The 68678-nt window shown below is 60.1% G+C and overlaps 1 protein-coding gene and 1 pseudogene across 6 annotated transcripts; one reads left to right on the top strand and one right to left on the bottom strand.

Moving 5' to 3' along the window:
* The first annotated feature begins 262 nt into the window (after window positions 1-262).
* On the top strand, window positions 263-39100 carry KCNJ12 (potassium inwardly rectifying channel subfamily J member 12). Of its 6 annotated transcripts, none has more exons than XM_047758236.1 (3): window positions 263-383; window positions 25853-25974; window positions 34215-39100. In XM_047758236.1, exon 3 carries the CDS (start codon window positions 34271-34273, stop codon window positions 35558-35560), a length of 1290 nt encoding a protein of 429 aa, XP_047614192.1. In that variant the 5' UTR covers window positions 263-383; window positions 25853-25974; window positions 34215-34270; the 3' UTR covers window positions 35561-39100. The 6 variants fall into 6 exon arrangements, 5 of the variants coding, with proteins under 5 accessions (XP_047614192.1, XP_047614190.1, XP_047614191.1 ...); XR_007131900.1 differs by lacking the exons at window positions 263-383; window positions 25853-25974; window positions 34215-39100 and adding exons at window positions 29955-30987; window positions 31818-31951; window positions 32071-32136; XM_047758235.1 differs by lacking the exons at window positions 263-383; window positions 25853-25974 and adding exons at window positions 30558-30987; window positions 31818-31951.
* Window positions 28802-29214, bottom strand: LOC125113915 (cAMP-regulated phosphoprotein 19-like; annotated as a pseudogene).
* Window positions 39101-68678: the final 29578 nt, after the last annotated feature.

The following is a 68678-nucleotide window of genomic DNA, read 5'->3' on the forward strand; positions in this document are numbered from 1 at the left end:
GAGCGGCCGGAGCGGGCGTGGAGGAGCCGGGCGCCTGGGCGTAGGGGAGCGCGCCCGGCCCAGCCCGGGATCGGGTATCAGCGGGCGGGGGAGGGGGGCGCCGACCGCACTCCCAGCCGGACGGAGGGACGGACACCCGCCGCGCCGAGCAGCGCGTGCGCCCCGCGCCCGGGGACGCCGTCCAGGCGCGCGCCCCCGGCCCGCGGCTGGACCCGGGCGATCGGTGCCCCGGCCCGACGCGCCCCTCCGTGTGATGGAGCGCCCCCGGGGGCTGCCCTGAGGCGGCGGCGGCGATGCAGCCAGCGCGGCCGCTGCCGGGGCCAGAAACGGCCGCCCGGAGCTCGGAGGACGCGGAGCGCGCCGCGCCCGGGGCACTGACCGAGGTAAGTGCGAGGGGCCCGGCTCCAGCTCCGGGCAGGCCCCCTCCCCGGCCGAGCGAGCACGAGGAGGTGCTGCCGCGGGGAAGGTGGGGCGGCAGGGTTTGGTCGCCCTCCGGTTTTCTGGGTTTTTTTTTTTTCCTCCCTTGGTGAGCTCCCGGAGGAAATGCTGACTGCGAGCTTTTCTCCCTGCCGTGTCTCCAGCGACCGCCACCAGGGAACTTTGCTCCTTGCTAACCTTCGTCCTGGGGGCGCTCCGGGAAACTTTGAGGCGCCCTCGGTCCCCCTCCGGACGACTTGCACGAGGGGGCTCGGGAGGGAGCCTGGCGAGGCACTTTCGCAAGCGGCATCAGTCCTACGCGTGACCTTCCTCTGAGACCCCCGACCGGGTGGGGGTGCGGAGGGGGGCGCAGACCCGGAGCGGTCTGGAAAATGCCCCGAGGCCCCAGCTGTGGCTCCCTGGAGTCGTCTCTCTTCCCACCTCCTGTGCTCTGATGGAGAAAAAAATATTCTGGAAATGGTGTTCTCCGCTGGCGAGTGAGCCAGCCGCACCTTTTTTTTTTTTTTTTTTGGCTTTTAGAAGTCGGCCTTGATCACGGAGTGGGTGGTCCCTCGGCTGAGTGAGAAGCCCGGCGGCGTTCGGGCCAGGGTCCCCTCTCCTGCTGTCTCTCTGGATGTCCTGGGGCTCGTTGGCAGCGGCTGCTGGGTGGGGAGCTCCTGCGGGGCTTCAGATGGGAGTAGAGGCCCGATCGGGCGTCAGCGCTGCCGGCTCTGATGGAGTGTGCACATGTCATGTGAATGTTTTTAAACCTATGTTTGGAACCGGAGGTCACCGGAAAGTGTTTCTGTGGAGACGGTCTTTGGTTCTGGGAGGTTCTCCTGCCTCCCCACAGCCTGGGTGTGCTGGGTCCGGGGACCCCAGCTCCCCGTTTCCCAGGCGGCTCTTCGTCTGGGAGCCTTGCGCAGCCTGTGACGGCTGCTACTTTCTTCTTGGCTCCCTGTGCCCCGGAGGGAGCCCGGGAATGAAGGGCTGGCGACCTCCTGCCCCCCATACCGGTGCCTTGGAACCTGGGTTCCAGGCTCCGTCTCCGGGGAGCGCAGAGGCGCCCACACGCCACCGCTGAAATCAGCAGCCGCCTCCTCGAAGGTGCAAACCCAGAAAGGCGGAAGCCTCCGGCCTGCCTCTCACCCCCTCCTTAGGCGCCAAGGGAGGCCGGGCCCTGCCTGCTGCCCCGCTCGCTCGCCCCCAGCCCCAGCTTGGGCAGGTCTCCGCGCTGGATCACCACCTTGTGGCCCAAGCGGGTCAGGGAGGGGCCAGCCCCTGGGGCCTCTGGCCTCTTTGTGGCACACCCCCTCCTCCCCTGTGAGACAGGCACCCTCACTTTGTGCCGGGACCCCCCCCCCCCGCCCCAAAGAGACTCCACAGCCGAGTCTGCCCCTCACTTTCTGGCAGCCCCTCCCCTCCGGCCAGGGGACGGGGTGTTGACAGCTCCCGGAAGGGGCCTTGGAAGGGCTCCGGTCAGGCCCAGACCCCTGAGGGAGAGCAGGGAGCAGGAGGGGAGGGCCTGGCTGGAGCACCCTTGGGCACGAGAAAGGGGCTCTGGTGTCCTGGACAGCAGGGGAGGTCCCTCTGCTCCTCCGGCAGACTGCTGATGGAGAAGCAGTCACCTGGCATCTGCACTCACCTGGCCAACATGCGTCGGAGCAGAGCCCCTCCCTAGCCCTGGAGGGCAGGGCCCTGCTCTTGGGGAAAGGGGCAGAGCCCGAGTCTGTGCTCCATCCCCGGACCCCCCTCCTCTGGCTGCCGTGTCAGGCCCCACCCCTCGAGGCGCGTGCCTGGCGGAAGGATGTTCAGGGCACTGTGCTGTGCTGGGAGGAAGAGGTGCCCAGAGAGGGGCAGAATCTTACTCAGAGCCACACAGCAAGTCAGAGGTTTGAGCAGAAACCTCCACCCAGCTCTCCTCAGGCTGCCCTGCCAGGTTTCCTGCCCCAGGGGCCTGAGTAGCAGGACAAGGTAACATTGGTGGCCCCGAGGCAGTGACATAATAGTGGCAGCGGTGATAGTACTGACAACAGTAGCAGTGACAGCAGCGTCCTGGTCCTGCAGTTACGCAGCTCTGGGACCTGCTCTGCCTGTGGGCCTCCCCCCGCCGCCCACCCCCCACCCCCCTGCCTGGCCAGGCCTCTGGTGCCCGGGGCCTCGGCTGGCAGCACCAGACATGGCACCCGGAGCCCTTGGTGCCGTGTCTGGGGTAGAAGCAACTGCACTGTCACTCCCAGAGACCTCTGTGGCCCTTGTCTGGCTCCAGGCTGGAGGCCGCTGGAGTCCTGCAGAGCCCAGGATGCCCAGCCTCAGCCCCACTGCCCCCAGCTCAGGCTAGGCCTTTCCTCTGACAGGTGCAGCTGCCGCCTGTTGCTGGGCCCCTGCCCGGGCTTCACCGTGAGTGACGCCTGGGCACACCTGCCCCTCCCCTGGGGCTGCAGCTGGAGCCCTGCCTCAGGCTGGCATGGAGGAGAGACTGGGAGGGAGGCATCCTCCCTTGGGCAGCAGGACGGGTAGAGGCTGGGCTGGCCACTCGGGAGGTGTGGTGGGTGCGGGCACAGTGCATAGGATGGCTGCTACGGGGGTATGTGGCAGCGTGATGGGGAGACGGCCAGGGGAAGGCCAGAGATGAAAGGAAGCCAGCCTGAAACTGGGCCGCGGGCAGGGCAGGAGGCCCGGAGGCTTCAGTGGAGCCGTGGGGGTGGGGGCTGGGCCCAAGCAGGAGGGTTTTCCAGAGGATCTGGGGCTGAGGGCAGAATTGGAGCCCTCGCCGGGCACTGGCTGAGGGCCCAGCACGCTGCCAGCTGATTTAATTTCCTAATGGTCGACCAGTGCAGAGGGTGGCATTGGCTCCGTGAGGCCCCGGGGAGGCTCTGGGAGAAACTGGAACCTGTGCCTTTCGGACCCAGAGCCCTGGTGCTGTGCCAGGGCCAGAGCTGCATCTTTCCGCATCCCGCAGACACCCGCCTGGGGCATTTGTGTGCCAGGCTGGCATCCCCTCCCCTGTGTGCCCAGGGCTGGGCCCCGCAGGTCCTGGAGCCTGCCGGCCACCGCAACTTCCAGGCTGCTGTGTCCTCAGGGCCTCTTAGGGCCTGGCCTGCAGCAGGTGCTCAGTCAGTTTGTGGTGGGCTGGGTTGGGCTGCTTTCCCTGCTGCAGAGGCCGCGGTGGCAGCCGTGGCGGCTGTAGGCTCCGGAGTGGAGACCCTGGTGCCCGACTGCGCGGCGGTGGCCCCAGTGCAGGGTCCCCCTATGAAGGTCTTTGCGATGTGGGTTGACCCGCAAGGGCCTTGTCGTTTGGGGGCGGCTTTCGGGCAGACAAGGCTGAGGGAAGCTGCTCGTCCGACATGGACCAAGCCACTCCTCCTCTGGGGCCCCAGTTTCTCATCCGTGAAGTGGGATCAAGGCCCCGGGTGGGGAGGTTTGCGCGCACCTAGGGGGGCTCCATGAAAGAGGGCATGTGGGCCCCTGGGCTGCCAGAGCCTGGAGCAGGCCGGCCTGCCCTGGGCCGCGGGGAGCCCGGAGCCCGAGGGGCAGGGGCGGGCCTGCGGGAGCTGTGTCCTCCGGGCCGCCCTTCCTGCTACACATCTTCCGCCCACCCCACCGGGGCTGCAGCTTGCGTCTTCCTGCCCAGCTGCTGAAGTGGCAGCTGCGAGAGCGGTGTGAGGCTGCAGGGCCCTGCAGACTCTGGTCCAGCCCCGAATTAGCCTTCAGCCCTGTTGCGCCAGACACAGTTGCATTTGCATGGCCCCCCGTCTCCAGTCTTGGGCTCAGGACCCTCCCCGCGCTGATCCGCAGGGCCCTGCAGCCTGGGGCCCGGGGCTGCCTTCGCTTCCCACTTCCCCTCGGGCCCCCCACCCCGCCTCCCTCCGCCTCGCTGTGCCTTCATCACGCCAGGCCTGCTCCTGCCCCAGGGCCTTTGCATCTGCCACCCGCTCTTCCACAGACTTGCTTCTCCAGACCAACACACAGTGCCTCCCTCGTCACCAGCAGGTCTTGCCCGAATGCCACCTCCTCCACGAAGCCCTCCCGGCCTCCCTGGTAACACGCAGTCCCCCATTCTTCCCCTGCTGTTTTCCTCGGTGGAACTTAACACCACCTGCTGTGGCGTGTTTTGTCCTGTTTGCTGCTGGTCTCCCTTGGGATGTAGGCTTCTCGAGTGTGGGGCTGGTGCGTCCCCAGCACCGGCAGCAGGACCCAGTACTGAGTTGGTACCTACTTGGCAGTGAGTGGGTTGACTCCCCTGGCATGGTGCCGACACAGTGAGTGCCCAGTAGCAGCAGAAGCCAGAGTCGCCGTCCCATCGGCAGATGAGAAGACTGAGCCTCGGAAAGGTGACCTCACATCCCAGAATTGCGGAGGTCGTCAGGGGCAGTGCTGGCATTCGGACCTTTTCTCTGAGCGCTTGGCCTGCCATCTGTGGGCGGGGAGGGAGCTGGCATGTCTTTCAGGCCTTCCTCTGCTTTGAGCTTTCTAGCTGGGACCCCACCTGCTGCAAGCTCAGAGCCTTGCTGTGTGCCTGGAACCTGGCCTGCTTCTGGCTCAGGGTGTCCGTACCCTGCCCTGTGAGGGCAGAGACCTGTCCCTTGGCAGAGCTGAGACGCTGGGGCGTCGGGTCAGGGCTGCTCAGCTTGCAGCCGACCTCTGCCCTTGGGGCCTGGGTGGTGCCGGGGTCACTGTCTCGCTTTCCTGCCCTGCGAGGCATTTTCAGAGGGCCAGTGGCCATGCGTGTTGGGGTCAGTGGGTTTTCCCTTCACTGCCAGGTCTCTTTTTTTGAACATGACACCCAGGTTGCATATTTGCCATTTTCATCTTTAACCGCGTCCCATTTGTGGAAAGAACCTACGAGCTTTCTAGATGGCAAAGCACAGCCCCTTGTGTTCGCTTGGGACGTCCCATCGCCCCTGACGGGTCAGGGCTGGCGTGCCTTCTGTGGATGCGCTGTGGGTTCCCAGGCACCCATCCCTGGGGCAGAACCAGAGCCCTCCACGCCGCGAGGGGTGCCCTGTGGGAGAGGGCAGTAGGACGTCCCCACTGTGAGAGGGGCAGCTTGGCCAGAGGTGGCACAGCTCTCTGGAAGCGAGTGGGGACAGTGGGTGAGAACTTGTGCCCCTGGAGCCTGCTCATGGCTGTTTGGAGCTTCCCTAGGAGAGCTGGGCCGGGAGGGGAACGCCTGTGCGGACAGAGAGGTGTGTGTGCGTGTGTGTGAGACAGAGACAGAGAGGCTGAGTGTGAGGTCAGGGACAGGCTGTGTCCCCCCCGCCCCCGCCTCCCCCCGACTCCTTCCAGCTGCAGCCCAAGCCCCCGGAGTTGGCGGCTCCAGCCCTGCAATTCTCCAGCACTTAAAGCAAAAATAAAAGGCTGCCAGCAGCTGGCGTTCTGGGTGGTAGCAGCCGCGCCGCCCCTGCCCCGACCCTGTGCCTCTGGGCTCTTGGTTCCGGGCCAAGCTGGGCCAGGCTGCCACTCAGGCCTGGGAGGGCTGAGGAGGCCTAGGGGGGCCGAGGGGAGCTGGCTCTATCCAGCCTCTTCCTGGGACGAAGGCGGGCGAGGCCCGGAGTGTGGGGCCCGACTGGTCCCGTGGAGGCAGACGAGGATGGACGCCTGTGATGCCCGAGGTGCCAGGATCCTGGCGCAGGCGAGGGCTCCACAGCAGGGCTTCCCAGGGGCCTGGGCTCTGGCCTTGTGGGAGCGGGGCATGGACGGGACCCTGGAGCGCCGTTGCATGACAGCCTGGGGACCAGCCCCTGTTCTTTCCGGCCTTTCCCTTCCCTTCTCAGAGAGCCCTGGAGATCCTGGCCCGTTGAATATGCGTGACGTTGGAATTGAGCGTTATCACACCTTCACGGGTGAACTCTCCGCGGGCACCTGCGCTTTGCCCTGGGGCCGGGCTGCTGGCTGATGTCCGGGTGGCGGGGGCGGGTGGGGAGGGGCAGAAACCAGCGGACAGAGACATGAAGGAGCCTGGGCTTTGTCGCGTCGTTTCGTTAATTCTTCCAGTGTTTAGTGGCCAGCGTGTCGCGTGCTCGTGGTAAAGCATCAAACAAATGCAAGGCTAGAAAGGGAATTTCGTTCGCAAACCCTGTCTCCCCCTCACCACCCCCCAGAGCCTCATGCTCTTGAGGCGACTGTCATTAGAGACGCTTCCGGATGGTCTGAGGGCTTCACGACCGTGTGGCTGTGGCTCCGCACTCAAGCCAGCGTTGGCACGTCCCTTGCTGTCGCCCGTCCCCTCTCTCCCTTTCTGGGTTTCCTCTACTCTTCATCCCTCGGAGGCTGCAGGCGTGGGTGGACCCAGGGGCTTCCTCGCACTCTCTCTGTTGGTGGCCGAGGGCTCGCGGGGTCCCGGGACTGTGGTGACCGCCTTCAGGGTTTGGCCCCTGGTTGGGTCACGGCCTCCTGGCGACCGGGAACCTGGGACTGCGGGCCTGGCGTGTGTCAGCTCCGGGGAGGGGCTGGGTCTTTGCTGGGTACCTGCTTCCTCAGACCTCTTGGGAGGCCTTTGGAGAATCTGGATCCCCTGTTCTGTCCCCGGAAGTTCTGGTTCCGAGGGCCTGGGCGGAGACTGAGAGTGTAGTTTCCCGTCTTCCTAGCAGTGCTGCCGCCACCTTAGCCCCCACAGGGCAGCCTCCTGCTGCCGCCAAGTCCCCGACCCCATCTCTGTTGGGGACTCGGTCACCCCCTGAGCCATCTCTGAGCTGCATCAGCTTTGAGAGGAATCGGAAGGGCCCCCGCCTGGGCCCCCCGAGGGCCTCTGTGGAAAGGACCCAAGAGGCTAAGAGGAGAGGGTATGAGCCACACACCCCACTTGCTCGTCTTGAGCCTCCTTGCCCTCCCGCCCCCGCCCCCGGCTTGTAAGTGTCATGCTGCTGTCTGGGAATTCGTTTTCTTGGCCTCTTTCTGCCTCAGCACTGTGGTCGAGGCAGCCAGGGTGGTGCCGTCTCTCCCCACCCCCCGCCCCTCTGCCCTGCAGGCCGGAGGCTCGACCGTGCCCATGGCCGCAGCCTGCTGTGCCTCAAGCTGTCAGCCGCACCTGCCGGGCCAGGGCGGCCAGGTTCCCCCCAGGCCCCAGGAGCCTTCAGGACCACTGGAGGGGAGGCCTCCAGCAGCCCCTGGGGCAGCCACAGCGTGGCCCAGCCCCTCCCGGGGGGCTTCGTCGCAGAGGAGACCCCTGCCACCCTCTTCCTGTCTTGCTGGCCCTGCCGGCCACAGGCTCTCAGCCCTCACGGGGCCTGGCCGTGGTCCTACAGCAGATGCCCTGGCCCCGAGGCTCCCGAGCCAGGTGACCAGGGTCCTGTCCAGACCCAGCAGCCCCCCTGGTGGGTCTCGGGACCTCCAGTCACTGTGCCACAGGTCAAGCCTGGTGGGCGGTCAGTGGAGGGGGGACAGCACCTGGGGAGCTGCAGCCCGAGCCTGTGGCCTCGGTCTGCTCACCTGGGAACTGGGACCATGAGGGCAAGTACACCTGACATTGCGTCTGCACTGCTCTGCCCGGGGACCGTCTGTCACCCAGGTCCAGAGCAGAAAAGAGGCTGGAAAACCGGGAGCAGGGCATCTGCATTGCTTTCTCGCGGCTGCTGTCAGTAGCCACCACAGCTGGGTGCCTTAAGACAGCACAGCCCTGGAGGCCAGAGCCTGAGATCAAGATGCTGGGAGGCCCTGGGGGGGCCGGCTCAGGCCTCTCTCCACGCCCCTGGCTGCCAGCGGCCGTGGGGCTCCGTGGCTCGCAGCCGCATCCTCACGCGCATCCTCTGCGCCCGCCTCCCGCGGGCTTTGGCTCCTTGCCTCTCCTCTCCTCTCCTCTCCTGAGGACGCTTGTCGTTGGCTTCAGGTTCGCCCACATCCAGGAGGGCCTCGTGTCCAGGCCCTCGGTCCAGTTACGTCCACACAGACCCTTCATCGAAGTGCGGCACATTCACAGGTGCCTGGGGAGCCGTCACTGAACCACTGCCCACAGTCCACCTGGATATGCCGCCCTGGGTCCTCACGTCTTTTTAAGAAGAAAAAAATGGCAGCAGTGTGTCTGGGAGGCACAGGCACATGTGCTTGGCCTCCGCTGCTTACCTGCTGTGTGTCCTTGGGCAGCGTGCTCAGCTGTTCTGTGTCTCTCAGTTTGTTCATCTGCAAACTCGGTCCCGCTGGGCGTCAAGGACCGGTCGGAGGAAACGCTCAGGACTGTGTTGTAGCTACCACCTTTTACTGGTACCCCAGTCGGCTGCATGACGTGCGGATGCCCCTGGTATTCCTGGCGCTGGGCTGGATTCCGTTTCAACAGCCCTTGGCCATCGTCGCATAAAACGATGCCACAGACACCTGGGTTGGGGGGGGCGTTGTGCCAGAGCCGTCCAAGCAGAAAGCTCTGGATGTGGGCCTGCTGGGTCAGAGGGTGTGTGCCTTCGTGACTTTCGGAGCTGCCCCCGCTGGGCCCTCCAGAAGCGTTCACCTGTTCCCCGCCCCTCGGAGCGCTGAGCGTGCCTGGGTCCCACTGTGGCCGCGGCCATCCTGCCTCCTCTTCGGTGGCATTCCTTGGTTTCTCTCGTTCTAGAGCCAGTGGAGCGTCTTTTCACGCCGAACCCCTCTCTCGTTCCCTCGCTGGCTGCTGCATCCCTGCGGAGAAGTTAGTTCCCTGAGTCTCATCTCCCCCCGGGTGGAGGTCTCTGGGTTTGGGGCGGTGCTCCAGCACTCCTGCTGGGTGCGGCGCCCTTTCTCATCCTAGCGGGTCCTCCTGAGGAGCCTCAGGGTTGGGGAGCAGCTGCCGCATTTCCAGGGGCCAGCGGAGGGAGGGGGCTGGGGTTCACTCCTGCCGGCCCTCTGCTGGCCCCATCCCCGGGTGGCCGGGCGGGGTCCCTCTGGAGGTGGCTGGCGCACTGCTGAGCCTCTGTGATCCCCTGGCCTGAGGCCACGTGGCCCTGGCGCCTCGGTGCCCTTGGCCCTTCCCTTGGTTCCCGCTGACCGTCAGGATGTTTTGGGGGCTGCATCAAAATGCCTGCCTGTGGGGCGTTCAGCAGCCGGGCTGTCACTGGTGCCTTCACTTCTCAGGAAGTGCCGTGATGTTTCACTGAGACTCGGCACCCAAGCATCGTAATGGAAATGACTGTTTACCGCGTGCCTTCTGGTGCCAGGCGCTGCGCCCGTGCTTCCCCAACATCATCTCATTGAATTCTCAACGCGTCCTGGGGAGGAGCAGGGCTTGAGGAGGAGGCCTGAGGGGGGCGGGTGGCCAGAGGGCATTTCAGCCCAGCCGGAGAAGCCAGGTGGGGCTCAGTTTCCTGCAGAGGCACGGGGTCCTCTCAGAAGGGTGCGCCCTGCTGGCTCACCTTTGGGTGGAGGCCAGGACCTGGGCTGAGGATCCGGCAGGTGCAGTGCTGGGCCTGGGCCGGGTGGGCTGGATTGAGATGGGGCTGCCCTGCCCCCAGTTGCCTTGTGACGCCAGGCAAGTGCGTCACCTCAGGCTCGCTTCCCTACTCTGGGAAGTGGGGCGAGGTCTGTGGTTTTGTGAGCAGGTGTCTGGAGAGGAAGGGTCTCAGCGTCCCATCCATTTTACAGGTGGAGAAACTGAGGCCCAAAGAGGGGGAGGGGCTGAATAACCTGGGGACCCCCATCCCCTGTGAGCTCAGCTGCACAACACGGGGCTCGTCCGGTCTCCCTCGTTTTTAGCCCACGGAACCAGGGTAGAAGGATGCCCCGTTGTCTGAGCACCTGCTGTGTGCTGGGAGGCTCGTGCAAGGGAAAGATTTAGACCAAGGCCCTGCTGAAGTTCTCGGGCTGGGGGCCACCCCCCTCCCTCCATGTCTTAGGCGGAGGTGGGGCTCACGTCTCCCCATCAGCCCCTTGTCCCCGGACCCGCCGCCCCCCCGCCCAGCCCCCCATGGCTGAGTTTGTGCTTCTGTGGCGCACAGAGGTGGGTGGCCGAGTCCACAAACCCGTCCGTGAAGGCCGCTCGATGACCCAGGATGTGGCGGTGCGGCTTCATTCACTCGCCCGCGTAACTGTGGACCAAAGTTAAATGAATCCACGTGGCCTGAGCGGACGTCTCTGCAGAGGGCAGGGGTTCTGGGGCTGGTGGAGCAGAGAAGGCAGCTGTGGCACCCGCACCTCCTAGGTGGGTGTCCAGCCAGTGGACCTTCGAGAGCCGTTCAGAACCATCCCTGGTGCCCTGGTCCCCCGCCACCTGCCCCTGGAGCTCACCCTGACCCTCCTGGACACGCAGGAAACGAGGTTTCAGGGACCTGAAGCCCAGAGTCCTTAAAATTAGAAACTGCTGGAGTTCCCATCGTGGCGCAGTGGTTAACGAATCCGACTAGGAACCATGAGGTTGCGGGTTCGGTCCCTGCCCTTGCTCAGTGCGTTAACGATCCGGCGTTGCCGTGAGCTGTGGTGTAGGTTGCAGACGCGGCTCGGATCCCGCGTTGCTGTGGCTCTGGCGTAGGCCGGTGGCTACAGCTCCGATTGGACCCCTAGCCTGGGAATCTCCATATGCCACGGGAGCGGCCGGAAGAAATAGCAAAAAGACCAAAAAAAAAAAATTAGAAACTGCTGCTTTGAAAAGATGGTATCAAGAGAATGAGCAGACGCACTCAAGCTACAGACTAGGAGCAAATATTTGCAAAGGACACACCCGACCGAGGACCGTTATCCAAAATATTACAAAGTGCTATTCAAACTCAATAGCAAACAACATGAGGAAAAAATGAGCCGAAGCCTTGAAGAGGCCCTCCGCAACGAAGACGTGCCAATGGCAGGTCAACACATGAGAAGACGCGCCACGTCATGCGTCAGCAGGGAGACGTGGATTAAAACAACCACCGGTCTACACACCTTTAGAGAGGCCGGGGGCGGGTGGAGCAGGAGGAACCGATCCCTGCTGGCGGGAATGAGAAGCCGTACCGTCGCTTTGGAAGAGAGTTTCGCGGTTTCTTACAGAACTAAACATCCTCTTGCCGTGTGATCCGGCAGGGATGCCCCCTGGTAGCTGCCCAAGGAGGCCGGAAACGTACCTCCACACAAAAACCCGCCCGTGGAGGGTGATGGCAGCGTGATTCGTGGTTGCCGAAACTTGGAGGCGACCCAGATTTTCTTCAGGAGGTGAATAGAAACACGCGGGGCGGCCTGACGGCGGCGTGTCCTTCAGCGCCAGAAAGAAGTGAGCTGTCGAGCTGTGCAAAGGCCGAGCAGCCCTAGGCGCACACGACTAAGACGAAGGAGCCAGCCCTCCGGGACGACCCGCTGCGCGATGGCAGCTCTGGCGTCTGGGAGCGGCAGAACTCTGGAAACGGCAGGGAGCCCGGCAGTGGCCAGGGGTGGAGGATGGCGATGGACGGGCAGAGCACGGGGCTTTAGGGCAGCGGGGCTGTTCTGGGCGATTCTGCCACGCTGGGCGCAGGGCTTTGTACCTTTGTCCAAACCGCAGAGAGCGCCGTGCGGAGCGAGCCCTAAGGTAAACCCTGGACTTGGGGTGATGACGTGTCAACGTGGCTTCATCGATGGCAGCAGGTGCCTCGCTCTGTTGAGGAATGTTGGTGATGGGGGGACGCTGTGCACGGGTGGGGCGGTGTGGGAGCCCCCGCACCCTCCCCTGAAGTTGGTGATAAATCTAAAACTGCTCTGAAACCTACTCTTGGGACAAAAAGGGAATCCCTGCCCTCGTGTGTTAGCAGGTGTAGACCCCTGACTTAGTGACTGTGGAACCGTGAGAGAAGGGGCCCGGAGGGCCGGGAGGGCCAGGAGGCAGAGGTGACACGCACAGCAGATTCCAGGGACGGCGCCGTGGCCGTGGAGCGCGGGGGGTGCCAGTTCCGCCTCGAGGCTTGGCGTTTTTTCTTTCCCGTGCTGTGCGGCTGCGAGGAGTTGGCTCTTGCTCTGTGTCCCAGTCCGTCGTTTGAACCAAGGCGACCTGTGTTGAGTCCGTGTCCTGGGGGGGAGGCGGGAGTAATGGGAGCCCAGCCTCACCCTCCTCCAGGGTCCCGCAGGCCCTGCACACAGTAGGCGCTCAGCGTGTGCTCACTTGAGGGTTGCGGATGTGGGTGTGTGTACCCAGCAGGGCCCTGTCCAGCAGGGGAGGGTGCGTCTGCCTGCTGCCGTGAGGACGGAAAGGCAGGCAGGGGACAGGAGCCCCCTCCCTCTGCACCCCCCCAAAGGCTGCAGCTGCTCCACGCGGGTGGCGTGGGCCCAGCTGATCCCCCAGCCCCTAATCAGCCTGTCAGCACCGAGGAGCCGGCAGGGGCCCCATCAGCGCTGCGCCGGTGCCTCGATTTGGACAAGGTCCAAGCCGCCTGGCTCCCCCCTGGCCCTGAGACGCTGGTGCTGTGGGTGGAGGGTCTCACGGGCCCCCGCCCTCCTGGGTGTCCCCCCCCTCCTCACAGCACAGCAGCCTCGGGGGTTTGGAGGGCAGGGCTCGGGACCAGCCGTGTGGCTGGGGTCGTGCTATCTGCATGGGCACTGGGAAGCGGGCGCTTGGCTGCGTGTGTGCTGCAGCTGTGCTGGGGCCCTGACTGTGTGGAGGGCATGTGTCTGAGTGTGTAAACAGGGGTGAGGAGGCATGTGCTGTGACCGGTGGACTGGGTGTGACCGTGGCATGGGGCGGGGTGGGGGGGGGAAGGGCAGTGCTCTGACCCCGAGAAACTTCTGGCCCCTCCTGTGCAGCCCACCACACTCTCAGGGGCCGGGGCTGCGTCTGGACCAGGACTGGAGGTTCCGTTTGGCACGTTCTTTCCCAGGGTGACCCTGGGAGGTGCTGATGCTCATCCTAGCCCCGTTTACAGACGCAGGCATGAGGCTCTGAGAGGTTTATGGGGGCTCCTCTGAGCCCTGGTCTCGGGGTCTGGCTCTAGCTGATGGGGTAGCCTTAGGAGCCTGGCTGTAGGCCCTGCCAGGCCTGGCCCTGCTTGCCCCAGCCCAGGCTGCCCTCCCTCGAGGGCACAGTCTTGGCAGCTCCCTGCTTTTGTGCAGGGTCGGGGGTGCCTTTTCTTTTTTCTTTTTTATCTTTTTAGGGTCACACCCATGGCACATGGAGGTTCCCAGCCTCGGGGTAGAATCGGAGCTGTAGCCGCCTGCCTACACCTCAGCCACAGCAACGCGGGGTCTGAGCTGCATCTGTGGCCTACACCACAGCTCATGGCAATGATGGATCCTTAACCCACTGAGCAAGGCCAGGGACTGAACCCGTGTCCTCATGGATGCTAGTCAGATGTGTTTCCGCTGGTGGGAACTCTTGCCTTTTCTTTCTTGCTCATGAGGCATCACTGTCCACTGGCGGTCCATCTGGGGCCAGACCCTTTAATGCTGTGGGCCTCTCTGGGCTGACCTGCTGGTAGGAGGTGGAAACCGGATGGTGGGAGGCTGGGGAACCCCTGCCCCCATCTGTCCACAGCTGATGGCCGAGTGCCGGCTCTGCCAGTGCCAGGCTTGTCTTAGTCCCCGTAGGACCCATTACACAGATGAGGCCACAGAGGCCGGAGTGTGCAGGTCAGCCCCATAAGCCTGACGTCTGTCCCCACACCCCCACTATTCCAACTTTCAGCCCCCACGTCAACCTCCGAGGACCCCGTGTTTGGGGCCAGTGGCTGGCAGAATGTGCCTGGAGGGGCGCCCTCACTGTGGGGCGTCGCTGGTCACTAGGACTGGCCTCTGCTGCCAGCCCTCCTGGAGGAGGGGCCTTAGGAGCCCGGCTACAGCCCACACGGTGTCTCCAGTGTTCACGGGCCGCCTCCCTGGGGCTCAGCTCCCTCCTGGGTGAACGTAGACCTTTGCAGCTTGAGTGGGCCCCCCAGGTAAAGTCCTTGGGTCCCAGGTCTGGCGTGTTGTGGGCAGGTGTAAGCAGTCTTTGTGGGCTCTGCGCACAAGTCAGCCCTTGCTCTGCGCCTGGCCTGCGCTGCGTGACTCCAGATGAGTCAGATCTCGAAGCTCAGGTCTCCGGGTTGGGAGAGCCCTGGTGTGGTCAGGGCTGTGACAGAGAGAAACTCCGGGGCCCAGAGGGTTGGGGGAGGCCCCAAACCCAGCCCGAGGACCGGGCCAGAAGTTGGCTAGCAGTGGGCATCCTGCAGGTGGGGACTGGCAGGGAGCATGGTGCCAGATGTGAGCCGTCAGAAAACGGTGGCTCATTTTCTTTCCAGAAGCTCCTTCTGGGCCCTGCTGGGGGCCACAGAAAAGAGGTGCCTGGAAATGCTTGGGGACTCCTGGGGCCGGCAGGCCTGAAAACAGACCACGAGCACACAGTGTGGCCAGGGCTGGAACGGATGGGTCCTCTCCGCAGTGCCTGGCACAGAGATGCCGCTGGTAATGTGGTGACGGTAACACTGCTGTCTGCCAGGCGTGGTGCCAGGCTCTGCGTGAACTCATCTGTCCCCGCAAGAGTCACGTCTTCCCCGTGTTAGACGGGGACCTGAGGCCCAGGGAGGTGAAGCCACCTGCCCAAGTTCTTGCCACGTCTGATTTGAACGAAGTCGGTGCGCCGGCGGGGGCTGTGGACTGTCTGGGGGAGGGGGTGCTGTTCTGGCTGCGGCTGAGGCGGGGAGAGTGTGGGGGGTGCCGTGCCATGTGGCCCTGGCACCGCCCTCTCTGGTTCCTGGCAGGCAGGCACAGGCTTGGGGTGTCTCTTAGGGGTGCCCACTGCCCTGGCCTTGGGGTCAGGGTGGGGTGAGGGGCTGTTCGGCTCTCACGTGCCGAGGCTGGAGCCAGGTCTCGCACACACCTGGGCAGCCCGGGGGAGAAGGCAAGGCACACTTAGCCGACAGGCAGGGACGCGGAGGCTCGGAGAGGAGGCTGCCACGGTGAGAGACACACACCAGAGAGTTGGAATTTGAACTCGGAACCAGTGCACCGCCACGTCCGTTTAGCTCGCGTTTAAGCAGGTGGGCAGCTTTGTGCTTTGCAGACAATGTGAATGCCACCTGCTGTGGCCACTTGCCGGGCAATGACTGTGCGAAGACCCTGTGTGGGGCACCAAGTCTTGAAGGCCCACCTCGCCCCCCTCCAAAGGCCTGTCAGTGCCCATTTGACAGCTGCGGACACTGAGGCCCCAAGAGGCAGCCAGAGCTCTAGCCAGCTGAGTTCCCGGGATCTCAGGAGAAGCCAGGGGTTGTGGCATGCCCCTGGGATTGGCAGGTGAAGGGCCCCTTCTCTGTGAGGGTGATGGCAGGAGGTCAGTGCTAGGGGGACTTCACACCGTCCCCGTGCTGACGGCTGAGCCAGGCCAGCCGGCCCTCCATTTGGTGTCTGGATGGGGGCTGGGCAGAGAGCCAGGGTCACCTCCCCAGGTCAAGGCCCCCCACCTGGCTTAACTTCAGGTAGCAGGGGGGACAGGGTGCCCTGAGCCATTCTAACCCCCCCCGGGGCTGCTCCTGGATGCATGGAGGCCTCAGCCAGGCCGTGGATTGGGGCACAGCATCAGGCAAGGTCATAGCCTGGCTTCCATTCGTGGCTGTGTGACCTCAGCAAATCATGTTACCTCTCTGAGCCTCCGTTTCCTCTTCTGTAAAGCAGGGGTCGTAACAACACCCACCTCAGAGGGGACCCTACAAGGGAGGTCAAATGCTGTGCAGTAAAGGCCCTGGCTTTGGAGCCACTTGACTGGCTTTAGCCCCCACCTCTGCGTCTGGCAGGCTGTGTGGCCTCGGGTAAGTCACCATAGTTCTCTGAGCCTTTTTCCTCATCTGTTGGATATGGATAATAGCAGACTCTTCCTTCTAGGGCTGTCTCTGGACACGATGAGGCAGGCATGGCACAGCCTGTGCATATGTGAGCAGAGGTTCTGCCACAGGCTCTGGAGCAAGGGCGCCTGGTGGCAGCGTCCACCTCCCAGACCCTGGCGTGCAGGGGGGGTTTGGCTCCTGGCTGCCGGGAGCGAGTGCCATGGTTCTGTCCCCATGCACTGGGTCTGATGAAGCATAAATAGCCCGCAGTGTCTGTGAGCGAGGGTAGGGAAGCGTCTGTGGCCGGGCCCTCCCTCCCCACCTGGCAGAGGCAGCAAGGCTGCTGAGCTGGCCGCGGGGATGAGAAGGAGCAGGAGCTCCTGAATAAGTCATCACACGATCTGGGCTAATGCACTGGCCATGAGGCAACGTGCAATTTGTGCCTTAATTGTCCAGACAGGGTGACTTCTGTGCCCCTGGTCCGCTAAGTGCCTGGTGTCTAGGGCGCCCCCTTCTGGGGCTTGGTGGATCTGCCGGGGGCCCACCTGGTCCCCAGTTGCTGCCCTCCCAGATGGGCCCCCCCACCCCAAGACTCTGATGGGATCCCACATCCGGGACACATCAGATCCCACATCCGAGACTGTCAGGGACTGTCAGCCCTCTGGGTCCTCGGACCTGGGTCCTGGCTCCAGCAGCCCTCGCCTGGGTTGGGGGCCGGCAGGCTGGGCTGGGGGGAGCTGTGCGTGGAGCCTGGGACTGAGCTCCCCCCTCCCAGCCACAGAGCTCTCCTCTTTGTACCCTGCGGTTTGATTTTCTTTTTTTCTTTTTTTGCTTTTGAACTGAGGCTGTCCCAGCTTAGCCAGATCCTGCCCTGTTACCAAGGTGACCAGACCATCTCCGCCGTGGCCACTGCCGGGGTTGGGCGAGAGACCTGGGTGCATGCACACGCATATGGCCTGAACATGCATGTGTGCTTGTGCTGTGCCTTGTACACACGTGTGCACACACAAGGCTCTAGCGTAGGCATATGCGTGTGCAAGAGCAGACAGGCGGAGACTCAGCCCAGGGTGTGCAGTCTCGGCGTGGTGTTTGCATGAGGACACCGTCTCTGTCGCTTTGTGTGTGTTCCCTCGGAGGACGGGGTGCACAGCCAGCATGTGCTGCCCCCAGGCACGCGCCCTCTGTGTGTGAGCAGCGGGCTGTCCGCTTCATCCCTTGCGCCTGGTCTCTGCGTCAGCACACCGGGTCTGGCCACACAGCTGTGGGGTGAACATGTCCCGTGCCTGCCCGCTGTCCTTGGTGACCCCGCCTCCACCCGCTGTGGCCCCCACCTTCAGCACTGCCCGCCGCTCTGGAGGCTCCTTTGCTCCCAGGAGGATAACCGGGGTGAGCATCCTAGGCGCCCGCTCGGACTGCCGTCCCTCTGGCATCACCTCCAAAATAAGCCACCTGCTCCCAGATCCTTGGCTCAGGATCCGTTTCTGGGGAAGCAAGTGGAGCCAGGTCTGCGCGCAGCCTGACGCTCCTAGAATGACGCGCACCCACTCCCCAGACTGTGCGCCTGTGCCGGACGTGTGCACACAGCAGCGCCCTTGCTGGACCCTGACCTGGGCCCTTGGCCTAGACGAGCAGCTGCCCTAGGCAGGCAGTAGAACTGGGCGCCTTTTACAGATGTGGGGCCAGAGGCAAAGGTTAATCATATGAACACGTGCCTTGGAGGTGGAGGCAGGGCCGTGAGGGTAGGCAGCAGCTGGACCCTGCGCAGGAGGAGGCCACGCCCCCACGCCCCCCCTGCTGGCTGGCATGGAGATGAAGGTGGGGGCAGCCTCATCACCCATGCTGGCCACTAGGTGCACGTGACCTCTTCAGGATGCCAGCTTGAGGAGGGACAGCCCCAGGCACTGACCAGCCGGCCTTGGGCCACTGGATTCTCTCTCTCTCACCTGCTTCTTCCTCGTGGGGAGTGTCCTATAGGGTTGTTGAGAGGTGCACACAGGTGGTGCTAAATAAAAGCTTCAGGCGTACGAAGGCTTCCCCTGGGGCTCTCCGTGGCCATCCCTCCTGCTCTTGGGGCAGAGACCCGCTGCTCACTCCTTCTGCGCTAGGAGCCCCCCCCCCCCGCCCCACCCCCAGTCTACTTCCTCTTCCTGGGCACAGGCCTGGGGAGGGCCAGTGTTCAAGGCCACATAGCACCGGGCCCCTGCCCCACCAGTCGTGGGCTCTCAGCAGCCCCTCCTTCCCCACAGCACCAGGCAACATGAGGGGGAGGCAGCCAGGGAAGGCTTCCTGTAGGAGGGGCCCTGAGCCTCTTGGAGAGATTGTGGTTTCTCCTGGAGGTCTCAGGGCCAGACATGCGGTCAAGTCCTAGGTCTCTGTTCCGACGGCCCTGCAGCTGGATTCAGTTGATTCCGCTCCCAGCTCTGTGCAGGACCGGCTCTGTGGCCCCCGGCAGGGTGCTCACCCTCTCTGAGCCCTGGCCTGCTGCTACTGTGCAAAGGAACCGTAGCATGAACTGGCATAGCTGGTGTCACAGTGTCCATGTGGGTGCACGGTTCCAGCGGCTGGAGTTGGAAGAGCGTGTGAGGCTGCAGTGGGTCAGAAGGTCAGTCACCCTCTAGCTTCGTCCTCCCATCCCGAGCGTCCGTCTCCTCGTGCCATCAGGCCGAGGAGGACCTGTACCTCACCCAGGACGAGATGATGCTGAGAATTGCATCTGCTGATGCAAGGGTGCTGCTGTCACTCTTCCCTGCATTCTAGAAAAATCCTCGGGTTCGCGTTGGTGGCCTGGGCCCTGGGAGGGACTCCCTGTGACTTTGGGTTTGACCTGAGACGTTGTGGGTGGGTGCCAAGCTGCCTCCCACCCAGAGGTCATCTCACCTCTTGGCCACCCCCTTCCTGCCGCGGGCCCTCTGCCTGGAGCCTGTTCGGGGGCCCTGGCACCCGGCTCTCCGCCAGCCGGCCCGCACTTCCCCAGGCCGGGCAGCACCTGCTACAGCTGGGTCCCTCCTCATTTGTTCATTTTCTCCCGAAGGGTCTGTCTGTCATCCTACCTGATACGAACACCGAGGGGCAGGCGCTTTCGCCGCCCGTTCACACCGCACTTGGTGCTCGAGGGAGCTGCTTGTGGATCAAACGAACAGGCAAAGTGCGAAGAGGCGGCGGGTTACCCCCACCTGCAGGCGAGGCCCCCGTCTCCACCTGGCTGCCTGTAGACGCTTTCTGATACCCACTCGCTCAGGGTAACGCTTTCAAATGCAGGAGAAAACCCGCGTACAAGAGGAAACAGAGACACGAGCTTCTTGTGAAAGCAGGATTTGAAAACGTGTGAGACAGTGATGAGCAGGCCGTTGTTGAAAAGCCCCTCAGACAGAGGTCAAGACCCAGCAGAGGCTGTGGCCAGGGCCTCCCTGCCTCCACGCATCGCAGAGGGAGCCGTGTCCACTTTGCCGAGAAAAGGGGGTGTCCGCGTTTTCCCATGAGTGTAGAGTTCACGCCGCCTTGGGGCCCACCCATCTCTGGGTCCCCGAGGAGGACCTCCTGGCACGCGCCACCTTGGGGCGGGGGCCACACAGCCTGCAGGGATGGGGGCAGCCTGCTCACCTGACCGCTCTGCCGGCCTGGAGGACATTTCCTGCCCTGTGGGCTGGCCCAGCTCTGAGGGGACGCTGACGACAGCCATGCCCCCGTCCTGCAGGGGTCCCCTGCTGTGAGCAGTTCCCATGGGAGAAGGTGGGAGACCCCGCTCCCTGTAGCAAGGGGAGCAGGGACCAGAGGGGGAAGTGACAGGGCCGGGCCCCAGGCAGGTTGAGGCCGGAGTGGTCTTGGGATAGCCTGACGCCCCGCCTGCCATCTTGCAGTGCAGGCCCTCGAGGGCGCTCTCAGGTCACAGGGGCAAAATCATGAGGGGCCTTCTGAGGCCTGGTTCCTGTTGCCCTCAGCCTCCTCCCAGGCCCTGGCCCCAGCCTCACGGGAGAGATTTGGAGGGATAGGAGTGGAGGCATGGAATTGGGTATTGAAGGATGCATAGGCGTTTGAGGGAGCATGAGGAAGAAAGGGCTGTGGGCAGAGGGTCTGGCCTGTGGCACGGCAGGAGGTGGGAGGCCTTTCCTCCAGTGCCGTCTCTGTGGATTGTTACGGCCCCTGGCAGATGAGCGACAGGAGACTCCGGTGCTCCCCCGGCCTGACGGCCGCCACCTCACCCCGGAACCCTCTGGCCCAGCCTCCCCGCCTCCCCCCCAACCCCGAACACTTGGAAAGGAGCGACGTTCCAGCCTTTATCCTGGTGTTTCCACGAATCCTGCCCCCGCGTTCTCTCCTCCACAGGTCTCAAGTCCACTGGCAGCCCCCTCAGCGAGGCCTTTCCCGACCTCTGGAGTTACTCGGCTTCTTTCTCCCCAGCATGTTTTCCGCCTGCCCTGCCTACCAGCGTGTGTCGGCCCGTGGCGGGCTCAGCAGGTGTCTTCCCAGTGCTGGCTGGATGCTCAGTGCAGCTCTGGAGAGCAGGTGGGCTGAGGCCTTGGCCTCGCTCCTGGAGCTGAGCTATAAAGGGGCCCTCGGGTCCCCCAGAAGGCCCACCTATTGTCCCGGACTCCTGAGCTCAGGCCACGCCAGGGTGAACCTGGCCCCCCGGAGGTCTGTCAGGCCGCCTAGAGCATTTTCTGATCCCAAAATAAAGCCAGATTTACGAAACGAGGAGGAAAAGGGAAGCTAAGAAAACCGCTGTCCCCGTGCCCTCAGCAGGTCCCTGGGGACGGAGGCCAGGGGCCCAGGCATCACCCTGGGCTCAGCCTGCTCCGAAGAAAGCAGCCGGCCCCTCTGTCTCTCTGGACGCAGAGGGACAGAGGCAGGACACCGGGGGCTGGGCTCAGCCCTGCAGCTCCTGTCTCCTCCTCTGTCAGAGACCCTTGGCCGCTTCGAACACCCTCAGGTCCGACACCAGGCGCCCCGCAGAACTGGTTCAGGTCCAGGGGGCTTGGGCAGCAGCACCGGGGCCGGACATCTTGGGCGCTGCGTAGAGGAGGCGTCCTTTGAGCTTGAAAGATGCGTTGCTTTCTGGGCGGCAGAGCAAGGCATTGCAGGGCGACGGGCTCTGAGGCGTGGACAGTCCTGAGACGTGGCTCACTGGGGATCACGTGGTCGCGTGACCACGTGACCTCAGCAGGGCGCCAGCCCCAGCGCGCGCCTCATCCCGACTGTGTCCTTCTCTCTCGCTGACACTGAAGGACCTTTTATGCATCGAGTAATCAATCCTTTTTATAACAGACACGTATCGTTGGCCCTTTATTTTGCTTATAACGGGGTTTGATAAACAACCTCCCCAGTGTTTTTACGTGGGCAGATTTTCCAGACTTTTCCAGGTGGCTCCTTGTCACTGTGTCCGAGGCCTCTTCTCTCCTGTGCACATGCTGGGCACTTAGAAAACGTCTGAGGCTCGAATTAAGTTGAAGCTTGAAAAACTACAGCTGGGGTTCCCGTTGGGGCGCAGTGGAAACAAATCTGTCTAGGAACCACGAGGTCGCGGGTTCAATCCCTGGCCTCGTCCAGTGGGAGAAGGATCTGGCATTGCCATGAGCTGTGGTGTAGGTCGTAGACGCGGCTCCGATCCCGTGTGGCTATGGCTGTGGTGTAGGCCGACAGCTGTAGCTCTGATTCGACCCCTAGCCTGGAGACCTCTGTAGGCTGCGGGCGTGGCCCTAAAAAGTAAAACAAAAAGCCCCAAACCTACAGCGGGAAGAAAACTAGCCACCATGTGCCTCCGCCCTCTGGATCCCTCCCTCGGAGTCCCTTCCCACCGTGTCCGACGCTCACCCCTTCCTGCTTGGAGGGGAGCGTCAGTCCCCGACCACTCTGTGACCCCTCTTCAGTGTGAGTCAGGGGCTCAGGGATGCGACAGTGGGAGTGGCTGGGGGACCAGGAAATTTCCAGCGCCACGTGTTAACTTGATGAAACCCGGCAGAGAGAGAACATTATTGGTCTCAGCTGACAGGTGAGGAAATGGGCTCAGAGAGGTTATATGACTTGCCCAAGGTCACCCAGCAAGGGACAGAGGCAAGACTTGAACCCAAGCCATCTAGCCCTGAATTTATATTCTCAAACTATTCCCTACCCCCCCCCCCCGCCCCCCGCCGTTGGGGTCAAGTCCAAGCTCATTGAAATGATGTCCAGGGCCTCTCAGAGCCTCAGTTCCCCCCACATCAGCGCAACCTGCACTCGTGGGCACTCAGGACGCCTCTGCCCTCCCTGTCGTTAGGGTGACAGGGTGCCTGCCTCTCTCTACCCTCTCAGCCCCCAGTCCTTAGGACCGGAGTGTTGGGGCTGGAAGGACAGCCCCCTGTGTGCAGCCAGGAATAGGGAGGCGGAGAGCTGGGTGAGCCGTGCCCAAGGCCAGGCGCGAGGGCAGAGCTCACTGTGCCCTGCTCGGGCTCGGGCTCGGGCTCGGGCTAGTTGCTCTCCAGGAGACCCTTGCCCTCGGCGGCTCAGACACCCCCTGGGCTCCATGGCTCTGACTGCGGCCCTGACGACCCTGCTTGTTGTGATTGCTGGTCCCTTTGCTGTCTGCCTGCTTGGCAGGGCGACCCTTGCAGGCAGGGGCTTTCTCCACTCCATCCACAAGTCCCTGGACCCAGCTGAGGCCAGCATGGAGCAGGCCCTTGGGAAAGGCTGACGGCAAGAGGGAGACCCAGAGAGGGACAGGGCCCTGCCCCGGGTCACACAGTGAGTTCCGGCAGAACTGGGAGCCCCACGAAAACCCCTCCAGGTCCCACTTTCTCCTGGGACTCAAGCCCAGGAATGGGGCAGCGTCTGCAGTGGCCACTCTAGGAAAGGGTGCCCAGAGGCCTCTGGCCTCTGCTGCTCCCAGGGGCCTGGGGCCAAGGACACTCTGTCCCTCCTCCCCCTCCCCCCGAAGGATGTTCTCAAGATAAAAATACCCTCGGAAATGCTCCCCAGTGCCTGGCCTGACCTGTCGTCCACTCTGGGGGCCAGAACTTCCTGCCCTGGCTTCACCCCGGGGTCAGAGCAGGGACACCTGCCCCTCCCGGGCACTTGGCACAGCCTGTCCCTGTGTCGGTCAGTGCCTCCAGCCCCAACCCCCAGGGCACAGAATATGAGGGCCCCGAGGGGTCGCGGTCACTCGTGGTCAGGCTTGGCCTGACCTGCCGGCACTGACACCCCAGGCACAGAGGAACAGGGCGGCCAGGCCTCTGCCCGGTGGAGCCCAGGGCTCTCCTGCCTCGCTGCCTGTTACTCAGGCCGCACGGGAGGCCCAACTTTCCATCAGGCCGGAATCCTGAGCCGGTTGTCAGCTACTGGGAGGGCAGGCTCCTACCGAGCGTCTGCCGTGTGTGCCAGAGACCGGGGCACGGCCTGGCTTCACCCCTTCAGAGCTCCCCCCGAGGTAGGAGGGGTCTGCCCGTCAGCAGATGAGGAGCCTGAGGCCCAGGGAAGTTTCCAGAGGGAGCTGGGGGGGACCAGGGCTTGAACGCAGGACCGGGGGCTGCAGGAAAGGCTGTCCTCGCTGAGAACGGTGGTGGCAACAGAGCCACGCGGTGCAGGGCCTCTGCCCAGCGGCCCTCCCCCACCACCCTGCAGTTCAGGGGCCTCAGGGAGGGGAAGGGCCTCGCCTTGGCCGCTGGGATGGTGAAGGTGGCAGGCGCCCGGGGCTTCGCACACTTGCTGGCAGGCGGAGGACGTTTTGCTGGGAGGCTCAGGTCACCGCTGTGTCATGGGCAGACCTGCCCCCGCTCTAGACCACCCGGTCAAGGACTGTGACCACCAGCCAGGCTCGTGTTTGCGAGCTTTAGAGGGTTGGGCCCGCGCTCGCGGGCTGCGGCGGCCACTGCAGGGCAGAGGGAGCCGTCGACAGGGCGTCCGCCGTCCTGGGGTTTGTCTCCGAGCTGCCCCTCATCCCGTGGCTTTGTGACCTCGGACAGGTCACTTCTCTGCTCTGAGCCTCCGCTTCCTCCTGCGTAGAGAGGAGCTGGTTTTCCTTCCCTCCCGGGATTGGGCAAATCTGACCGGAATTACGGGTCCGGAGAAAAGCCCTTCCACGAAGTTGGGAGTCAGGAAGGAGAGAGCCTGGGGCTGGCCCGGCAGCCGAGAGGAAGTAAGGAGGGCGGGCTGGCCACCTGCTCCCCCTCGGCTTCTCTGCTTCCCTGTGGCCCCGTGCCCGTCTCTGCTCAGTTCCAGGTCTAGGTGACTCAGGGCCAGTGACCTCACTTCTCTTGGCCTCAGTTCCCGTCTGTCCCTCGTGGGGGCTGGAAAAGTTGGAGTCACCGAAGCTGGGCGCCCAGCATGTGGGCCGGGCACCGTGCGTGTCCACTCCAGGGGAAGGCAAGAAGTCAGCGACCTGGTAGAGTTCCTGTCGTGGCTCGGTGGTAACAAACCCGACTGGTACCCATGAGGATGCGGGTTCGATCCCTGGCCTCGCTCAGTGGGTTAAGGATCCGGCGTTGCCGTGATCCTTGGACCCCATCTTGCTGTGGCTGTGGATGTGGTGTAGACCAGCATCTGCCGCTTCGATCCGACCCCTTTTCTGGGAACTTCATATGCTGCAGGTGCAGCCCTAAAAAGACAAAAAAAAAAAAAAAAAGAAAGACATCAGCGACCTGGGAACAGGTCCTTGCCATGGAGTGTTCAGCTCTGTGAGGGGGGTCTGGGGTGGACCTTCCCTTGGGTTTTTTGTTTTTTTGTCTTTTTTAGGGCCACACCTGCGGTGTATGGAGGTTCCTAGGCTAGGGATCGACTCCGAGCTGTGGCTGCCGCCCTACGCCGCAGTCACAGCAACACGGGATCTGAGCTGCGTCTTCAAACTACACCACAGCTCACGGCAACACCAGATCCTTAACCCACTGAGCAAGGCCAGGGATCAAACTCCGCCTCCTCATGGATGCTAGTCGGGTTCATTAACCACCGAGCCACGGCCGGAACTACCCGCCTCAGTTTCGAGAGGGGAAGGGCTGGGAGGCCGTCAGAAGGCCCCGGGGCTGCTGCTCTGGGAGTGATGAGGGAGGGAAGCAGGGATCTGGGAACCCGGAGTCTTGAGCTGAGAGCCTGGCCCAGGGGCCAGCCGGGCCCTCCTCCGACGGAGGAAGCAGAGGGCTGGGCTCGGGGATGACCCACCCCAGGACACACAGCTTGGCGTGAACCCACTGTTGTCCTCCTCTGGGAGGCTTATGACTTGGCGGTGACTCACTGACAGTTCCTTTAATCCCGGCCAGAGAATCCAGTATTGCCATGGGGCACGCCCGCACTGGCTGTGGGAGGGTGGGTCCCTAAAACTCAGAGCCCCTGCCCACTGCCCTCTCCCTGCTGGAGAGGCGCACAGGGGTCTGGCCGTCCCAATGGGGCCCTGTGGCTGGTGCTCGGAAGGCTCTGGGGGTGGCAGCCAGGAGTGCAGGTGAGGCCCTGTGTCCTCTGTGGCCTTGGGGGGTGTTCCACGGCATCTCTGTTTCAGGAAGGGGAACAGCAGTGGCTCCAGCTTGGGGGTGTTGTCAGGCTGACACGAGTTGACATCTGTAAAGCACTTACCACCGGGTCTGGTGTGAGGAAGAGCCAATAATTTCCAGGTGTGACTTTCTCCGGGGGCCCGTCTTGCTCTGCCCTGCTCTGTTTCTGAGAGGTTGGGATGGGCCGACTCACAGACTGAAGGCTGGAGCATCGGGGGTGTGTGCTGGAGGCCCCCCGATCTCCCATGGGGTCCTGGGCGAAGCAAACAGAAATGGCGGTTCACGGGGAAATTTCTGCCTTTTGAGCCCCTCTAGGAGAATGGCGCTGTCTGCAGTAACTTGGCTTCGCTCTGTTAACTCTAGGGTCTTCCAGCCACTGAGTCCCCTCCAGCTGGTGCCTGGGAAATGGCAGCCGCTGCCAGCGCAGCCTTGAAGACAGTCGCTTGCCTGGTCAGCACTGTTACTTAGAAGAGAGGAGTTGGGAGGTAAGGTTGAGGTCACCGGTGCGCCCGTCCATCCAGTCAGCCATTCAACCAAACACTCGTGTGTGCGGCCACCTCCCACTCATCCATCTCCTCACCCACCCAGGCACCCACCCACCCACCTACTCAACTTCTCATTCACCCATCATCCATTAGTTCCACACATCCCCCATCTATGTCCCATCCGTCTATTCAACCTATCCAGCCATCTTTCCATCCATTCACCCCAGCCCCATTCATCTACTCATCCAATCACCCGTCTGTCTACTCACGCATGCACGCATCCATCCATCCATTCTTCTTTCCAGTGGTCCATTTATCCATCCATCCATCCATCCATTCATCTGTCCAGTGGTCCGTTTATCCATCCATCCATTTATCTGTCCAGTGGTCCGTTTATCTCTCTGTCCATCCATCCACCCATCTATTTATCTGTCCATCCATCCATTTATCCATCCATTCACCTGTCCATTTCTCTCTCTATCCATCCATCTCTCCATCCTTCCATCCATTCATCTGTCCATCCATCCATCCATTTATCCATCTGTCTATCCACTCATCCATGCATCCACCCACCCATCCGTCTATTCAATCATTCACTAATCCATTCTCCCAACCCATCTAATCGTTTTCACCCACCTGACTCTCCAACCCTCCAGTCCCCCTCCATCCATCCATCCACCCATCTGTCGGCCCTGTTTATCCATACACATGCTCGGCCACCCACCTGGTACCCGTCTCCTCATTCATTGATTCACCCATCTTCTTGGCCATCCCTCTATTCGACAGCTTATGTCCTCATGCTTTGTCTGATCAGTGAGCATTCCCTGAGTGCCCCTCTGGGCCAGGCCTGCACCAGCATCTCTGGACCTCTGAGGTTGGCCAGAGATGGGGCCTGGGCGAGGCCAACTCACACAGGATGTAAAGTAGCTTTGGGTCTAATAGGAGGAGTAGCCCAGGGCCAGAGAGTCTAAGAAGGCTAAGTGCTGGGCTTCAGCTGGTTCCCGAGAGGCAGGAGGATTTCCAGTATCCCCATCAGCTGCGATTTGGAGGTCGGACCTCACTGGGGTGGGGGGGTCAGCAAAGGAAAATGTGTCAGGAGCCTGTTGCTGTGTCCAGATAGGAATGGCCTGGACAGGAGGGGCTGGGGGTGAGGAGTAGGTGGACAGCTTTGATAATTCAGGAGGCAAGAGACATAGGACCTGGTGAGGAAATGGATTTAGGGTTGAAGGAGAGGGGGAGGCCCAGCTTGTGGCTGGGGTACCTGGGCAAGTAGTCAGGCTGACCAGTAACCCCAGGGAGGGGGGAGGGAGGGGGAAGAAGGAGGCTGGGGGGGGGGAAGGGGGAGGAAGTTTTGGAGAAGGGGGAGCGTATTGGCCATGTGGGGCTGTTGGACCTGCGGGAGGGGAGCCTGGCTCAGGGGTCTTTGCTGTGGGGGGGCTGCCCATCCGTGAGGGACGCTGGGAAGCCGTGGAGGGCAGGCGTGGGTGGGAGCTGCTCACTGATTCCCTGGCCTGCTGGTGCAGGGACAGAGCCTGTCCAGGGGCCGGCGCAGGCTTCGGGCAGGAGGACTGGTGTTTGTGGTTGGAAACTGGGCAGGGGGGGGCCTTGGCGTGGCCCATCCGCATCCCCACCCTCGGCACTCACGACACGGTCTCAGGCCGCGACGGCTCGTCCCAGAAGGCCTGCGTGGCGCTGACCGGGAATGTTTGCGGGCCATGGGGACCGAGGCTGGCGCAGCGGGGCGTGGAGGGGCTTTGCACGGGAAAGGTGGGCAGGCACGAGAGCCGGCCGTCTCATCCCCCGACTGAGACACGAATGTCGGCCCCCCAGCTCTTGGCTGTCTCCAGAGGCTCCTCACCGGACCCCCTCGCTCTCCCCACCGCTCCCGGCTCCGTCCTGGGAGCCTGTCCTCTGAGCTGCCGTGGCGCACCCTCTGAGCCTGGCCCTCGCCTCTCACCTCCCGTGTGACCGAGCCTCAGTCTCCCCGTCTGCGAATGAAGGATTGGATTTTTCAAGCTCTGTGCTAAAGCTGATGGCTGGTGACTGGATCAGGATCCTGAGCCCCTCACGGGAGGCGGGGAGAAGACGCCCTGTGATGGATTAGTGGTGTCTGCCGAGGGTATGGGCTGGAGCGGGAGGTGAATGTATGTACAGACCCTGTGTGGAGGTACCGCCTCTTTCTGTGTGTGAAAAACTATTGTGTTTACAAAAATGGCACACGAGCGAATTCAACAATCCATGTGCCTGCATCTTTCATGCACACGACAGGCCTGAGTCAGAATGAAGACCAGTTTCACCAGCAGCTGTTGAGCATGAGAAGCCCATAAGGTACCCCGGCACGGGCACATATTGCCCAAGTAATAATCTGTTGTTAAAGCGGAAACAAATTTAAGGCCATCCAAGTTCACGTGCGGGATAGGACTCCTTGGGAGCCCCATCTGTTTGTGTTTGAAATGTGTGACCTTTCTGCTACCGTGTGGTCTTAAACACCTGTCTTACAAAATCCAAAGGGAAGGTACAGGAAAAATCAGTACACGAGAGGGTTATATTAGATCAGAGCAGCCTGCAAAGCTAGACTTCAGATGGATTAAATAAAGCCGAAACACTAGCAGTGTAAGACTGGCTCGTTCCTTACTTGTCGGAACCAGCCTCACACGAGGAGTGAGGCAATAGATACAGTCGTTTTCAAGTAGGTTACTTTATGTTGCTCTAAGACGTTCCTTCTCCTCCGTGCACTGTCAAGCTAATCAAAACGCGACACGGACTGCTACCTGCAAAGCCATGACTTAGTGCATGAAAGGAAAGAAAAAGCAGAGAAGTCCCCTATTTAGGAGAAATCGTGGGAATTAGGAGGTCCGTGCAGTCGAGCTCTTTTAGTCCGCCGGCTGGCTGGCTGGCTGGCCACAGGAGCCGGTCTCGGCTGAGGAAGGGGCATGTGGTCGCCAGTGACCTCTGACTCATCCGGGGCTGCAGTAGGAAATGGCTTGTTCTTCACGTTCGCTTTAGTCGTGGTATAATCCCCAGAAGCAAACGGTTTCTGCCCTTTCTGCAATCGCGTCCTTAAGAAATCGGGACCTCCTGCTTTTGTGCTAAATGAGGATACCTGGCTTTTAATTTTGCTTCTTCAGTTCTCTCTGGACGAGGCACTTTATCTTCCATTTGCTTCTGCTCCTCCACGGGGGCTGCCTGGGGGGCTTCTGCAAACATCCTATTCCCTCGTCTCCCTCTTCTCCCCACGTCTTCTTTATCCATTCATCTGGTTGGTTTTTTGTGTGTGTGTTGTATTTTTAGGGCTGCACCTGCGACATATGGAGGTTCCCAGGCTAGGGGTCGAATCAGAGCTACAGCTGCCGGCCTCCACCAGAGCCACAGCCACGCAGGATCCGAGCCACGTCTGCGACCTACACCACAGCTCACGGTAGCACTGGATCCTTCACACACTGAGCAAGGCCAGGGATCGAACCTGCGCCCTCGTGGATGCCAGTCAGATTTGTTTCCACTGCGCCCCGACGGGAACGCCTCCATTCATCTGTCGATGGTCGCGTAGGTGGCTTCCATGTCTCGGCTACTGTCAAGGTGCTGCCGTGAGCACTGGGGCGCGTGCATCTTTTCCAACTATGGTTTCCTCCAGATAGATGCCCAGGAGTGGGATTGCGGGATCATATGGTAACTCTATTTTAGTTTTTAAAGAAATCTCCATACTGTTCTCCAGCAATGTACTGCACCAATGTGCATGCTCCCCAACAGTGTAAGAGGGTCCCCTTTTGTCTGCACCCACTCCAGCCCTTACAGTTTGTGGACTTTTTGATGGCCATTCTGACAAGTGGGAGGTGGTACCTCACTGTCATTTTGAATTGCATTTCTCTAATGCTGCGTGGTGTTAGAGCATCTTTTCATGTACCTCTTGGTCATTCCTTTGGGCCATCTGTATGCGTCAGGTAATTTTTATTTTGGCCACGCCTGGGCCAGGGATCGAACCTGTGCCGCAGCAGTGACCCAAGCCACTGCCGTGACAATGCCAGGTCGCTGACCCGCTGTGCCTCAAGGGAACACACGTGGTTTTTTTAGAGATTCTTCCAGTTGTAGGACTTGACCAGGAGGTGGCGCATGCCTTGTCGCTGGATGTTCCAAGCGGGGCCTGAGAGACCCCGATCGGGTGCTGGTGGGAGCCTTCCCTGCGCTCTTTGTGTGCTGAGATTTGGGCTGCGTCTTAAAGCCACGTGGGATTGCAGGGACCTTGAGCATGGAGGCCAGGATACAGCGTCACGTCCACAGTCTGGCCCCTGGAGCCTGGGGGCGATGGGGGGTTGAGTCCTGTCCTCCCCACCCACCTCAGCCTAGCAGCTCCCTCCTGAAAGGCTGTGTGACCCTGGGTAAGTGATTCCGTCATTCTGAGCTTCAGTTTCCTCATCAGGAAATGGGAAGAATGGTATCGTGTTGTTATATGGGATTAAGTGAATTAATTGGCGCTCTTGGCAGAGTGGCAGGTAGAAGGCGCCAGATTAATGCTGATGACTCTGCTGCTTCCTCTGAAGGGTCCTGGCCATCTGAGAGGCCCCTGACGGAGGGGACCTGGAACTCCTCCCCTGTCCCCCCGAACCGCTCCCCCCCCCCCGCCGGCGACCCGTCTAGTCACTGCTTTCTTGGCACTGGGAGTGTGTACCCAGGCCTTGCCCGGGGTTCCTCCCGGATGTTGCTGAAACCTGAGGCCCAGAGCCTCGGGACTGGGCATGGGTGTCCAGCTCCATTCGGAGGCACCTCCCCGTGACCTGTCGTGCCCCACCTGAAGGTCATGTGTTAGCCGCCTCTCTAAAAGCTCCCAGCCCTGGCTGTGCAGGTGCCCCGAGCTCGCTGGGTACCACGAGGCTGTGCACAGGTGCCGAGGTGGCAGGGAAGCGGGCTCCGGAGACTCTGGGCTCTGGACACTTTGTCACCCTTCGGGACTCTCCAGGTCCAGCCCCCGGGCTGGCCTCACTCCTGTCTCTGCTGCTGAAATCACCTGGTCTGGCTCAGGTAGTGTTCCGCCGGTGCCTCCCCCCACCCTCACCCCTCCCAGCAATGCCTGGGGCCCCCCCATCCACCAACCTGGGCATCCGACAACTGGGGTCTTCTGTCTTTCACGCCTGTCTCCATCCCAGCTCCTGGGCTGCCTCGTGACCTGGGCGGGACAAGCCAGCCTCAGTTTTCCCATCTGTTAATGGGGAGCTGGTCTCCTTGCTTGCTAAGGCCTCTTCCAGCAAAACAAATCCGATTTCCTCTCTCATCTGATCTAATCACGTGCACCCTTGAGCAGGAGCCAAACAGCCCTGTATGTCCTGGGTTGAGGATTTTGACCCTCATTTCTTTTTCTTTCTTTCTTTTTTTCTTTTTTTAAGGCCGCACCTGTGGCATGTGGAGGTTCCTAGGCTAGGGGTCCAATTGGAGCTGCAGCTGCCGGCCGACACCACAGCCCCAGCAACACAGGATCCGAGCCGCGTCTGCGACCTACACCGCAGCTCACGGCAACGCTGGATCCTTCACCCATGGAGCGAGGCCAGGGGTCGCACCTGCGACCTCGTGGATGCCAGTCAGATTCGTTTCCACTGCGCCCCGACGGGAACGCCTGACCCTCATTTCTTAAATCGAGTCCTTAAAGGCCACAGGGCTGTGCGACCTCCTTGCCTGGGGCGTGTAGAGTGTCCCCGGACGTTTGGCGAGTTTGTGGTCTGTGCTTTCCCTCCTGGATCCTCTTCTCGGCCTTTCTTTGAGGTGTTAGAGTCACCAGGTGCCCGCGAGGGACTCCCTGCAGCCCGAGGCTCTCACGCACGCACAGCCGTCGGCTGTGTCTGTTCCTTGGCTTCCAGGCGACCTTGCTCCGGGTACCAGTTTCCAGCTCCGAGAAGCAGAGGAAGGGCTGTGAACATGACCCTGCTGGTTTTCTCGGCGGTTTTAGGGGGAACGAGTAGAAGCGTTGGTTCCCAGGCCATGTGACACACAGGTGGGTCCCCGGTACCCAGCCCAGTGGTCACGGTGACACCCCCACCTGCCTGGGAGCTGGCCAGGCACCCCAGGTGGGGCCCTCCTGGCCTTTGATTTTTGCAATTCCGTCCCCTGCAGGCCTCGAGCTGCTCAGAGCCCCACCTGGAGCAGCCAGGACCCGCTGGACGTCCCTCAAAGCCTCCCGGCCACACAAACCCGCACCTTGCGATCTGACGGCCTCCTGCCGGCATCTGAGTGCCCCCAGCCTGGCCACCTCCCCCTGGAAGGCCCAGGGATCCAGGGCTGATCTGTCTTCTTGGCACAGCCCCCAGGCTGCCCCCCATCGCCGGCTCCCTGCCTCCTGGCCCAGGCACAAGCAGTGGCCACAATTTCAGCCTCAGGCCTCGGCTCTGCAGACCCAGGGTGAGGTGGCCAGCTTGAGCCGCTGGGGGCGAGGACGGCTGCGTGAGGAGGGGCCCCTGCAGAGCCCAGGGGTTCCTCCCTGTGCCAGACGCTAGATGGACGTGGTCCTGAGTTCAGTCCTACCCCCCGGGGGTTTTGGGGCTGCGGGAAAGCGTCTGACCTCTCTGGACCTGCAAAGGGTGGAAGTGGCCATGGCTGCGACCTCCTTGGGTGGCCGAGAGGGTGACCCGGAGCTTTTGCTGACAGCTTGGCCTGCCCTCCCTGTGGCTGGACGAGCTGGTTTGCTCAGGCAGGGAGCACCGTGCACCCACCAGGCCTGGGCATCCGGGGGCACTGGTGACTGAGACAGACGCTGGGCGGGGGGTGGTCTCCAGCCTGGCTGGCCAGGTGGGTGCCACTCTCCCCCTCTCCTAGGTGCTTGGAGCAGAGATCGGAGGTGGTTCCCCCCTGAGGCTCTGGCTGCACCTCGTCCCACAGACCGGAGCTGAATCCCTGTGTTGCCTGGCTGTCCCTTCTGTTCCCTTTCTCTCCTGGTGACTGGGGTGGCTCTTCCCTGGGGCCTCAGTGTCTCTGGGCTCTTGAGGGCTCCCAGGCCTGTCCGGCTCTGACCTGGCATGACGGGGTGGGGGTGGGGGTGTGTGGGGTGCATTGGCGGGGGGGAGCACCCCCAGCTCCTCAGCTTTCTGCCGGGCCAGCCCCTCTGAGCATCCGATGGTAATGGCCAGATGGCCTCAGCGCCCACGGGGCCACATGGTGTCGGGACCTCCAGTCTGCAGGTGCCTCTGCCTCCCAGCGACAGGCCAGCCCAGAGCCTGTGTGCCTGGGGCTGGAGGCCACCATCAGCCATGAGAACAGGGTTTGTTCGGCTGTGGGTACAGTGCCGCTGGCGGGGGTTTGAGGGTGGCCCGGGACCGCCTGGTGTGAGTGTCTGTGCCGGCCAGGTGCTCTGCCGAGTAGGCTGAGGGCGGTAGCTCCCATGTGCTCCCCACGTGCTCTTGTTTAGAGCTGAGGAAGGCAGGGGTGGCGGAGGTCCCCAGGCTGAGGTCAGAGGTCAGTGACCCCATCCCCCGCCGGTGCTGATTCACAGCCCCCTCCTAGCACCTCTGGCAATGGGGAGGCGGAGGGCAGAGACTGTGGCACTGAGAGCAGGCACCTGGGGGGAGGAGCTTGAGCACCTGGGGGGGGGGTGGGACTGGGTTTGGGGTGTCCGTCAGGCTAGGCCCAGGTCTAGGTCCTGGGGTGAGAAGGCAGTGAATGAGCCCCCCCCTGCCCGCAGGGCGCCTCGTGATGGGGTGCTGGGTACCGTCCTGAGCGTATCACTGCTGCTGCCACCACGACCACTGAGGTCAGGCGCCAATACTGTGGGATTAGAGTGGGCTTCTGGCTGGGGTGCACAGTTTTCCTGGGGTGCGGTGAGGCCCCTGGAGCTGCCTTGAAGCCAGGGTGGGGGAGGAGTGTCCTGGCAGGTCTAGGGGCGAGTGAGCGGGGAGAGGGAGGTGAGATCTGAGGATCCATCCCCGAGGAGAGCTGGCGCCTCGTGGCTGCCGCGGGCATGGTGCTGGTTTGGGAGCAGGGAGGCCGGCGAGGCTGGTCTAAGGGGTGATTGACAGGGACTCAGGCTGAGAGGGTGCAAGCTGGATCCTGACTATATTTTGCAAGCAGAGCCCTCGGCGGGAGGCAGGGGCTGGAGGGTGAGCCAGGGCTCTTGCCTGGAGCCGCGGGGAGGAGGCAGTGACCATCCCACCACCCCCAGGAGGCGGGCCAGGAGCCGGTCGGGCTAAGTCCGCGTCCCCTGGCCCCGACCAGGGGCCCTGGGCGGGTGTGGCTGCCCGCCAGCTCTGCCGTCTTCTCTGTTGCAGGAGCTGCCCTGCCCGGAGCTGGCCTGGGGGCGAGCCAGGGTCCCCCCGCCCCCGGGATGACTGCGGCCGGCCGTGCCAACCCCTACAGCATCGTGTCGTCGGAGGAGGACGGGCTGCACCTGGTCACCATGTCGGGCGCCAACGGCTTTGGCAACGGCAAGGTGCACACGCGGCGCAGGTGCCGGAACCGCTTCGTGAAGAAGAACGGCCAGTGCAACATCGAGTTCGCCAACATGGACGAGAAGTCGCAGCGCTACCTGGCCGACATGTTCACCACCTGCGTGGACATCCGCTGGCGCTACATGCTGCTCCTCTTCTCGCTGGCCTTCCTCGCCTCCTGGCTGCTGTTCGGCGTCATCTTCTGGGTCATCGCCGTGGCCCACGGGGACCTGGAGCCGGCGGAGGGCCGCGGCCGCACGCCCTGCGTGCTGCAGGTGCACGGCTTCATGGCGGCCTTCCTCTTCTCCATCGAGACGCAGACGACCATCGGCTACGGGCTGCGCTGCGTGACGGAGGAGTGCCCCGTGGCCGTGTTCATGGTGGTGGCGCAGTCCATCGTGGGCTGCATCATCGACTCCTTCATGATCGGGGCCATCATGGCCAAGATGGCCCGGCCCAAGAAGCGGGCGCAGACGCTGCTCTTCAGCCACAACGCGGTGGTGGCGCTGCGGGACGGCAAGCTCTGCCTCATGTGGCGCGTGGGCAACCTGCGCAAGAGCCACATCGTGGAGGCGCACGTGCGGGCGCAGCTCATCAAGCCCAGGGTCACGGAGGAGGGGGAGTACATCCCGCTGGACCAGATCGACATCGACGTCGGCTTCGACAAGGGCCTGGACCGCATCTTCCTCGTGTCGCCCATCACCATCCTGCACGAGATCGACGAGGCCAGCCCGCTGTTCGGCATCAGCCGGCAGGACCTGGAGACGGACGACTTCGAGATCGTGGTCATCCTGGAGGGCATGGTGGAGGCCACGGCCATGACCACGCAGGCCCGCAGCTCCTACCTGGCCAACGAGATCCTGTGGGGCCACCGCTTCGAGCCCGTGCTCTTCGAGGAGAAGAACCAGTACAAGATCGACTACTCGCACTTCCACAAGACCTACGAGGTGCCGTCCACGCCCCGCTGCAGCGCCAAGGACCTGGTGGAGAACAAGTTCCTGCTGCCCAGCGCCAACTCCTTCTGCTACGAGAACGAGCTGGCCTTCCTGAGCCGCGAGGAGGAGGAGGACGAGGCGGACGCCGACCCGCGCAGCCCCAGCCCCCAGGCCAGGCACGACTTCGACAGGCCCCAGGCCGGTGGCGCCGCCCTCGAACAGCGGCCCTACAGACGGGAGTCAGAGATCTGAGCCACGTCGGCCGAGGCGCAGCATCCTTCCCGCCCGGGGGAGGCCCCGTGTCCTGCCAGGGCCCCCGGGCCCGCGCAGAGGGGGCTTGGGCCCTGGTCGCAGACTCAGTAGCGTTTTAGATGTCGTATGCTTCCCCACGATGGCCTCGGAAGGTTGGCAGGAGAGGGGGCAGGCGGAGCGGCCTCAGGGGCCGGAGCGGGCACACGGGCAGGGAGGCGGCCCCCTGGGGGCCGGGCCGCAGGAGCCAGGGGCTCCCGCCTGAGTCGGAGCCGCAGAAGCGGCTCGGCAGCCGCCCAGCCTCTGTGGGTGCAGGCCAGCAGGCTGCGTTGCGCCTCACTGGTTTTTAACTTGGGGAGAAACACCGGCTTTGGCTTTTCTCAACCTTGGTTTGAGTGAGACTGTTTACAAAACAAAACAATTAACATGTGATTGAAAAATTTTTATAATTCATGGGGGGGGGAGGTGGGGAGGGGAGGACGATTAGAGCTCCATTAGTCTGCTAGGATGCAAGCAGAAGGAGCCCAAGCCTGGCCTGGCCTCCTCCGTGAAGGCCGCGTGTGCCAGGGGCGAGGTTCTCTAGGCCCACGGGGTGAACGGGCTTCCGTTTGGGATGGCGAACCAAGGCCGTGTTAACCGATCGTAATAAAAGCTTTCCAGTGTTGCCGGGGTGGCGGGGGGCGGGGGGGGGGGCGGTGGTGGAGGGCCAGGAAAAAACCAGCCTGAGCTTTTGAAGTTTGACTCTGTACCTGCGGGGTGCGTCTCCGGGCCGGGTTGGGACCTGCCTGCCACGGAGGCTCTGCTGTCCCCACACCAACCAGTCTCCCGGGTTGCTTCTCTCTCCTTCTCTGCCGGCAGCCTCCACGCCTTCCACGGAGGGGGGGGGCAGTTGCAAACGTAGGAGAGGGGGGCTCCCTGGGAAGGGGAGCCGGGCCCCCGACTCCAAGGAAGGAGGTCAGCCCCGTCCCCACGGGGCCCCAGGGGGAGTCGTGCCTTAGAGACCCCGGGTGGTCCAGTTCCACTTGTCTGTTTTTATGGGACTCACCCGTCCTCCCCGCTGCCCCTGACCGCCCCCACCCCCCCCCGCCACGAAGTCCCTGCCAGCTCCACTGTCTGCAGACGCTGGGTCGACCTGGCACCTGCACCCCCCCTGCCCCCCAAGGTGGCAGCACAGGTGAGCCCGGGGGGGGGGCACCAGGCTGCACCCCGCTGCCGAATGCAGAGGGACCTCCTAGGAAAGTCCACTTTCATCCTTGTCAGCCACACGTCCAGGCACCTTGATCAGGAAGGGGCTGGGGGCCTCTCATTTGTCACTGGCTTGTGGCTCTGCGGGGCTAAGAGCTGCCCAGGGCAGGCCTGTTCCTGGCGAGGGAAGCGGCTGGCGGGAGCCAGGCCCCAGGACGGAGTAGACTGCTCTCCTCACGAGCGGCCAGGCGGGTCAGTAGTTGGAAAGCCCAGTCCCCAGCCTGCCTACCTAGGCTGTTCCAGGACAGCTCACCACCAAAGGGGCGGGGCTCCAGCCGGGGCGGGAGACGGAGGCTGCGTGCAGGTGGGTGAGGCCCACGGAGAGGCGGGGACCTGCGGTGGTGGCGCCTCCGACCTCCTCCCCCTTCCTCTTCTCCTGCGGCAGCTGGAGGCCCGGCCCTGAGGTCTGAGTCTGGCTCTCTACTCCCACCCAGAGACACGCCTGACCCACACCCCGCCCTAGCCTCAGACCCCACTCCCATTTCTGGTCCAGAAGGACCTCCCCGAGGCAGGTGGGGGCAGCGCTTTCTTCTCAGGATCTGCTGGAGGGGCCTTCGCCCCCTCCGCACCCTGAGCCCGCTGGCTTTCTCACTGAGCCTTAGTCCTGGGGGGTGATGTGGAGTCCCTGTGGGTCACCCCCACCCCCCACCCCCACCCCCACCCAGATCTCAGGCTGAGCCGGGAGGGGAGGAGGTAGTCTGGTCCCTCGGGGCGGGCACATGGGCCTGGCGGCCCAACCCCCGACTCAGCCCATCCAGGGTAGGGCCCTGGACCCCCCAAGGTCCTGGCCGACCCCGGGGGCCTGGTGCTCCTCCTCTCGGGGCTGCCTGCCTCCAGGCCCCGTGCCTGACGGCTTGGGCCTCGGTCCCTGCAGGAGAGCCATCCCAAGCTGCCTTTTGCTTCTCACCAAAGGCAGATGCTACGTTTTTGAACTCTGCTGCCCTCTTTTCCCCTCCTCTGTATTTTATTTATTGATTGATTGATTGATTGCTTGTGCTAAAGACCAAAATAGTCTCCCTCTTTAGTGCCCTTGAACCGGGAGGGCGGATGGGAGGGGCAGTGTGTGCAGAGGGAGGACCACGTGGTCCCTGGGGCGGGTGTGCCTGTGTGTGCAGCGTGGGGCCCACGCTCACCCAGCGAGTGTGCGGCGTGCCGCGTGCTGCGTGTGTGCCAAGCGCGCGTGTACGTGATGTGTGACTGATGCGCTGTGCAGGTGGGTGTGTACCTGCCCCGCCCCTGCCCCCGCCCCCCCCCCCCCCCCCGCGGTGGTATTTCCGGGAAGTTTCCTGACGGCCTGGGCCTGGTGGTGCAGAGGCTGGAGTGGCCCAGGGCCCTCTGCCCCGAAACACCGAGCTGCTTCCGCGGAGAGGGGCCATGGGGCAAGCGTGTGTGTGCCCCGAGGCGTGACTTCCCACGTGTCTGCGTGTGAGTGAACCGGTCCCGTATGGCTTTGCCTGTCTGTGCAGGATCGTGTGAGGTCATCGTACAGGAGTGGACACGTGTCGTGCAGGTGTGTGCACACGGCGACCTGCGTCTGTGAGTCTGCGCTGATGGCACCTGAGCGTGATACGTACGTGTGGGGACACACGCACTCACACGTTCCAGGTGCATCCACCTGTGGGTCTGTGTGCACTCGCTGTATACTCAGGCTTTTAAATGTTTACGAGGCTGGAGGCTGGCACGCCGCACTCAGGATGGACCCCGGCCGTGGACGTGGGCACAGCTGGACCTAGTGGTCCCACCAGCCTCTGCCTTGGTGATGTCCACGTGGGTGGGTACGCATGCTGCACGTGTGGCAGGGTGAGGCTTCTGTGTCCTGGGCACGAGGTGACACCTACACGTGTGCAAACGTGAGCGCATGCACACGAGTGCAGGTAGGAGGCCTGTGTACACGCGGGTGGTGCCTGCGTGCAGCAGCCGGCCGGGGCTGCAGGCTGTGTGCCTGGGTTCGTGAACCTGTGCGGGTCCCGGAGCGTGTGAGCATGAATGTCCGTGGGGGGTGGCGTGTCCACGTGCAGACCCACGCGGGTCGCTCAGAGCCCGGTCCCCCGCCCCGTCCCCCCTGGTGCTGTGCCGCCCGGTCCCCGCCCGCCCGAGGGCCCCGGAGGGGGGTTAGGGGGCCTGGTGGGAAGGAGGCTCCTGCACAAGGGGTGTCTGCCCTGTGTGAGGTCACATAGACGTCGACTCTATTTTAAACGGTGAAAATGAAGAAATCTCATGTTATTTTCAAATACGTAGCAGTATCTAAAGACATAGGCCACGAGACTAGACCGCATTAAATGCATTTGATCTCTTTGAGTGCCGCTGTGTGGAGACGTGTGTCTGTAAGGCCCCTGGCCCCTCAGCCTCCTGCGTCCCGGGGCGGGGGTTCCCCAGAACCTGGCGGGGGAGGGGAGAGAGGCCAGAAGCGCCTCCTCGCAGAGCCCCGCGTGCCCTCTCGGCTGTCCCACACGTCCTGCTTCCCCTTGATCACCAGCCTGGGCCGGACCTGGCGCCGTGCCGCCCTCCTTCCCCCTGCAGGGCAGTCCCTTGAGGGACTCGGGGGTCGGGGCAGGGGTGGGGGGAGGCCCCCCGAGAGGGACAGCCCTGGTTCTTGCTGAGGGAGAGGAAGTCGGGGGGCCTAGGGGCCTGGGAGGGGTTGAGGCTGGGGGGTAACGGGACAGAGGGCAGAGAAGGCGGGGAGAGCCAGCGGGGCGAGCACGGTCTCCCCGGGGAGCAGAGTGCCCTGTGTCCTGGGGGTTTCGGGGGCTTCTGGCAGGGGCCCACAGCGGGAACGCTGTCACCCCCATGGCATCCTGCGGGGCCCACGCGCTGATCCCGGAGCAAGGATAGGAAGCCCGGCTGGTGCGAGGGGCCGGGCGGCTGTGACGGCCTCCGGCCAGGTGTTCCCTAGGGTTGGACCTGGAGGTGGTTGGCTTGATGGGGGCGGTGGTCTCTTCTCCCCAGCCCTGGAGCTTCCTCTGGGACCCCAGCACCAGACTCTAGGCCGTTTGTGGTCTCTCCACCTGCCCTGGAGCTATTTCCCCAGCCCCAAGAGGAGCACCCTCTGGGCAGGAGGACCTGGCCCCCGTTGGAGCCGGATGAGCATTTACTGCTCAGACTTTCCAGCTCAGGAGTCTCCGAGCCGTGTTGGCTGTGACCCTGGGTCCGACCCAGGCCATCCACCTCGTGTGGCCTCCAGAGGCTTCCTTCCCCTCTGGCTTCAGTCTCCCCAGCGCAGGAGAGGGCGTTCCCGACAGTGGCAGCCCCCGGACTTGGTGAAGAGAACAGGAAGGGGGCGGGGGGGGGGGGGCCGTTATATTCAGCGAGTGCTTTGGGGCCCACTCTCCACGAGTCCTTGGTGGGCGGTGGGTGTGGGGGGAGGCGACACAGCGCCCCCGCCCCCCACCCCACCCCCCGTCTGCGCCGGGCTGTGCCCAGCAGCTGCCCCTGTGCCCTCCTGCCTCCCCAGGGATGAAGTGAGTCCAACTCAGCATCTGCTTTGGAGCAGGTGCGACTGGGTGGGTGGGGTCCTGGGGGGTTCCTGAGCACCTCCTCGCGGCACTTCGAGGCCCCGGGGCCGGGCTAACCTGATTTCTGCAGGAAGTCGGTTCAGGGTCAGAGAGGCACTTGCCCAAGGGCACTGGGAGTGTCGTTATTTGAGTTGGGGGGGGGGTCCGAGCACGGCCTCAGCGTCAGCTGTGGCCCCAGCTGTGGCCTTCATGTCAGGTCCTTGAACCCAAATGCCGTCACCCTGTCAGACAGGAGGGGCAGCCCAGTCAGAGGTCTGCCCTGTGTGTCCTCCCAAAGCCATCCCCGGAGGCGGAGGGTCCCTGGGACTTGGCAGGAAAACAGGAGTGGGCTTCTCCTCAGTGCCGAGGGGCCGGGGCAGAGCAGGGGGCCTCGGAGGACACACCCCAGCGCCCCCTCCACCCAGCACCAGTCAGGTCTTAAAGCCAGAATCAGGCCTTTTAACCCCCCGCCCAAAACCCTCCCTGGATTCCTTCCACACTGAAAACCAAGTCCCCAGATTCTCCAGCCTCTGGAGTCCTGTCCACCTCGCCCTGCCTTCATCCTGCCTGTCCTGTCTCTCCCCCCCCCCCCGGCCGCTCCTCTGCTCTAGGCACCCTGACTCCCCTCAGTTTCACTGAAGACACACTTTCCTCCACCCCAGGACCTTTGCACCTGCTATTCCCTTTGCCTGGAGCACTTTTCCCTCAGCTCTCTCTCTCTCCACCCCACCCTGCTCCACTACTGGCTCCACCAGGGCAGGGGTTGCCATGTCTTTCTTGCACTGCTGGGTGCCCAGCGCCCCACTGTATTTTTCTGAAAGATGGTGGATGGACGGAGGGCAGGTCCTGTGGGTGTCCCACACAGAGAGGGATCTACAGGCCTCACCAACCTGCAGCCCCTCTTCAGCTTCCCACTGACCCAGCTTGGGCAGAGCCCGGCCACCAGGCTTGCTGGGGACGGACCCGCTCAGCCTTGGGGGCAGGGGCAGCTGAGACGGAGCTAAGGACAGGCAGGGGGAGAGTGGGGAACAGGGGATTGGAGTCTCCCGAGGACTTGCTTCCCTTCTCAGTGCTGCCAAGAAAGCACAGAAGGAGGCGGCCCTTACCCCAGGCTGGACTGGGTCTCGAAGGCCTTCTGCTGCCTAAGTGTTTGTGACTGGCCGTCTCCGGGCTTCCGTCTCCCTACATGAGAAATGGGACTTCTGTTCATTCCTTCAACAAGTCCTTGAGAATTGCCGCTGCGTGTCGGGCCCTGGCGCTCTGGTAGGAAGCAGGACAGGCCCGGCTCCCGACGTCGTGACGTCACGCTAGGGGCTCAGCAGGACAGGCGTTCAGCAGAGAGTCCCCAGAGGTGGAGCCTGCGGCGGGGACGCGTGGGCACAGGGCCCACGGGAGGAGTGCCGTGTGGGGAGGGGGAGGGGACCTGAGAGGCAGATGCCCGTCCAGCTGAAGGCCAGCCCGGCCCGGCCCTGGGTGCAGGACCGCAAGGAGCCTGGGAATGGTCCCACCTTTTGGGGTGGAGGGGGACTCAGCAGTCAGCCACTGGCCGCCCCCACTCTGCCGAGTGGCAAGTACAGCCTCTCAGTCATTTGGGCCCGAGATGGCTCCTGTTGACCCAGAAGGTGCTCCAGAGAAGGGGACAGCTGAGAGCCATTAGCAAATGAGGCAGCAGCTGGAGGGCTGGGGCTCATCCCCGGTAAAGGGACCAGGTGGGGCCCAGGCCGCGCCCACTGCCCCAGCGATGACGACGTGGCCCCATCCCCGAGGGAGAGAGACACGCGGGGTGTCGCAGGATGAGCAAGGGGAGGCCTGGCTGGAGGGACCAAGGTGGGTCCTCCAAGGACGTGGCATTTCCTCTGAGCTTCCTGGGGGAGCAGAGGTTTGCCAGGTACGTGGGAGGAGCTTCTCAGAGGAAGGGCCAGCACCTGCAAAGGCCCTGGAGTGGCAGCAACCTGGAGGAAGTCGAAAGCGGCAGCTCGGCGGGGGCGGGAAGACCCCGCCCAGGGCCCCGTCGATTGCCAGGCGCTCAGCCTCCCTCTGGCCTCTGTGGAGGCCTCCTCACCGCATCGCCTCCTGGAACGTCAGCCTCTCCAGAGCGGGGACTTCCGTTCCATCTTGTTCAAGCTGCGCCCCGGAGCCTGGAACAGCCAGCACCTGGCGCTCAGCAGGCGCTCCATCCATTCTGGCTGCTCCCACAAGACAGGCAAGAACTGCGAGGGGAAGAGGTCAGTACAGCTGCCCTTGGCCCGGCGCCGGGAGGGGCCGGCGGCCTTGCCCAGGGGTTGGCTGTGGGTGCCCAGGAGGCCTCCTCTGGGCTGCTGCGAGCTGCTGGGGTGGGGGTGGGGGGGGGAAGGCCCAGGGGCCTTTCCAGTTTTCGGTGTTGTGGCCTCCTTCTCAGAAGAACCTTCTGAAATGCCCAAAAGCAAATAACATATGGTTGAAAAGGACACCCATTCTCGTGCAAGGCAGTTACTGAAATACAAACGGATAAGTTCTTGGGACCTTAGTAACCACGTTTTCTCACTACCTGCTGACGCCGGCCTCCTGTTGGTGAGCGCAGCCTCACTGCGGGCGAGTGGGGTGGGGGGGTCCCAGAAAGTCACCAGCAGAGAAACCATTCTGTGGACACGGCAGAAGCGCCTCCATCCCTGCCGGAGGAGAATGGTCCATTTCCCTTCGAGGCGAGCAGCAGGGAGCGGTAAATGTTTCTCCCGCACGCCCCGCGCCTCCGGGCGAGCCCTTCGAGGTGTGAGAATGAGGGCCAGGCCCTGTGGGTCCAGCAGTGTGGAGACAGGCTTGCAGCTGTGAGGCAGGGCAGGGGACCCGACACCGTCGTCCCAGCCAGCCACGAGGTCTCTGGAAGCCGTGTGGCTCTGTCGTAGCACGAAAGCAAATCCGTCAGCTATTAATTACTGTGTTCAAATACAGCCTCATTTATGAAGACGGACATTTGAATTTCATCTGTGTTTCACAGGCACAACATTTTACTCTCGATTTGGTTTCCCGCTCAATCGTTAAACAATAAAAATCCATTCTTAGCTGGAGGGCCATACCAAACCAGGCTGTGGGCTGTATCACAAGCTCCCAGAGGGCTTCTTCCTCCCCCACCCAGGCTGCAGCCAAGGCATATGGAAATTCCCAAGATAGGGGTCGAATCAGAGGCCGGGGATCGAACCCGCATCCTCATTTAGACTAGTCAGATTCCTTTCCGCTGTGTCACAATGGGAACTCCCCCAGAGGGCTTCGTCAAACTCAGCATCCCTGTGGGTTCTGATTCATCAGGCCTGTGGCAGTCCCAAATGCGCATTTGTGAGACCCCAGCGGTTGTGAGAGCTCCACCTTGAGAATTGCTGAGTTCTGCCTGGAGGCTGGCGCCCCGGAGGTTTGTGCCTTCAGCCCTGGCTCTGGCACGGCTCTCCCTGAACGCCCAGGGGCGAGATTAGGTGGCCTGGCTTCCCCTGGGATCTCCAGCGGGTGCCAGCGGGTGCCTTGCGAGGTGGACTGATGAAGGCAGAGTGACGCGAGACAAACAGAAGTTTGTCGATACATGCGTCTCCCATACACGTGGGAGGACTCCGGGGTGGGTAGCTCAGGTGGGTGATTGCAGCTGGGCATCTCAACACTTTACAGATGAGGAGGCCGAGGGTCATGGAACGGACGGGCCAGCGACTCATTGCTCAAGGCTCATCTGTACCTCGTTTTTCTAAAATTTTTTTTTGTCTTTTGTCTTTTTTTTTTTTTTTTTTTTTTTTTAAGAGCTGCACCCGCGTCATATGGCGGTTCCCAGGCCAGGGGTCTAACTGGAGCTGTTGCTTCTGGCCTACGCCAGAGCCACAGCAACACGGGATCCGAGCTGCATCTTCGACCTACACCACAGCTCACGGCAACACCAGATCCTTAACCCACTGAGCAAGGCCAGGGATCAAACCCTCAGCCTCCTGGTTCCCAGTCGGACTCGCTTCCACTGCACCACGATGGGAACTCCTAAATTTTTTTTTTATTGTAATTTTTTACCTAGTCTCTTCAGCTTTTAGCATCCTGGTTGATAGTCCCTGTAGTTCCTAAAGGCATCCCTTAATTTTTTCTTTTCTTTTCTTTTTTTTTTTTTTTTTTGGCTTTTTATGGCTGTACCCGTGGCATATGGAGGTTCCCAGGCTAGGGGTCGAATCAGAGCTACAGCTGCCGGCCTGCACCACAGCCACAGCCACGTGGGATCCGAGGCAGGTCTGCGACCTACACCACAGCTCAAGGCAATCCTGGATCCCCTGCCCACTGAGCGAGGTCAGGGATCAAACCCGCATCCTCATGGATCCTAGCCAGATTCGTTTCCACTGCACCACCCCGGGACCTCCTGCCCCTTGCTTGTGACGCACGCTGTGTCTTCCTCACCCCCCCTCCTCTAGTGCAACACCCCGACCTTTGAAATCTCTAAAGTGTGTCTTCAGCCCAGATATGTTTCTCCAGCCCACAGCCATGGCCTGGTCCAGGCCACTGTCATTGCTAACTTGGATGCCCACAGTTGCCTTCTCTCTGGCCCCTGCTCCCTCTACCTCCGCCAAACTTTAAGAGTGCCCTCGGCTTTGGGTCTGGGCGGCCTGGGCTCCCAGACCTTCCTGGACCCACTGGGGTCCTGCTTGGAGGTTGCTCCAGCAGGCGGAGTTGGGCTGGACCTAAAAAAGCAAGCCCGCAGCCCCGGCCCCAGGTCCATCCGCCCAGTGACCATCCAGCTGTGGCCCCTCCCCGGAACCTCAGTTTCCACAGATGCCGTCTTACCCCTGAGGGGTGATGTCCTCTGAGGGTCCTGAGCTTCAGGCCAGGCTGTGCAGGCCTCTTCCTCTCCCTTCCTGGAGCAATCCTCTGATCAGAGCCGGAGCCTGGGCTGTTCTCATTCCCTAGTGAGGCTCAGCGCAGAAAAGCAAGCTGGAGCTGAGACCACAGCTCTGGGCCAGGGTAGGGTCCCAGGCCCATGCTATAGAGCAGCGCAGTTGCTTAGGTTGCGTACTGCACAACCCCAGGGTGCCAGTCGCCACTTACTCAACCACGCACAGCAAGGGCAACCTCCAAGGCCTCTTTCCTCACTGCCTCGGGGCTCCGTGCGGAGGGATCCACAGTGTGTGTGGAACCTGCGGGCTGGGGTGGCAGGGGCACAGATGGGAACTGCGGCTGCAGACATCAACTTTTTTGTGAGCCCGCTGACTCGGCAGAAAATAACTGAAAGGGTGATGCAACCTCATACCAAGATATGCACACACCCCAAACGCGCCCACCTCCACACACACACACACACACACACACACACACACACACAAAACATGCGCACGAGTATATGCAGCAGCACACGGCAGTGGAGAAGAGCAGCCCTGATGCACACACCACCAGTCACACACGGAGACCAGCTCAAGTTCAGGAACAGAGGTCCATCTGTGGTGTTGGACAGCAGGACAGCGGTTGCCCGTGGGGGGCGGGTGGCCAGTAACCGTGTTGGGGGTAGAACTCAGTGGATGGGGGCTCAGAGAATAGGTAGCATCTGGATCTGGGGGGTGGGCCTGGGAGGAGAGGTTCTGAGGCCCCGCGTCCTGCCCGGCAGAGGGGTTCATGCTGCAGCTCATAGGTGAATACCTGAGGCCACGTTGCTCTGCCCTTCTAGCCGCAGCAGGAGTGGTCCCCCCAGTGGAGCCTACGAGGGGGCGGGCGGAGAGGAGAGGATGCTGGGGGGCTAGGTGGGCTGGAGACAGGAGGGAGAACTGGGGGGAACCCGGCCTATGGTGGGACTGACCCTGAGGTGGCAGACAGGTCACGTGACCCTCGAGGCCCTCAGTGTTCGGGGATGCTAACAAGGCCTCTGGCCATGGGCTCTGGCTCTCCCAGGAATCCCTCAGCACAAGCCAGTGGCCCCAGCCCCTCAGCACCAGTTCGCACGTGCCCCGCCCCCTCAGAAGAACAGCTGGGCTCAGCTGCTCAGGCCACTTGGGTGGGTGGTTAAATGGGCATTAATAACCTCTGCTAAATAGCCTTGTCTGGGAGTCAGTGAGCCCAGCTCTCCCCAAGGAGGCCCCTGTGTCGCAGCCTGAGACAAGTGTCCCACGTGACCAGGAGGCACCAGCCTGTGGGCTTCCAGCCACTGGGGCTGTGTGAGCTTAGGTAATTTCTGGAACCTCCTACTAAGCCTCAGAGGCAGACTGCGCCTCTGTCCACCCAGCCAGGTGGCCCTCACAGAGCACCGGCAAAGCCCAGGCACCACGACCTCTCCCGGCACCCGCTCGGAGGCAGGGACAACGAGGCACAGGTTTGGTTCCTTCAGCAGGCGGGCACTTTCTCCAGCCTGACCCAGAAGAGATACAGAGGCTGCACACCAGGTGGGTGGCAGAGAACAAGGGCAGTCAGCAGGGCACTGGGTGGGGCGACCCCAAGAGTGCGAGTGGGCCTTGAAGACCCCTCACTCTGTGTGCTGGCCCTGTGACCGGACGTCTCTGTGCCTCAGTTTTCTCCTCTGTAAAATGGGGCTGTAATGACAAAGCAGTGTGTGAGGGTTAAAAGAGTAAGAAAGAGGGCAACAGGCAGGGAGCCGCACCTGGGTATGAGCACCCCAGGAGGGGCAGGCCTGGGCTCAGGAGCAGGGTCAGGGCCAGGGTCCGAGGGAGAAGAGACACAGGCCAGGGTCTGCTGACTCCAGGCGTGGTGCAAGCAAGGAGGACCCTTGGAGGGCAGGACTTCTTGAGAAAACCGTTCTGACCGCCGTGTAGGAAGTGGCACAGCGAGGCCAGCGTGGTGGCCGGGAAGAGGGCAGGGAACGGGGTCCGGACAGGTGGTGGGCTCTTGGGCCCCGCCGGGCGGAGGGAACTGAGGCATCCGACTGACGGTGTTGAGCCAGGTCAGAGCCACCAGGTGCTTGGGGAGGGCCAGCAGAGGACCAGGCCTGGGCCAGCGAGGGGGGCAACGCTGGGCGTGTCCAGATGCCAACAAATGGCACAGCCACTTTGAAAGTCGGTGCGGGAGTTACTATGAGGTCGCACATCCCTTTACCGTAAGGTCCTCCATTCCGCTCCCACGCGCCGCTCAAGACAGATGAGAATTCATCTGCACACACACACTCGTAGGTGGATGCTCAGAGCAGGAGGAGACCAGGACGGCGGGCCTCACCTGGGAAGGGGCCACGGGACTGTGGCCACCCCCTGACGGCATCCTCTCGAGTGGCAAAGGGCGGGGTCTGGGCAGGTCTGATGCAGGACACGTCCCAAAGGCATGACCTTCCGGAGAAGCCCAAACTGTGGGAACGGAGGATGGGCAGTGTGGCCCGGGGCCGGGGCCGGGAGGGGCAGTGACACAGGGCAGGGGCGGTTTGGAGGGCGAGGGCACGTGCTGTCTTGCTCGTGGGGAGGCTCAGACGTGTGCCTTATGTCAAGGCTCGCGGGACCCTACACAACGAAGGCGGAATGTGGGTCAACTCTACCTTAACTCTTTTTTTAAGGGAAAGAAAAGCCGATGCCAAGAAAACTTGCATGGTGAGACATCGGTGTGCCCTGATTTCAGAGAGGTCAGGTCTGAAGGTCTCGCCTGGGGGGTCCCCAGAGTGATGTCGGGGATGGCAGGACACGCCAGGAGGGAGGGGGAGTTGGCACCGCACAGGCACCCGGTGACCCCAAGGCAGGGGAGGTGGTGCTTCAGGGGCTAAGTGGGTCCCAGAGACCCTCGGGCATCTGGGCTTCTGGGAAGAGAGGCCGAGGGGTGGGCTCCTCTCCAGCCCCTCCCCTGAGTCCCCTGGGACCCTCTCACAGTGACTGAAAGCCGAGGGGACGGTATGATTCACCGCTCCAGCCACTAACGAAAGGAGGCAGGATTAACAGTAACTGCACAGGGAACGGTCCTGGGCAGGCCAGCGGGGTCCCAGGCGGAGGCTACCCAGGCAAGGGGGCCTCCCCAGCCGCACACCTCCTGCCTCCGCACCCCCTCCTGTGGAATGCTTGCTGTCCCCCCGCCCCCCCGCCCCGAGGGTCCTGGGCCGGAGCTGCAAGGGAGCGCAGGTTCAAAGCCCTTGTCCAGCCTCAGTGGTCCGTCTGTACGAGAGGGTACTGGTGTGAGAGTTCAGGGGCCTTTGTAGCTTGAGGGTCAGGAGAGAGGTGTCTTTAAGGTGCCGTCATACAGGGCACCCCCGCCCCGGGTGAGGTGCTTACACGTGAACCTCTACACGCAGCATCTCACACACTCACTCCACTGAACACAGCACCGCACACGCGATCAGTCAACACATCACACATTTCCTCGCAAATGTTAACCAAGTGACGTATAAATAGACAGCTAGAAAGACAAACACAGCCTGCAGATAAAAGACAGAGACAAAAAGACTGACAGATGAGGTCTGTGTGTGTTGATACACACAGACATATCCCGAGAGGAGAGAAGTTATGTAGAGAGACCGAGACAGATAAAATGACAGAAAGACCAAAAGACACAGAGCCTGATAGACGGACAAAGATCAGGTCAGAAAGATGGACCCTTTAATAGACACCTGAACAAAGACACATGTAGAAAGACAGAGGGACAACGCAGAGAAAAGCAGGCAGGAGAGTGGAGACAGACAGACAAGGGAGGCCGACACACGACAGACCGTAAAACAGGCCGTGGACGTGCAAACGTGCATTGCACGTGGAGCCGTGGACACGCAGCTACAGCTACAGAGAGAAACGCAAGCCAGCGGGACAGAGGATGAGAGGCAGCATTTTTCCTGCCTTTGAACAGTTGCTCGACTGGGCCTCTGCAGACGGAGCCGCTGCTGGACCCCACTCCCGGGAGAGGAGCCGTTAGGAACCCACTGGGAGTCGGGGCGCTTGGGCTCAGGCTGACATGCTCCTGTTTTGATGACTTCCGGTGGCATGAAGGGCAAAGCAACGTCGACCTGGAATTTTATGTGGGATCAGAATGCTTCCTGCTTCCTGGATATTCGATCAAGGTGACACATCAGGACCGTCATGTTTTTATTTTATTTTTTGCTTGTTTTGTGTTTAAGAGGAAACATCCCTAAAAACCCTATTCTGAGGCCTTTTTCCTGGACTCTATCTTGAGGAGGGATTCCAACCAGAACCAGCAGAGGGCAGTAGATCATCAGTCCCTAGACTGCTGCTTGGCCTGTGGACAGAAAACGCGAGGCTTTCCTGCGTCTTTGGTTCTTACGCATTTGGTTGATCAACTTAACACTGCGACCCGCGCGGGTCCACCCCTAATGAACCTGCCACGTCTTCAGTTTGCACAGCACTCAGACTTGCTGAGCTCGCTCAGATCCGGTACCTCATTAGATACCAGAGGACACAGCTCTTCTTCAAAGAAGGGTGGAAAATCAACAGAAATCCACCCCAAATTAATATCATGGAGGGTCCAACGAGGTTATATTGGATTGAATAAAAAACAATCCAGAATGAATATCTTACTGAGAGTATCAACTTTAAACTTATTCTTTGCTGTTTATTTATTTATTTTCATTGGTATCGGCTGAAAAATTAGTCTTCACACAAGCGATTTCATATGATATTTATCTTTGTCTGACTTCACTTAGTATAATAATAGTCTCTAGTCTGTCCATGTTGCTGCAAATGGCGTTCTTTCATTCTCTTTATGGGTGAGTCATGTTCCATTGTGCATATACACAACTTCTTCACCCGTTCATCTGTGGATGGACACTTGGGTGGCTTCCATGTCTTGGCTCTTGTAAACAGTGCTGCGTCAACACTGGGGTGTGTGTATCTTTTCACATTATGGTTTCCTCCCGATATCTGCCCAGGAGTGGGATTGCAGGATCATCCGGTGGTTCTATGTTTAGTTTTTTGAGGAGCCTCCATACTGTGCCCCCTAGTGGCTGCACCAATTTACGTTCCCATCAGCAGTGTAGGAGAGTTCCCTTTTCTCCACGCCCTCTGCAGTATCCACTGTTTGTAGACTTTTTTTTTTTTTTGGCTGCCCCAGGACATATGGAGTTCCCCGGCCAGGGATTGAATCCGAGGCCGGAGTTGCAACCTCTGCCATAGGCTGTGACACAGCTCCGGATCCTTAACCCACTGCACCAGGCTGGGAATTGAACCCATGTCGCTGCTGCTGCAGAGACACCATCGATCCTGTTTGAGCCACAGCGGGATCTCCTGTAGGCTTTTTGATGATGGCAGTTCTGACCAGTGTGACGTGGTACCTCGATGTAGTTTTGATTTGCATTGTTCTCTAATAATTAGTGGTACTGAGCATCTTTTTATGCGCTTTTTGGTGATTTGTGTGTCTCCTTTGGAGATATGTCTGTTCAGATCTTCTTCTCATTTTTTGGATTGAATTGTTCTTCTTTTAAAAATATAAGTCTGCATGAACTGTTTGTGCATTTTGGAGAGTAACTGCTTATCAGTTGCTTCGCTTGCCAACATTTTCTCCTGCGCTGTCCTTTTTCCTTTGTATTGCATTATTTACTAAATTCTGCATTCACAGAAATACATTTGCTGTTCAAAAAGAATGACTTTTGAAACCTAAGTGATCAGATGGACAGTGCCCGGGTGATCTGGCCTCGTCCTCCAGCTGCTGAGGACAACTAGATACGTGTTCTTCAGTATTCAGAGGCACCTCTGCCTCCCCCCATCTCAAATGCAACTCGAGATCATTAAAATACATCCTCAACTTCTCTGACTTTGGATTAAGTAGGAGTAGGCTGGTCCACACGAGGAAGATCAAGCATGTTTTTCTTTAAACAGGGAAGTTACAAAACAGAAGCATCCCATTCAAACAGCTTAGAGGCGTTAAAGTCTGCTGGGCTATTGATGACTGTGAAGAATTAAGAAACAGGAGTTCCCGTCGTGGCTCAGCGGAAACGAATCTGACTAGCATCCGTGAAGACACAGGTTCGATCCCTGGCCTCGCTCTGTGGGTTCAGGATCCGGCGTTGCCTTGAGCTGTGGTGTAGGTCAAAGATGTGGGTTGGCTCTGGTGTGGCTGTGGCTGTGGTGGAGGCCAGCAGCTGCAGCTCCGCCTTGATCCCTGGCCTGGGAACCTCCACATGCCGTGGGTTCGGCGCTAAAAAGACCAAAAGGAAAAAAAAAAAGATTTAAGAAACAAACAGGAGGACTCAAGCTAGAACAAAAGTGCAGACCACACGGTCTTGAAGGTAAAGGGAAGTCCTTTGTGCTCCCTTAATGACGCCCCAAAGTAGCCACACCTGTATTCCCTATGGGTCTTGCCAGGTTCTGAACCTCCCATCAATGCAGGTACACATTAGGCACTTCTCTTTTCTTCCTTCCTTCTTCTTCTTCTTCTTTTTTTTTTTTTTTTTTGCTTTTTAGGGCCGTACGGAAGCTCCCAGCCTAGGGGTCAAATCTGAGCTGCAGCTGCCAGCCTACACCACAGCCACAGCCACAGCAATACTAGATCTGAGTGGCGTCTGTGACCTGCACCCCAGCTCACGGCAATGCAGGATCCTTCACCCACTGAGCAAGGCCAGGGATTGGAACCGAGACCTCACGGATGCTAGTCGGGTTCGTAACCCACTGAGCCACAATGGGAACTCCACATTATGTACTTTTTAATATCCAGTTTTTCCACTCAAAATTATGTGTGAAATTCATAGTGTTTCATGTAGCAATGGTCCATTTCGCCACTGCCATGTGCTATAGTGCTACTACGGTTTGAGTTTACCAAAATATGTGGATCTGTTTGCCTTGGGATGTAAAATTTCTAGTTGTCTGATTTTTCTAGCTTTTGCCTCCTCGCTTGTCTTTCCGCGACCGTAAGCTATAGTCTCCCTCAGCCTGTGTCACCAGGGCTGTGCGTGTGTGTTCAGCTGCCTAGATATCGCCAAGCAGTTTCCCCAAGTTGTGGTTTTACCAGTGTACACTCCCATCAGCAACGCTTGTCTTGCCAGTCTTAAAACTTGTATTTAGTCTTTTTAATTTTAGCCATTCTGATGTGTGTGCTATGTATGACATACTCATTTTAATTTGCATTTCCTCAAGAGTAATGGTGTATAATTGGCTTTCCAAGCCTGCTTAGACGTTTGAATAGCTTCTTTTTTGAAGGGCCTGTTCCTACTTTTGATTGTTTTAATGGGGCTCTTTTTAAAAAAATTCATTTGCAACAGTTCTTTAGATGTTCTGGGCATGAATCATTTACGGGATAAATGTATCGCAAATACATGCTTCCAATCTGTGGCTGTTGTTTTTTACTTTAATCTTAACCAAGTCCAATTGAACCATCTTTGACTTTACGGTTATTGCTTCTTTGGAGTTCCATTCGAGAAAGCGTTTCTGACGCCAAGTTCATAAATGCTATAACGTCAAGAAGAGGCACCCCTACGTCTTCTTCTAGAACCTTGCGTTCCACCTGTCCTCCGGGCAGGACTTTCTGCAAGGTCGGAGTCCCAGCTCTGAGGAGCCCTCTGCCTGCCCAGCCCCGGAGGTCTCCGCATGGCCAGCTGATGGGGACGTGGGCTCTGCAGGCCCCGAGTCTTGTCCTTGGCACGTGCAGCCTGGCAGACGGCGCCAGCTCCCTGCACGTGGCCTCTCTCGTCTCGGGCAACGCGGTGTGTTCCCAGGCCTCCAGCAGCCTCTCTCCAATCCCGACAGGCACTGGTCTCAGACTAACTGAAATGGTTTCTGTTTGCCCAACGGGACAGTGAGGAAGTAATTACCAATCTGGAAAAGGGAACTAAAGCTACGCGAGGTTCTTGTTACCTGTCTGATGGGCAGTCGTTGAGAAGATCATTGTATGAATGTGTCAGAATATCCGGGGTGGTCGGACCACAGGGGCCATGTATCCACAAATATGCTAGTTTGAGTATAAAATAGTGCTATTTTTTGAGGAGCCATTTGGCAGTACATATTGGCATAACGCACTGAATTTGACCCGTGAATTTTCCTTCCTGCCGCCCCCGCCTCTAGAGATGGACTCTCACCTGAGTAGGAAGATGCGCTGCTCACCCGCACATGGTTTGGGTGTAAACGATCCTAAAGGACCTTTGCAAACTGGCGCCTCCGATTTCGACTTGAGGTCGGTCTGTACAAACTGAACAGGACCAAGGCCCAGGGCAGGCAAGACGGAAAGTCCACCTGTACAGAGAAGCAAAAGTGGACACATGTGTGATCGAGAAATCATCTTGTCCTGCTGAGCGTTTCAGGCACGAACCACTCAGTCTGGCGGACGAGTGGCGCCCTGAGTCTTTTTGGTGTTCGGGGGGGACCGCGCTCTCTTGGGGTGCTGCTGGACAAGCTGCTTACCCGGCCACGTGGCCCTGCAGAAAGGCTGCTGGCCAAGCCCGTAAATCCGACACTGCTCAGAATCGTTCCTTGTTTGTTCCGTTTGTCATGATTGTGCTGAGAGCAGGTGTATCCTCAGGTCTGAGACCTGGGACACAGGAGGAGAGCCTGAAGGCTGGGCCGCCAGTGCAGAGCCGCCCCAGTGACAGCTGGTGACAGGCAGAAGTTTGCCTCCCACGGCAGCTGCCCTGGTGCTACTCCAGTCCGTGTGTCATTTTACAGAGCAGAGGGATTCTGCAGATGTAATTAAAGTTACTCATCAGTGCGCTTTTAAGGGATAAGGGCAGAGTGGCCTAATTGAATCACACAAGCCCTTACAGACAGACAGCTCCCTCTGGCTCGAGGCTCAAGGGTAAATGAGGCACATCAGGAGCTCAGCTGAGAGAGACTGCTGAGCCGTTAGGGGTGAGTAATGATGAAAGCTGCAAGCCCCGAATGAAAGCGTTAAGCTTGAGTCAGTACTGCGATGAACTATGCAAGAATCTAAAGCTGGGGAAGGCACTGGCGCCCCTGTTCCGTTTCCCCCACGAAGGGTGCGCCTGTTGTGGGCCAGGTGGAACACACTCAGGCAGCATCCAGGATGAGATACCCTCTTAGCAGCCATCGAATTGTTTCACTTCATTTTGTGTCTCCTTTGCAAAGAAAGGGTCTGTTGTGTGGGCTGCGCTCGTCCTGAAAGCACACACTCACGTGCCCGGGACGGAAGCTAGGCTTTGTGCCTGCCTCTCAAGGCACCTGATATGACGGCGGTATCCGGCTCCAGCAGACAGACCCTCCGTCCTCCTCTCTCTGACTGAGACCCCGGGTCTGGGCAGGCCCAGGTGGCACCTGTCCCTCATGGCTGTCCACCTCAGGAGATTGACTGTCACCTGGCACATGGGTTTGCCGCCTCCCTAAGACCAAACATAGTGGCTGATGGGAGAGAGGCACAGCCAGGTGCTCACGTGCTTCCCCGTGAGCAGACGACACCCATGTGCTGCTGATGCAGGCGTCCGGGAAGCCCTAGGGAGCCATGTCACATCCCGAAGGTGACAGTGAGGGCACCGCTTTGCTCACAGGGGCATCCTCAGCCCTGGCTCAGGCCGCTCGGGCTCTGGCTCTGCAAGGTTTTGGCCACAGGATGGCTGGAGCACAGAGCGTGGAGGGCAGGAGGCATTTGCTGTTGTGGAGAGGCATGCTGGCTGTGGTGGCCAGAGGAAGAGGCCAGAAAAGTGTGAGCGGCAGATCTGAGAAATCAGAGGTCCCAGCAGACAGGGCATGTGGTGTCTGCTTCCTGGGGTCCCGGAGCTGTCACTGCCTTATCCTCCAGCGAGCCGTGGCCAGATCCTGCAGATGCGATGCTGTGGCTCCTAAGAGGCCAGGGACGTCGCAGGCTCCTTAGGGGTGCCCAGGGGCCCTGGCCCAAGCCAGTGCCTTCCTCACCGTCCGCGGACAAGGGCATCGTCAGTGCACCAGGCCTTCAAGTCCATACGCGGCTGCGTTAGACAGGCCTCCAGGGCAGGCGGTCAGACCTCGTGGGGCTCCTCTCGGCAGTAGTGTGCACTTTGGAAGCAGGGCCTGATGTTAGCTAGTTCAGCCTCATCCACGTTAATAAGGTCAAATTAGTTTCTATCCTATTACATTAGCTGACATCAAATCAGATTAGACATGTTTGAAAGTCGGAGCTGATGGAGCAGGCTGCCCCACATGTAAGACTTCCAGAAGATGAGCCATGAACTGCGGAGCAGCAGCTCCCAGCCCAACGGCTCGGCTGGAAGCGGAGCCCCTCCTGTGAACCCCCTCCCAGGGCTCACGTCACATCTCCTGCCCTGCCAAGTGGCCATCCACCCCAGGGCTGGCCTCCCATCCACGCATGCGCATGGCCCCAGCGCCACCAGGTGGGCTGCCGGCGTGGATGCTGGAACAGAGCTATAAGCAAGACACGGGGCCCAGGAAGGACGGGGACCTGGGAGAGCCCCACGGGTCCTGTCCTTTGACGTGCCTCAGTCCTGAGCAGCACAGGTGTGTGCGACACGAAAGAGGATAACGTTCTAGAGAGAGGGGTTAGTCACAGACTCTGCCGGGGAGCTCAGTTTCAGTCCCAACTCCTGTTTCAACTCCGGGAACGGGGTGACAACCACCCGGCTACTTCCTGCTGAAAGAGGGCCTAGTCCTGCCTCAGGGTGCGGCACAGACACCAAACTGGAAACATCCCCAAATCCCAAGTCCTGGATCTGGGTCTTGTGTGATTAAGATCGCAGTCCCTAGAGTTCCCACGATGGCTGCAGCGTCTCTGGAGCACTGGAACACAGGTTTGATCCCCTGTCTGGCACAGTGGGTTAAGGATCCAACATGGTCGAAGCTGTGGAATAGGTTGCAACTGCAGCTTGGATCTGATCCCTGGCCCAGGAACTTCCATATCCCATGGAGCCACAAAAAAATAAAAGTAAAAAAAAATTTTTTTTTGGTCTTTTTGCCATTTCTTGGGCCACTCCCGTGGCATATGGAGGTTCCCAGACTAGGGGTCGAGTCAGAGTTGTAGACACTGGCCTACGCCAGAGCCACAGCAACACGGGATCCAAGCCGAGTCTGCGACCTACACCACAGCTCACGGCAACGCTGGATCCTTAACCCACTGAACAAGACCAGGGATTGAACCCGCAACCTCATGGTTCCTAGTTGGATTCGTTAACCACTGAGCCATGAAGGGGCACTCCAAAAAAAAAAAAAAAAAAATCAGTCCCTTAGTCCACCATTTTGGTGCAATGGACTTAATTAGAAGCAGTTGGAGGAGTGACAACCGAAAGTTAATAGACAAAATAGACATTCCCTGAAGAAGCCAGAAGAACAAGCCTGAAAACCACTCTGAACCTGGCACGTTGGGGAAGACTTGCAGCCAGGGAGCCAGGTGTCTAATTTTATCTAAGTAGGTTTTATCCTCTGATGTGGTATTAACATATACATAACGAGAGCTGTTGGCTACTACGCTTGTCTCCTTTTTCTGCTAACATCTGATCAAAGCACTTTTATTGTCTAAAAATTGAATTGTTTTAAGAGAGATGTGTGAGGTTGCAGCTACCAGCTGCCAGCAGGCACAGCTCTGAGAATGGCCAGTGGAATCCTGAGTCTGACACAGATCAGAAAGTTCAAGTTCTCAGGAGGACAGGAAGGAATCTGAAATCACGTCCACACCGACCACCTGCTTTTACCCTGGATGTCCGAAACACATCCACTCCATTTTGACTTTCGAACGCAGTCCCCTCTTCATGCCCAAAGTAGATGGACAACGCATGTCCAAGAGGCTACAAAACCAGCAGCTCTAGTCAATAAAGTTTAAGCTAAGCCATATATAAGCCAGAATGACTTCCCCCTTCCTCAATAGGTGCAGATTTCCCCATCATTTCCCCCTTTTGGTTGAAAATCCTGCAAGAGACCAGAACAAGCCCCAGGGGCCAGGATGGTTGTTGCCTGCCTGCTTCATGTCCAGATCATGTCTTGGGGCTAGGCCTCCTTTCTAATTGCCTAGTCTTCCTCACCAGAGGAGAACGAACCAGATACCTTGAACGAGCTCAGGGATGTTAACGGGGAAACAATTTTAGGCTCTGTGTTTCATCACCTGTACTGAGTGTCACACCAGCACTGCAATGTGCTTTAGCAGTAGACCTAGAGCAAGCAGTGATACATCATGAGCAGTTATCCTCTGACAACTCCGCTAGAGAAGTGTCTTTTCCTCCTAAACATCAATCAGGGCAGAAGTGTGGCTAACAGAAGGACGTTCATCTATACAGGCCTCAGTGAAGAGAACTAGAGTGTAATATCCACATGATATTTTTCCTCTCCAAAAGAACCCTTGTTTCCACCAAACACAGCCAAATCAAGACTAATCTGTTTGCACAATACGTCTGGTTAATGGACCACATAGACTTCTCCAAACTGGCTGTGGTGGAGTCAGGAGGCAGACTGGATTCTCAAAAGGCCTCTCAAGGCCGGAAAAGCCATGACACAGGCCTGCCATCAGACTCTGCCTTGGTGAACCTCTCAGTCCCCAAAATATCAAGGCTCCTGCACCCGCCAGCAGTCAGTCTTACCCACTCACCTGATGAGGATGCTCAGAGCCCAAGAGTCTCCAGTTTCTGGTGGGGCCAGGCAGAGAGAAAAGGAAACTATTTCAAGTCTACCCACAGAGGTGTAATTTACCAAATTGCTTTAAGTCATCAGTAACTTGAGGAGAAAGGTTTCCTTGTATCTGGAAAACTCAGATCAAACCCAGTAACATTCCAGACAAAAGCACATAAATGTTACAACCACACCCAGTAATCCTTTCTTGTTTCATGAAGCCATCAGGTTTTCCACTAGGATTTTTGAATGTCTTACCCAGTTCAGTGGTATGATCTGAAATTTTTCGGAGATTTTCACTTGCTGAAAAGTCCTTCCTACGAATCGTCCACAACTTCCTGGATCCATATTATTTTGTTTTTATTTTCGCTTCCATTCAAGCCAATCGGCTCTAGGACAAAACGACCCCCTTTCCCTTTTTAACAAGATGCATTTCAATTCCTCATGCCTTCTTCAACTGAAAACACACCTCTTACTTTCTTGGAAGGCAGAAATGTTCCCCTTAGTATTTTGGTAGCTTTCATTACCTATGTTATCATTGTAACCCTTAAAAACCTTAATCTGTAACAAAAACTAAGGAACAAGTAGTTGTGAACTGTTTGTCAGAGCCACACTTCCTGACTGGAGACTTCAGGTTTGGTCTTCCTCTCCTGAGAAGCAAAAAGTAGATAAACCTAGACCTGCCCAGCAATGAACGTTCCTATGTTTTATCGTATTTGAAATGGCCCAGAGAGTCAATGAATTCTTGCCACTCAACTTAGTTTCAAGTTACCAAAATCTGGAGAGACTGTTCTTAAAGCTGACATTCCAGAATCACAATCATTCCTAACGTAAGCAGTAAAGTTTGCATCTACACTCATTGCATTCCAACAATGAATTGTTCCTTGACGCTTCCTAGAAAAGTTGGAGTTCCGGTTGTGGCCCAGCGCTAATGAACCCTACTAGTATCCGTGAAGATGTGGGTTCGATCCCTGGCCTCGCTCCACGGGTTAAACGATCCAGCCTTGCCACGAGCTGTGGTGTAGGTCACAGATGGGCTCAGATCTGCTGTGGCTGTAGGCGGGTGGCTACAGCTCCAGTTGAACCCTCTAGCCTGGGAACTTCCATATGCCGCGGGTGCGGCCCTCAAAAGACAGAAAGGAAAAAGAAAAGTTAGGAGATACCGTCTCCCTCTCAGGTTGAACGTCCAGGGTTTAATGGGTTCAGCAGTTCTGCCAGCAGGGGCGCTGTGCCCAGTGACCGTGAGGGAGGCCCGGCCTGCACTTCCCGCCCTGACCACAGGGGGCGAGCGCCTCGCCCGCCCACAGCGCGTGCGCGGCCCGGGCGGGCGGGGCTCCGCGCAGCTGCGGGCAGTTTTGTCCCCGCCGGCCCCGCGGCTGCGCGGGTACAGCGGCGGCGTCTCTGCAGAGGGAGCTCCGTCTCCTGGGGACCCTCTGGGACCTCGGCCCAGGATGGCGTGGAGCTGCGTCTGAGCTGTCGCGAGCCGGGTTCCCTGCCGACTGGGCGACGCGGGAGGAAAAGATGAGGAGACGCGGGAAGGGCTCAATGGGGAAGCTGGGATTTAGTCAGTTTTGCGTGCGGTGTAGACGGCGGCGTGGGGGTCGGGTTCCCGGCACTTCCCCGCGGTGTGTCCTTGGCCCCTGGGCCCTAAGTGAACAGACCCCGTGGGCTTCGTTCTGGGCTCTCCGTCGGTCCCGCTGCTCCGGGCGCCTCTTTTGAGGCGGTTCCACGCTGTTTTGGTGACTGAAGCTTCGCAGTGGTGGGAAGTCGGGTTCTGGCCTCCCTTGGGGCCCTTTGCGTCTTTTCAGCGTCTGCATCCAGGTCTTCAGGTTCTCGGGCCTCTCCGGTCCTCGGTTAAATTTACCCCCAGGTCTTGAGTTCGTTTGGATGCAGTTGTAAGCGGGGTTGTTTCCTTTCTCTTGCTGACGGTTTGCTAATGTTTAGAAGTGCGGTTGATTTCTGGGTATTGATGTTCCCATTTGAGTCAGTTCATTTATTCTAGTATTTTTTTGGCGGAATGACGTGGAAAATTGGAACTCAAAAATCCCAGTGTTGGAGTTCCAGCGTGGCTCAGCTAAACGAATCTGACGAGCATCCACGAGGATGCAAGTTCGATCCCTGGCCTCGCGCCGTGGGTTTAAGGATCCAGCGTTGCTGTGGCTGTGGGTGTAGGCCGTCGGCTGTAGCTCCAACTGGACCCCCAGCCTGGAAGCCTTCATATGCAGCCTGGGAATTTACATATGCCGTGGGCGAGGCCTTAAAAAGCAAGCAAAAAAATTAATAAAAAGATTTGTTACTGGAACAAAGTGCCCCCCACCCCACGGGCTGACGCTCGCGATGTCTCTGCATTTGTGGGCGGGTCCAGAGCAGGTGGATGTTGGGGCCCAGGCTCTGACCCCCTTGTTTCGCCTCCCTGCTTCTGGGTGGGGTGACCACGTGGGCACGTTGCCCTCTGTCCTAGGATGCAGGCTGGCCGAGGCCCTCACCACCTCCGCTCCATCCCTTTGGTAACAGGAAACACTGGTCCAGCTGCAGGGGTGGGCAGGCTGGGAGGTGCAGGGCAGCCCCGAGCTGGAAAGGGCACAACGGGTTGTGGTGGGAGCTGGGTGGCTCTGCTGCAGCAGGGTCCCCGGGACACTAGCTCCCAGTCGCTGGGCCCTGTGAAATGTGGCTCGTGTCGGCCTGAGCTCTTTCCTGCTTTCTGGCTCTGGAAATGCTGTGGGAGACGTCCCACCGCAGGTTAAGCTAATGCGTTCAGCGGAGGTGGCCAAGCCGAAGAGCTGCCGTTCAGACGGACGTGGGTGCTCACCCGGGACAAAACGATGGCGTGTGCGTGCGGATCGGGCACGAGGAGTGCGAGCGCAGTCCCGTTCCTGCCTGAACGCCGCCTCTTGTGCGCGCCTCGGGGACGCCCTCCTCCGCTCCCGAGGCTCCCGCACCTCACGTACGGGGAGTGGAGGGTGGGCCCCGGCCAGTCTGAGACCCGACTTACCCCGTGTCCGAGTCCGCTTGGCGCTGCCACAGCAGATACCCGAGACCAGGCGCTTTCACAGCAGACCTGTCTCCTCGCCTGGATGCTCTCTGAGATCAAGGTGTCTGCGGGCTGGTTCCTCCCGGGGCTTCTCTCCTTGGCCTGTGGACCTCCGGCTTCTCCCAATGTCCTCACCTGGTCGCCCCTGTGCCTGTGTCCTCGTCTCTTTCTGTAGGACCTCAGCCCTATCGGATCAGGATCTACCCAGGGGCATCATTTTACCCTGACATCTCTTGAAAACCCCCATTTCCAAAGACAGTCACATCCTGGGTTCCTGGCGGTTAGGGATGCAGCACGTGAGTTTTGTGGGGACACAGCTGAGCCCACATCCTCCTGCTTAGGAGCTGCCTGGGCCTCTGTGCCTCCTTCCCTCTAATTCCATGGAGGTGGGGGTGGGTGTGCGACAGCCCAAGAAGAGGTCACTTGTCCAGGTCTAGTCAGGGACAGCACAGGACCTTAGTTGGGGACAGTGCAGGGCCTTAGTTAGGGAGAGGGCAGGGACTGAGTTAGGCATAGTTTAGGGCATTTGTTGGGGATAGAGCTGGGCCTTGGATAGGGACAGCTTAGTCTAGTTAGGGAGCCCAAAAAGCCTTACTGAGGGAGAGCTTAGGGCATTAGCTAGGGACAGTATTGGGCCTTATTAGTGACAGCGCAGAGCCGTAGTTAGGGACAGCATAAGTGTAGTTGGGGACAGCACAAGGCTTTAGTTCGGAGCAGGGCAGGCTCTGCTTAGGTGCCGTGCAGGACCACAGTCGGCCAAAGCACAGGGCCTGAGTGAGGGACCTGGCCCAGCCTTTGTTAGGGACAGCTCAGGGCTTAGGTAGGGACAGCACAGGGCCTTAGTTAGGGACACTGAAGTCCAGTTAGGGACACACGGAGGCTGAGGTCATGAACGAAGGGTGGGAGTGCGGCGGTATTTTGGTGGGCAGGCTGTGCTCATCTCTGTGCCCTTTCTCTTGAGATTTCTCCCCAGCGTCCTGCTCGCCTTTGCACCTGAGCCTCTTCCTCCTGTCCCCGACCGGCGTCATGGGGATCTGGCCTAAAGGTGTGTCTCGTGACTTAAGGCAGGGTGACCTAAAGCTGGCTCTCCTGACTCAATGGGGCAGCAGGGCAGCTGGGTGTTTTAAGGTCGAGGGATGTGGTAGGTTGGGGTGGGTATCCTGGGAGGCTTTGAGAAATACCCCACCTGTAGGGCTCTGCGCTTAGAGGGAGAGGAGGACCGAAATCGAGCTGGCAGGTGCCCAGGATTAGTGCCCCCAGGAAGGGCCGAGAGTTGCTGTTAGAGCACATGGCCACCAGAGGGCGCCAGAGCGCCAGCAGCGCCCCCGCCCCCTTGCAGCTCCCTGGCGGCACCTCCAGGCTCCGAGGTAGGAGCTGGGTCAGTGGAGCCCCAGGGGGTGCCCAGAGCTTGGGGCTTGGGTACAGGGCACCTCTGACCACCTGCCCCCATTTCCCTCACCTCAGAGAGCAGGCATACCTCTGCCTTCACATCAGTGGTTCAGTTTTTGTCTGGTGGGGTGGCCCAATGGCTAGAGAGTGACAGGCTGTCTGTGGTCTGAGTCCCCTTTGATTGTTTGGAGGCACAGCTCCACACCCGGAATTACCTGGCTCGAATCTTGGACGTGCGATTTTCTAGACTCAGGCTAGCATGGCATTTGGCTTCTGGAAGCTGGGCTTCTGGTCGTGAATGCAGTGTGTCAGCGTGGGGGTCTTTGGGGGAGGGGTCTGTGCTCATCCCTGTGCCCTTTCTCTTGAGAGTTCTCTCCAAAGACCCTTCTTCTTCCTTCTGAGCTGCTTCCTTCTGTCCTTGACCGTCTTGGGGGAAGCTGATCTAAAACCAAATCATGTGAATTAAGGGGGGGCTGATTGATTTAAAGCCAGTCTTGTGACATAGAATGTCAGACTCAAAATAATGGGGTGGGTAGGGAGGGGTATGTGCCCTGGGAGACAGTGAGAAAAAAATACCCGCTCTGTTTGGCATTTCACTATATGGAGTTTAGTAGGAGCGGAGGAACGAAGGAAGCCTGGCAGGTCCCCAGGTCCCTCCTTTCAGCCTCTGGGACAGGGGAGGGAGGCAGGAGGAAGGGCGGAGAGTTGTTTTTAGAGCGGGTGGCCGCTAGAGGGCGTCGCAGCACCAGCTGAGGCCCCCTGCTGCGTTCCGGAGGCCCCTCCAGCCTCAGAACTGGAGTGAGCCGAATCCCAAGGATGTGCCCCCAGAAAAAGGCTTGGTACCGGGTGGCTTCTGACCCTCTGGCCCAAACTGCCTCACCTCACAGAGGGGACATAGTTCTGCCTTCAGATATGTGGGTGACTTCCAGCCTGCTCTCGTGGCCCTTTGGCAATACAGTTGGACAGGCTGTCTGGGGTCCGAGTGCCCTCTGGTTGTCCAGAGGCAGAACTCTGGGCCCAGACATACCTGGCTTGAATCCTGGGTGTGCTGTTTTCTAGAATCAGGCTTGCAAGGGGTTTGGCCTCAGGAAAGCTGGGCTGGTGGTCGTGAATGGAGGGTGTCAAAGGGGTGCTATGTTGGGGGGTGGGCTATGCTCACCCAGTGACCTTTGTTTTGAAATTGATCCCCAGCTTCCTTTTCCCTTCCATCTGAAGTCCTCCTCCTCTGCCCACCTCCTGTTAGGGGAAAATGCCTAAAACCCGGTGACGTGAACAAAGGGTGTGAGGTTACTGATTTAAAGCTGGACCCCAGGGCTGAAGGGTCCAGATGGATTTAACAGCCGCTCCTGTGAACTAAAAAGCAGGGCGGCTGAGGGATGGCAGGCTGGGGGGTGGTGTCAGGTGGGGTGAGGGCCCTGGCAGACCGAGAAAGCCGGGCCCCGTCTGCAGGGCCTTTCATGGTGCTCATGTTAGGGCACCGTTGACTGAACCGCTGAAACTGCCCCCCTGGGCCAGGCAGGACCCCAGCCCTTGCAGGAGTTGTGTCACAGCAGGTGGCCCTGAGGAGAAACGCGGTGCTGCCCTGGAGACAAACTGGGAGGGTTGGGAGGGCGCAGGAGGGGAGCAGACGACCAGCCTCCCTGATCCGTAGGCTCCGTCTCGGCTGAGAAGCACCTGTGCCACCAGGAAGGCCCCCGGTCCCGTAACACCTGAGGCTTCAAGCCACATGGCCGAGCCATTCTCCTGGGCTCCCTCCCCTGCTGCCCTCCGCCTGGGCGTCCTTCCCAAGAAGCCTCTCCCTCTGCCAGCCGTGTGTCCCCTCAGACAATTCATTTCCCAGCGTCAGACAGGAGCCACACTGGGCCCTGGAGGGGGTCCCCTTCCTGCCGCAGCTGGCGACTCTGCCAAGGCACCTTCCTCACTGGGACTGATATTCCGACCATCAGGCCCCGGCTCTGCTCCCTCATCCCCCCCTTCTCTCGGTCTGGCCACTCGCCCTCCCTCGGAAACCTCTGAAGACTCCGCATACTTCCATTTACCGTCGGCGCCGAGGCCGAGCAGGCCCTGGGGCGTCCTGGGACCAAGCCTTCCTGGGTCCCCCGCTTTGGGTTTTTAGGGAGCCAGCTTCGGCCTCCGTGACCTCCCCTGAGCTCCCAAAGGGCAGGTTCAAACTGCTGCTCATCAGGGAAGGGAGGGGAGGCAGAGACAGGAGACCAGTCAAGAGGCAGCAGGGCAGCCCCGGGACCGAGTCCTGGATCCCCTTCAAGGAACACGCACAACAGCCTCTGAGTCCCTCTGCAGAACGAAGCCCCCAACACGTGACAACCAGAGCGGAGGACCCCCGGAACCAGTCCTGGGGCCACGAGACACCGACTCTGAGGGGGAGTGAAAGCCTGCATCCCCCCCGCCCTTGTCTGGCCCCTATTTTCTGTCCCCAAACCCTAAAAGCACCTCCTGTTCTCTCCCGAAGGCGGGCCCAGTCCTTAGGGCGTGAGCCGGCTGTGGCCTCCTCTGCCTGGCAAAGCAATAAGGCTATTTTTTTCTCCTTCACCCCAAACTCTGTCTCCAAGTTTGTGTTCGACACCAGTGGACAGACGCCAGGTTTTGGCCACTGTACTGGGATCTGCCGTTCCGTGTGTCTGAGGGTTTTCTGAGAGACGGCAGTCTTGTATTTCGGGGGCCTCTGACTAGGACGCACCCCCCCCTGCGTTTTGTGCATGAGATGTTGTGGCTTGTGATGGCCATTCTGCCTTGTGACATGGGATGTTCTGGTTCTGTTCCACTGCGGTGCCCTCTGGGGTGAATTCTGTCTGACTGGGAAGATTTTCGCTATGGGCCTAAGACTAAGAAAAAGACGCTTTATTTTAACACGCTGTGGCCGCAGTATTCTTTAGATTCCAGAGAAAATTGGTCTAGGTGAAACTCTTGAAAATTCCAAAACTGGCTCTCTTGGCATAGAGTTAGAAAAAGCGAGTTCGATAAAGCATCTTTTCAGAATTCTGACCCTGGAGTTCCCGTCGTGGCGCAGTGGTTAGCGAATCCGACTGGGAACCATGAGGTTGCGGGTTCGGTCCCTGCCCTTGCTCAGTGGGTTAACGATCCGGCGTTGCCGTGAGCTATGGTGTAGGTTGCAGATGCAGCTTGGATCCCGCGTTGCTGTGGCTCTGGCGTAGGCCGGCGGCTACAGCTCTGATTCGACCCCTAGCCTGGGAACCTCCATATGCCGCGGGAGTGGCCCAAAGAAATAGCAAAAAGACAAACAAAACAAAACAAAACAAAAAAACAGAATTCTGACCCTGAGTGAACAAATCCTTCTGGGAGAACTTGCGTTTCTCTCCGCGCGCCTTGAGACCTGGGCTCTCAGGATCACGTGTCTCAGGCCATCGCTAATGGACCTGCGTGGGTCGTGCAGTGGTTTTAGCATCCGGTTGGCCTCATACTGGCTTCTGCAGAGCAGGGCGTATGGCCGTGAATGCAGTGCGTTGATGCAGTGGTGTTGGGGGCGGGGGACTAAGCCGACCCCTGGGCTCTTTTCCTCCAGAAATAAAGCCCCAGAGATCTGCAATTTTTCTTCCCTCCCAGCTGAACCTCTTCCTTCGCTGCCAGACACCTGTTGCAAGGAAGCTTCCTGAAACCAGGGAACGTGAATAAAGCCTGGGCCGTCCTTGATTACAAGCCGGGTCCCAGGGCTGAATGACGCCGATTGATTGACCGCCTGCTCACATTACTTAGAAAGTGGGGACCTTGATTTGAGGGTGTGGGGGGGATGTCAAGTGGGGTGAGGCTCCTGGCTGACTGTGAGGGAGTCAGGCCCCTGCCAGTAGTGTAGTTCAGTGCTCCTGAGAGGGAGGGAGCAAGCGCACCCGCTGGCAAGTGCCCCAGGCCAGTGCAGGCCCGGCTTCTGCTGTGGAGCCAGAGGAAGGGCTGGGAGTCGCTGTTAGAGCAGGTGCTGGGGCCAAGTCTCTCGACAGCTTGCCTCATCTCAGAAGAGGGGACAGAGTTCTGCATCACCTCTCAGGTTCAGTTTCTGCCTGGTCTGGTGGCCCAGTGGCTACAGGGGTTGATAGGCTGTCTGGGGTCTGAGTCCCCCTTGATTGTTTGGAGGCACGACTCTGGACCCAGAATTACCTGGCTGCAATTTTGGCTGTACGGTTCGTTAGAATCAGGCTGGCCTACGTGGAGTTGAGTTTCTAGAAAGCTGGCCTTCTGGCCGGGAATGCATTGTGTGAACCCATTGGTTTTGGGGGGCAGGCTGTGCTCATACCCACGCTCTTTCTCTCGAGGATCTCAAGTTTCTTCTTCCCTCCCAGCTGAACCTCTTCCTCCCCTGCTAGGCACTTGCTGCAGGAAGCTACCTGAGCCGAGGAACCTGAAGAAAGTCTGGGTGGTCCTTGGTTTCAAGCCGGGTCCCAGGGCTGAAGGCTGCTGGTTAATTCAGAGCCTGCTCACATGACTTACAAAGTGGGGTCTTTGCTTTCAGTGTGTGGGGTGGTGTTCTTTGGGCTGAGAGTCAAGGCCGTGATAAATTCCTTCCCCACCCGCCCGTGGTGTAGGTCAGTGCGCCTGGGATGGAGGGGGAGCAAGGGCCAGACTTGCTGTGGGAGGCGGAGGAAGCGCTGAGAGTTGCTGGGAGAGCACATGTCCACCAGAGGGCGCCAGAGCACCAGCAGGGCCACCCTGCCTCTCCCAGTTTGCATCTCCAGGCTCAGAAGGGGATTGGAGATGGACCCGTGGAACCTCAAGGAGGTGCCCAGAGCCTGGCGTGTTTGTTCGTGATGCCTCTGACCCTGTGGCCCAGTTTGCCCCAACTCAGTCAGGGGACGGAATTCTGCCATCACACGTCTAATTCAGTTCCTCTCTGGTCGGGTGGCCCCGAGGTGAGGGAGATAGGCTGCCTGGGGTCTGAGTGTCCTTTGCTTGTTTGTAGGCAGTTCTGGACCCAGAAACACCTGGCTTGAATGTTGGACGTGCAGTTTTCTAGAATCAGCCCGGTGGGGAGTTTGGCTTCTAGAAAGCTGGGCTTCAGCATGAATGCACTGTGTCTGTGCGGTGGTATTTGTGGGGTGGGGCGGGCTGTGCTCATGGTTGAGGGCTTTCTCTCCAGAGATCTCCTCCACCTTCTTCTTCCCTCTGCACCTGAGCTGCTTCAGCCTCTGCAGGACACCCACTTGAAGGCAGCTGTCTAGATCCATGTAAGGTGAGTCATGGCTGGTTTCTTCAGGATTCCAAGCTGAATCCTGGGGAGAAGGGTGCTGATTCACAGGCTGCTGTGAGACTTAAATACCGGGGTTGCTGATTTCAGAAATGCAATAAAATTGGGTCGAGTGAGAGGCCTGGGCAACTGTGGGACAGCCACTCCCCCAACCCACCATGCATTTGGGTGCACGGAGAGGGAGAAGGGGTGAGAAAATCAAGCTGGCAAATGCCCCAGGCCAGTGAAGAGCAGGGTTCCTTTGTGGTGGACAGAGGAAGGGCTGAGACTTGCAGTTACGGCCCCTGTCCATCAGAAGGCGCCACTGTAACAGCAGAGCCCCTCCCCTCAACACCCCTCCCTCCTTGCAGCACCGTGGCTGCATCACCAGGCTCAGATGCAGGGTGGAAGATGATCGGTGGCCCAAAGTGCCTCCACTCGGAGATGTTTCAGATTCCGCCGTCACCTCTCAGGTTCATTCTCTGCGTGATCAGGTGGCCAATGGCGCGAGAGTTTGATAGGCGCCCGGGGTCTGCGTGGCCTTCGCTTGTTTGAAGTACGTCACTGGACCCAGAAGCCTGGCTTCAGTCCTGGGCGTGCAGTGTTTTAGAATCAGGCTGGCTGATATTTGGCTTCGGGAAATCTGGGCTTTGGGTTGTGGACATAGCGCATCCGTGCAGTGGTATTGGGGGTGGGGCGGGGGGCTCAGCCTCCCCCTGTGCCTCTCCCCCTAGAGAGCGCCACATCCAGCTCCTTCCTGCTCCCACCTGAGCCTTTTCTTCCGCTGCAGGGAAGCTTGTGCCCAGGAATCTGCCTAAATCCGGGTAAAGCGAGTGATGCCTGGGAGGCCCTGGATCTCAAGCCAGGTGCCAGGGCCGAGGGGTGGTGATTGATGGCAGTGGCCTCTGTTAACTTACCAAGCGGGGTGTCTGATTCAGGCGGTGGGGTGGTCTCAGGCAGGGTAAGTGTCCTGGCTGGCTCTGGGACAGTCCTGACCCACCTGTCCTGCATTTCAGTGCGCCGCCAGGGAGAGGAGTTAGGAAATCAGGTGGCAAGTGGCCCAGGCCAGTGCAGACCGGGGCTCTGCTGTGGGAGGCAGAGGAAGGGCGGAGAGAGGGGTCCTTGGCGCCCTAGGGAGGTGCCCAAAGCCTTCGGTTTTGGCATATGGTGCCCCTGAACCTCTGGCCAGACTTTTCTCCTCTGAGAGTGGGGAAATAATCCTGCCATAACATCTATGATTCAATTCCTGTATCGTCAGTTGGCCCAGTGGCTAGAGTTTGACAACCTGTCTGGGTTCCGAGTGCCCTTTGTCTGGAGGCAGATCTCTGGATCCAGAAATAGCTGGCTTGAGACTGTTTTCTAGTATCAGGCTGGAGTGCAGTTTGACTTCTGGAAACCTGGGCTTCTG

The sequence above is a fragment of the Phacochoerus africanus genome, chromosome 14, assembly GCF_016906955.1.
Source record: "Phacochoerus africanus isolate WHEZ1 chromosome 14, ROS_Pafr_v1, whole genome shotgun sequence".
Taxonomy (NCBI): domain Eukaryota; kingdom Metazoa; phylum Chordata; class Mammalia; order Artiodactyla; family Suidae; genus Phacochoerus; species Phacochoerus africanus.

What these genes read in the sequence shown, in the direction of transcription:
- KCNJ12 (XM_047758236.1), top strand. Translation starts at nt 34,271, where the DNA reads ATGACTGCGGCCGGCCGTGCCAACCCCTACAGCATCGTGTCGTCGGAG.